General features: G+C 33.0%; 5 protein-coding genes and 1 long non-coding RNA gene across 18 annotated transcripts in view; 2 read left to right on the forward strand and 4 right to left on the reverse strand.

The window, feature by feature from the left end:
• Nucleotides 1-1003, reverse strand: part of LOC106761029 (NAD(P)H-quinone oxidoreductase subunit M, chloroplastic) — a 1195-nt gene extending 192 nt beyond the window's left edge. Inside the window, exons 1-2 of the mRNA XM_014644499.2 lie at nucleotides 387-1003; nucleotides 1-238 (exon numbers count right to left, since the gene is read on the reverse strand). The exon at nucleotides 1-238 is cut by the window's left edge and continues 192 nt beyond it. Coding sequence (XP_014499985.1) covers nucleotides 53-238; nucleotides 387-839 — 639 coding nt within the window. The 5' untranslated portion in view covers nucleotides 840-1003 and the 3' untranslated portion in view covers nucleotides 1-52. The remainder of the gene's footprint in view (nucleotides 239-386) is intronic.
• Nucleotides 1004-1631: 628 nt separating this feature from the next.
• Nucleotides 1632-5528, reverse strand: LOC106759732 (probable receptor-like serine/threonine-protein kinase At5g57670). Its single transcript, XM_014643051.1, has 10 exons — nucleotides 5132-5528; nucleotides 4941-5038; nucleotides 4467-4716; nucleotides 3686-4387; nucleotides 3354-3602; nucleotides 3096-3259; nucleotides 2939-3018; nucleotides 2696-2843; nucleotides 2447-2596; nucleotides 1632-2183 (listed from the first exon to the last, which is right to left on the reverse strand). The coding sequence occupies exons 1-10, from the start codon at nucleotides 5301-5303 to the stop codon at nucleotides 1935-1937; spliced, it is 2262 nt and encodes a 753-aa protein (XP_014498537.1). The 5' UTR covers nucleotides 5304-5528; the 3' UTR covers nucleotides 1632-1934.
• A 19028-nt stretch (nucleotides 5529-24556) lies between these two features.
• On the forward strand, nucleotides 24557-27705 carry LOC106759871 (glutathione S-transferase TCHQD). 8 transcript variants are annotated; one of them, XM_014643238.2, is made up of 3 exons: nucleotides 24557-24680; nucleotides 25608-25909; nucleotides 26846-27705. In XM_014643238.2, exons 2-3 carry the CDS (start codon nucleotides 25701-25703, stop codon nucleotides 27438-27440), a joined length of 804 nt encoding a protein of 267 aa, XP_014498724.1. In that variant the 5' UTR covers nucleotides 24557-24680; nucleotides 25608-25700; the 3' UTR covers nucleotides 27441-27705. The 8 variants fall into 8 exon arrangements, with proteins under 8 accessions (XP_014498724.1, XP_014498725.1, XP_022636333.1 ...); XM_014643239.2 differs by having other exon boundaries at nucleotides 24592-24680; nucleotides 25569-25909; XM_022780612.1 differs by lacking the exon at nucleotides 24557-24680 and adding an exon at nucleotides 24695-25524.
• A 1023-nt stretch (nucleotides 27706-28728) lies between these two features.
• LOC106761887 (histone-lysine N-methyltransferase ASHH2) lies at nucleotides 28729-44117 on the reverse strand. 3 transcript variants are annotated; one of them, XM_014645485.2, is made up of 19 exons: nucleotides 43946-44117; nucleotides 43671-43762; nucleotides 40807-43581; nucleotides 40401-40623; nucleotides 39937-40103; nucleotides 39735-39814; nucleotides 38638-38769; nucleotides 38432-38548; nucleotides 37553-37645; nucleotides 36383-36460; nucleotides 36061-36117; nucleotides 34548-35319; nucleotides 34416-34471; nucleotides 34004-34083; nucleotides 33796-33878; nucleotides 33603-33682; nucleotides 32756-32835; nucleotides 30109-30154; nucleotides 28729-29959 (listed from the first exon to the last, which is right to left on the reverse strand). In XM_014645485.2, exons 3-19 carry the CDS (start codon nucleotides 43517-43519, stop codon nucleotides 28865-28867), a joined length of 5952 nt encoding a protein of 1983 aa, XP_014500971.1. In that variant the 5' UTR covers nucleotides 43520-43581; nucleotides 43671-43762; nucleotides 43946-44117; the 3' UTR covers nucleotides 28729-28864. The 3 variants fall into 3 exon arrangements, with proteins under 3 accessions (XP_014500971.1, XP_014500972.1, XP_014500970.1); XM_014645486.2 differs by having other exon boundaries at nucleotides 40807-42600; nucleotides 42700-43762; XM_014645484.2 differs by having other exon boundaries at nucleotides 40807-43762.
• A 4029-nt stretch (nucleotides 44118-48146) lies between these two features.
• LOC106760977 lies at nucleotides 48147-50069 on the forward strand. The gene is made up of 2 exons (XR_001375665.2): nucleotides 48147-49102; nucleotides 49554-50069. It is a non-coding gene; the product is annotated as an uncharacterized LOC106760977 (long non-coding RNA).
• Nucleotides 50070-61739: 11670 nt separating this feature from the next.
• Nucleotides 61740-64740, reverse strand: LOC106761699 (floral homeotic protein PMADS 2-like). 4 transcript variants are annotated; one of them, XM_022780285.1, is made up of 7 exons: nucleotides 64400-64739; nucleotides 64221-64287; nucleotides 63613-63674; nucleotides 63382-63481; nucleotides 63254-63283; nucleotides 63005-63049; nucleotides 61740-61944 (listed from the first exon to the last, which is right to left on the reverse strand). In XM_022780285.1, the coding sequence occupies exons 1-7, from the start codon at nucleotides 64585-64587 to the stop codon at nucleotides 61894-61896; spliced, it is 543 nt and encodes a 180-aa protein (XP_022636006.1). In that variant the 5' UTR covers nucleotides 64588-64739; the 3' UTR covers nucleotides 61740-61893. The 4 variants fall into 4 exon arrangements, with proteins under 4 accessions (XP_022636006.1, XP_022636007.1, XP_014500754.1 ...); XM_022780286.1 differs by having other exon boundaries at nucleotides 61740-61947; nucleotides 63250-63283; XM_014645268.2 differs by having other exon boundaries at nucleotides 61740-61947; nucleotides 64400-64733.
• Nucleotides 64741-72089: the final 7349 nt, after the last annotated feature.

Consider the following 72089-nt stretch of genomic DNA (forward strand, 5'->3'; position numbering starts at 1 on the left):
AATCACGTGCAAACCATCCATGCTTACTAAATTTTCTTGCTGTATTCACAAATCACTTCTCCATTGAAACTTCAGGTTTGATATCATTGTCGAACATGATCCGTGGCTTGCCCATGCTGAAATTCAGAACCCTTGCATTCATGTTATACTTTATTAGACCATCGTATAACATCTTTCTTATGTAGTGCTCTATGTCCGAACCAATCAGACGAAGGGTGTAATCGTTCAATGGAGCACCCTGTTTTGGATAATCACACCTTAGTATTTCAACACACACAACAACCTAAAATCTCACATCCTCTTTCCTTCCATATTTTCTTAATTACTGTGACACCAACCTAAGACAAACAAATCGAAAATAAATTAATTGTGTTTAAGGAAAGTACCTCGTAGTGATCAACAAGTTCCTGGAAGTAAGAATAGACCATGTTGCAGGTGTCAGGGTTCCACAGAAACTCATCAGTAGGATCAAGAATAAGGGTGAGCTTATCCATCTGGGTTTGATCAAACTCAAAAGTTACAGGGTCGATATAGGCTGCGAAGATCCTGACATGGCGTGTGGTGCAGCTCAACCACTGCCCTCCGTATTCCCTTATCATGTTTTTGCTCTTCACATTCACCTGAGGTTCCACTGGCCTTGGTATCGTTCCTTTTGGCTTCGGTTTCTCACTTTGTACTTGTTCCTGCTCTTTCTCCTTCACGTCCTCTGCTTCCTGAACATCGCTCTGTTGTTGGGCTGAGACCAAAACTGTTCTCCGGTTTCTGACTTCTCTTCTTCCTCCACTCCAACCCAACATGGACAATTTGGTGGAAACCATGTAGGAGCAACTAGCGGCCATGGTTCAAGGTTGTCTTGTGCGTTGCTAAGGTTTAATTTCGTGGTGATTGCCTTTATATCAGTTTCCCAGTAGCTTTGGACCTTCTGCTATGGATAAGATTTCTCCTACATAACTCAAGGAGGGAACTTTTTGTGGTCTGCGAATGGATATGGCACTTCCAATTTTACCCATGCACAATCTTTCTTGTATAAATACTTTTAAGTCATGATCTGAAACAAAGATACAGAAAAGATTATGATTTTTTATTTTTAAATTCTTTCACCAATTTCACTACAAAATATTAAATTTATTAATCTACGATAGTATTATCTCTGCTATGTTAATAAAAATTCATCATTTATGACACAATTTCTAAACAAGGAAAATTCAACTCTTAAATATGATATCTATTTTTTTTATTTAAAATAAAAATATGAGCAGAAATATCGTTTTGATCTTTTAAACCTTGGTCAAGTTTGTTAGTGATATTTTTAATTTAAAAGGAAGTAATTTGAAAGTAATCCAGGATTTATCCTTAATTTGTGGTAGTTTTACTCTTCAACAAGAATCGAAAGAGGACAATTTCTAAAATGAAAGATAAAAATTTGATTTAAAATTAAAGTCAGCATAAATTTAAGGGAAAAAAATATACTTAAAACTTCAAATTTTCAATGACTAGAGAAATCAGTATTTAAAAAGTATGCATTTTGTAAATGTTTCTTCACTTTCACATTGGATCCTAGAATTCGTGATTGACTAACAAAGCATGAAATACTAACACGGTTTAGTTTATAAATTTAGGGAGGAAGTTGGTGTAGCCTTATTTGGATTTGATGCAGAGCCATGATCCTTACGCTCTAAAATACAACTTGTTCATCTCTTTTAGCAATATATATTACAAAACTTGATCAAATTGAGATCGTGGAAAAAACCAGAGAAATCATTTGAAATATAGAGTGACAAGGTGGAACTGGCCTAGTTTCCTCGTTATTAAGTATAGGAGGAGGGCACACCCAAACAACCTCTCATCCTAAATCCATTCAAAACCCAAACAAGACTTAATCTCCAAAAAATAAAAATGATAGAGCTTCTTCTAGCATTTTGCTAGTGATTTGCTCAGTCAAAGCTTGATTCACGGCTGCAACGGCCTCTCAAGTAGTCCTCCAATGTCAAACCCTGCTCAACACTGCACATGGAGAGTGACTCTTCCACCACATCACGCAGTGCAAGATCTATATGTGACTGCAGATTATCACTAGGTGGACACGCTTCATCATCAACCGTTTCTGTTGCATCCAAACCATTCTTAACTTCTAACCTTGCCCACTTCATTGTTTCAATGTCACCTTGAAGGAGCTTTAAGATCTGTGGTCCAATATAATCAATGCATCACATTTTCAACTAAGGACTAATTCTCTGAATATTTCTACTGTAATCAAACAAGAAGATAAAGTTGTGGCGTGCACTATCAAGATATGTACCACAGGATTTAGGATAAGCAAAACGCAAACATTCAGGTCATTGTCCAGGAAATTACACTCCATATGCAACGAATGAGTCTATTAGTATTATATATGATATGACATAGATTCCACAATATGCAGTAAAGTCAAAAGTGGACCACTTACAAGCTTCATTTGAGGCCTAGCCCTTGGAGCACGTTTGATACACAGTGTGGCTGCCAACACCATCTTTTCCATCTCCTCATGATCATACTTATCACCCAAACTTGGATCTAACAATTGTAACACCTTTCCACTATTTAGAATTGGACTTGCCTGCGAAAGTGCGTTTCTGTTATATTTTTTCACAACACATATTATTAGGAAATAGAAGTATTTGAGGTGATGCCAGAGCATAGGCCTACAGAAACATACCCACATGACAAGACTCTCTTGGCCTTTAGGATAATCACGGTTTATGGGCCTTCTCCCCGAAAGAAGTTCAAGGAGCACCACCCCAAATGCATAAACATCAATCTTATCATTTACTTTGCCGTACATGAAGTATTCGGGAGCCAAGTAACTGCATGATAAGTACAATACATAAAAATAATTTAGGACCATTTCAAATGTATTTTCTCTCTCTAGCATGGTTATGCAGGGATTAAATGTACAAACCCAAAGGTTCCAGCAACATCTGTGCAGGTTATGTGTGATGACGAGGTTGATGCCCATTTTGCCAGTCCAAAATCAGAGAGCTGAAGAAAATCAAGCAGATCATGAGGCTCTATAATACAGATTATGTTGAACTAAAAAGTGATCAAAAGATAAATACCTGGGGTTCAAAATCCTCGGATAATAATACATTTGATGACTTTACATCCCGATGGATCACGGGTTGATCATCTTTAGAATGCAGATAATCTAAAGCCTCAGCAATACCCACAGCTACCTTATATCTCTCCGACCAACCAAACGCAAGTGAATTTTTCTTATTACCTATTTTGGCATGGAATAGAAGGAAGTCAATAACACGCCACATACAAAAACAAAAGGGGTTATATATATACATAGAAAATGTATATTTGCGTACCATGAAGATTCTCTTCAAGACTTCCCCTTGATAAGAGATCATAAACCAGAAGAAATTTGCCATTCTCAAAGCAGAATCCCAGGAGGGAAATTATGTTTTTGTGATGCAAAGTAGTGATGATTTCGATTTCCAGAATAAATTCCTTCAATACATCTTCAGAAGGCTTTAGAATCTTGACAGCAAGTTCCTTGCCATCAGAAAGGCAGCCTCTAAAAACCTGACTGCTTCCTCCTTTCCCAATAAAGTTTTCTGAAATCACATTAGTGACCACATTAAAGAAAAACCACCCAGTTTGTTACATTGAACTAAGTCAAACTAACTAGGATACAAACCCGGTAAGAAATTTGATGTGGCAGATACAAGATCTTGGTACCCAAACAATCTACAAGTTGAGGAGTACTTCTCGTGAAGGCTCTCCAATTCTTTAGGAATGTTTCTTGAATTGCTTTCTGGCGAAGAAGCTGTTCCGATTTCAGAATCTAATGGAACAAGAGCACCACTTTCCCTATCTAAAGCGGCAGGTTGATCCAGACTTTGATCACAACTTTCAGGTTTTTCATCACGAACTGAAGCATATGAAATATTTCTAGAAGGTAACCTCATTGCCCACTGGACCACGGAAATCTTGGGGTGCATCAATGATCTATCAGTAGATTGTGTGTCCGATATAATTCTACGGTGTAGTAGTGGCCAACCAGGTTTCAATTCCGTTTCTGCAGCAACAGTGGGTTGCACTTGCACTGGTACTATAGCCAAGGAATTCTCTTTACCATCATCACCAGAAAACCCTTCTGCAGATTGGTGGCAAGAAGGGTCTGGCAATGCCAAGGTTGTGCCACAAATTGAACAGTTCGGTTTTCTAACAGTTTCTGCAGAATCTAGGAAAACCTTGGCTAAACTGTGATCTGAACTTTGGCCAGGTTTCTTCTCATCAGCATCCGTCCCTGAATTGTCATCACTTAGAACTTTTGTATTCTTACTGAGTGTCCAATGAATCGAACCGATCAAACCATTTCTGTGCTGACGATCAATTCCTGCAAAACAAACTCAAGCCTGAGAATTCTACCATGTCCGTGAGAATGCCCACAATCAAAACTAAGAACAATCTGACACCTTGTAAGTCAGCAACACTCGGTGGCGAGCTGTCACGCTTGAACACAACTTTCCCATTGTTAACAGCGAGAATACAGCAATCCTTGGACAACTTTTTAGCACAGTATTTAGCTACAAAGGTAGATGACCGGATTCTATGCAGACCATGAGTTGTTCCGACCACAACATGAGTTGCAGAATAACCATTTGCTTCTCGAACCAAAATTTTCTTCACCGATGAACCACGGCATATTTTGAGTTTGAGGTCGACCTGACAAAAAACAAAAACCATAAAATTCAGAATGTTTTGCTCAGGGACTTCAAAGAAGAGGCACTTCCACAAACTTCAAAATTGCGCTTTTGTTTCCACTGGGAAGTTTCATTTTTTATGTCCCGCATTTCCTACCCAATTTGAAGACAACAAATGAATTTGCATATTCTGTTTATAGAAATTGAAAAGGGTCCACACAGAGAACGAAGATTGAGAAATTGAACCTGTTTCAAGTTGCAGAATCCTTCATAAACAGCAAGAACAGAGTCAAACGCCTTGACAAGTGAAAGCAGCGAAGATTTCCCGTCTCCATTCACAGCTTCTACGCAACCCCATTTCACGAGTCAATATTCACGTTACAAAAACAAAAACCCAAAGCAAAAAAAGAAAAAAAGAACTGATATTCCCCAAGTACCCTGGTTCCCAAGAACATGCAGAGCAACCACGGTGTCACCAGGGTGAGCCACTTTGACCAAAGCCCACGTGAGCAATTCCTTGCTGGGGGAATCCATCTTCACCCCCACCACCACCTTGCGGCCACCGGAGCCTCCATGGGAGGGTTCTCCGGTAGGAGCCGTTTGAGGCATTTTTGAGGTTGATCACGATCAGCGTGACGCCGTTTTGTTGGTGGCGAGTGTTGTCTCAGACAGAGACTGTGGGTGAGTAATAGTACTAGGAATTAAGTGAGCTTGTGGTTCCTCTGTTGTGCTCTGTTCTGTTATATGATTTTGGTTTGGTTTGGAACTACTAAGGTTTGTTCGGCTTAACTGTCGTTGGTTCAGTTCGCTTTTGAAGCTCCCACGCCAAACTCTGAAGCTTCTAACTTCTGTTAAAACTATTATTATTTATTTATATTTATACTTATATTTATCTAGGTGACTTTCTAAACAAGATGCTACTAACCAAGTTTAAAGCCCTTCGGTTTTGACCACTGACTGGACCCAATTTTCTTCTTTAACCTAAAATTTACTTCTTCTTTTTTTAACAATAAATATTCTTATCTACTCTTATAAATTGATGTATTTTAAAAAAAAAAAGTATCTTATCTTATCAAAATACAGGAAAATATTTTAAAATGTTAACATTGAATAAAATATGTAACATACTTGTTCTAAAGTCCCTATCATTTAATATGTCTGCACATCAATTGAACGGTTTTTAATTATTTTTTAATACTTATTGTTTTCTTTTAACCTCTTAAATACTTTACCATATCACTTTCAATAATTCTAACTTGAATTTCAATATTGTCCAAGAAAAGCTAGCAGCAATAAAAACATATCATATTATAACATACATCATTTATCATCAATATAAAATATAGTTTGTATTAAAATATTTATCAATTATCATTAATGCTTTATAATATAAATTGTATATTAATAAATACTTATTTATTGTGAATTTACTTAATTATTTAAAAATACTAAAAGAATTGTTAGGCGAAAATAGTGAAACATTATTTTAGATATTCAGATTATAGGTCAATTAGTTTAGTTGAAATCGAATCTCTCTTAAATTAGAATTAGGTTTTTAAAAGTTTTGAAATGAATGAAGGATTTTCTGAAATGAAATATGGATAAGAAATGTAGGAAAATTATTATTATTATTATTATAATAATAATAAAATAGAATATTCCGTGTATGAATAAGAAATTAGAAATTGCTGGTGTTTTATTTGGTGAAGGAATAGGAATGAGTTTTGTTACGTCATTCTCATTTGAATAACATCACGCTTTAATGTGCTTCGTTTTCAATCATTGTGTTAACATCCATATACGAATTTTTCACGCTATAAGTTGCTTCAGAACCTTTTATTCAGTGTCTTTTTAAGTTTTTATTTAGTCATTTTTCACGTTCTCATATTTCATTATTCAACAACCATTCACACTGTTTTATCTTCCTTCACTACATCAAATTTCATTGCAGCTATCACAAACGTTAAAACCATGTCCAAATATCTATAATTTTTTTTTCTTTTCTAAAAAATATTCAAACTGAGTTAAAATTAACATTATAATATCAATATTTTTCAGAAGATCAAAATTTCATTCCCATATGTTTATGTTTCTGCTGGATTGGGATCAGAATGATTCATGTGCAACACTCCTGTATGGACGAACGTATGATCCTCTCTCTGTTTTAGGTGATTGATTGGTACGAGGAAGGTGATCTGCAGAAAATACTTTGAACCTCACGTCAGATTTTTCTTTGAAGATATAATATAATTCAATTATAGAAAAAAAAAAGTATCTTTTACCTCGAAATTAAACCTTTATCTATAAAGTTTAAAAGAATTTGACCAATTAATTTATCTCTTGTCATTAATGTCAACTTTAATCACTAATCAATAATAATTACCGTATTGATTATGTTTTAACTCTGTTCAACTGCTATCGTGACCGATCCACTACGAAGTCTTTTTCTGTACCTCAGTCATTCGGTCCATTCAACCAACACACAATCATATCCAATTGGTCGGATCATAGCATAGTAACATTGTATTTTTAATTTAATATAATTTTAATTATTATTAAAAATGAAGAATTTTAAATACATTTTCTTTTAGTTATGTTAAAAACATTACTTTCAAGAGACGTGTACTGGTTGGTTTGAATAGTAGACAGCAAACCGTTAGTTAAGGAATTTTTATAAACACTCAATTTCAAATATAATTAAGGATCACGATTTAATTTAAAAGCTTATTGAACTTATGCTTGTTAAGTAAGCACTTACCAAAATAAGTTAAATTAATTGTTTCTTATAAGATGTAAGTTGTTATCATAAGCTATCTTAGAAAATTTATTGAAGTAATCTATTTTTGTAGACACTTATACAAATGTTTATGTCAAAAGATATACTTAAAAAATGTAAGCAGAGTCTTCTGAACAAAGTTATAATATGATATTTGAAATATAATTGAAATTCAGTAACAAAAAGTTATTGTTTCATCAGATGGAGAAATATATATGTGTGAAGAAAGACAAACTTATTAAAGATACAGAATAAATTGTAAATTTAACAATAATAATTAATTATATCAAGTTATTAAAATCATACTATTTATGGAGATTATTTTTATCTAAAGAAAAAATCAACCAGTAATTTCAATATTTTTTTTTGCATACATATATTATATAATCTTTACCTTATACATAAAGGATATAAAACAATTATATATTTCTTTCTTGATAACTAACAACGTTGAAAAATATATTTTTATTTTTTCTATTAACTATTATTTTTTCTATTCACATTAGTTATAATTTTTGTTAAAATGGTGTAATGTTGTCCCTTTTTAAATTTGACCAAAATTTATTTTTTTATATAAATCTTATATCGATATTTTTATTAAATATTTCTTGCAACTCTAACATTTTTAGAGATATTTTTATTAGTTAAAAAAAATTATTTATCTAAATTTTTTAATTATATATGTAAATTTTTATGTTTAAATTTTTTATCTATATTAATAAATTTAATAGTTTTTATATACTAGATTATTTTAACCAATCTTTTGTTATATAACAGTTTTTATATAGTAAATAGTGCATAAGGCTGTTTAACGTCGGTTAATTTAGGCTTTTAACGTCACTTACACAATAGACGTCTATAAGGATGACGTCCATGGGACGTCAGAAATTCTCTTAACCGACATCAATATAAACGTCGGTTAACGATATCCACCGACGTCCATATAGACGTCTACTTATACCCACATCTAATTTCTCTATATAGACGTCCACATACGCATAAAACCGACATGTACATGAATATATAGAGGTTTAAAATGACACTAACCGACGTCTAACAAAGGCATTGTGTTTTATTGCAGTTTTGATCCAGACTTTCGGTAGCATAGTGCAACACTCTCCTCTCGCTAGTTTCCCCACAAAAAAAGATTACGTCTTTTTCTATGACATTTCAACCCAAAACCGAACCTGGGTCCATGACTACTTCCCATTATTCAACCACAAAAGAAAAAAATTACGATGACACGAGAACTAGACAAGGACCCAAGTTCCATTTTGGGTCGAGAAGCCATAGAAAACTCAAAAGATCGCCACTCTTCTTGTGAGGAAACTAGCAAAGGNAGAATGTTNNACTATGTTACCCAAAGANAGGATCAAAACTGCACTAAAACACAACACAAAGAAAGCAAATATTAATCAGTTCAACCACAAGATAATAGATGAAAGACTAAATAAAGTTTAAACTGTAAGCATAAAAAAAAAACCAAGCAGTTGGGATGCAAGAGAGAAAAATGAGAGGAGGAAGACGAGAAACAACAATAGAATACCGAAAAGGGAGAAAAAGAAGAGGTGTGGCAAGAGAAAAAGGAGAAGAGGAAGACGATCGATATCAGAAACTGAATGCCGCGAAGAGTTGCGGTGTATTTAAAATGGAATTGGGCGTCGGTTATTCTCCAGAAACCGACGTCTATAGACGTCGGTTATCCTACTAATGTGACGTCCAAGTGAACATTTAAAACTGACTTTTTGAATACCATTAGACGTCGGTTTCTGTCAGGGGGAACCAACGTCTAGGAAGCTGAACCGATTGACATTTGATATCCTGTCAGGGATGTTCACGACTATTGGTATGGGCCACCGACGTCTATAATAACATACACGTTGGGGCCTTAAATAGCCGACGTCTCAGGTCCTCGAGTTTTGTAAACATAATTATTACAGGTATAATAGACGTCGCGTAGCCCGAAACGCCGACGTCAACATTGAAGATTTTTTTGTCTTTCCCGCCTTCCAGACATGCCTTAGACGTCAGATTTGGACTACGTGACGTCTAAGCGCCTGAGAATTAGGTGAAAAGCATTAAATGCAACCTAGTAGACGTCGGGGTGCTGCAGTGCTGACGTCTTGAAATTAATAGACGTTTGTTTTTTGATAAAACCGACATCTAGTTTACTAGGCTATTTACGATAATGCCAGCGTCGGCTCCTATACGTCGGATTACACGCAAACCGACGTCTTATGAGTAACGTTAAACAACGTTTTTGCACTAGTGAATTGAACCTTATAAAAAAATAGTTTAAAAATATTTTAAAAAATATTTAATAAAAATTTCAATTTTAATAAAAATAATAGCAAAATTTTTATAAAAAGATAAATTTGATCCTAAATTGGACAACACAATTTCATTTTAACAGATATTGAAACTAAATTAAATAAATAAAACAAATATAAGAACTTAAGAAAACTCTGTAGGAAACTACCATGTCACACTATTTATATCAAGTCACATTGAGAATGCGACATAACATAACTTTAATTCATATGAAAAAAATTCCAAACAAAATTTAAAAACACTACAATTTGACTCCCGAAACTATTATAACATGATTTGTACATTACTAATAAAAACATCAAATTATATAATTATAAATAATTTGATATTGCTAATACATCTAAAATGTGTTTTTTTTTCTTCAGAAAATTAAATTTAAATTATTATTATTACATTATTATTATATAAATTTATATTAATATTAATATTCTTAATTTTAATTTTTTTAATAATTGTATTATTATAATTATTATTTATGATTTTCTAGTTATTGCTATTATTATTTATAAATTTATTTTGATTACCATTATTTAACTATTTTTTAATATTATTAATAGCATTAATTATTTATTATTATATAAATTTGTTTATCTTATTATTTAAATAATTTTATTATTATTATTTATACGAAAACAACATAAATACAAATTGAGCACACTGAATCGGATTTTACATAAAACAAGACTATTTCTCTAAATTTGAAAGTATTACGTAATATTTCTTTTTATTTTCCAAATATGATCCCTCAAATTATTATTATTTTAATTGTAACGGAATAACAGGGATCCACATCTCGTTTCTTTCTTGTATTAAAAAAAGAACATGTTATATAATTTATATATATTAATAGTATCCCACATATAATTCGAAAAAGTGAGGGGACAAAAGGCCCCCATGGGTACAATTGCATTTGTCTGCATTCAAGGACAAACGTTTTTCATGAAGAGATTTTTTTTTTGTTCGGTGTAAATATTTGTACAGGATTTCAAAGAGAATCATATTGTAAAAAAGTTATTATATTATAAAAGATTTTTTTAGTTTTCGAAAATATAATTCTAGACATATTTCTTTCTAATAATTTTATAGTGCTAAAAATATCATCGTATTTTGATGATTAAAATTCAAAATAAATATAAAATTTTGAATTAAATATATGATAATAGTTATATAATATTAATAACATATAACAACATCCATCAACATTTCACACAAAATAAAAAATTATAAATTACTATAATATAGAATTACATTACAAATTACTATAATATAGAATTACACGTAAAATAGTTGTGCATTAGTAGAGAATCCGCTTCATGATATAATAAGAAGTTTGTTGCTTTTCATTTAAAAAGTAACACCCAAAGTTTTATTAACATTTCATTTTTAATGCTAAATATTATTAAAATGAAATATAACATATATGATAATGGAACTATTATAATAAAACAAACTTATGAATGACAAGATTTACACTTGTAAAATCATTTAACTTCTCCATTTATCACCATCACCTCTCGTTGGAGCAACTACAAAGAACATTTTCATAAACTCACACCACTAAGGTGATCATCACAAAAGAGAAAACATACACAAAGACAGACAACACAAAAACAAGGATAACTAAAGTATCAAAAGAACATACATATATTTTTAAAACAATAATACACATCCATATTACAAATCAAACAACATATGACATAATTCCCACCAACCATGAAAATCTTAAACTATATGGATAGATGTATTGATGTTGAACTCATGGGAAACCTACACCCATGTATGATAGAACAAACTGCTCAGAAATAATAATAATCACATCCTCAACCACCACCAATAATGTCATGCACTAAGGTTAATCCGTCAAACATCTATGGCCCTAACTAGTGACCATAGACTAAGACCTCCTATCACTTTTCACGACATAATCACCAATCTCTGCATGAGATGGGGTTATTGAGAGTGTCAGGATCGTTCCTCAATCCCAAAGTCCCTACTTCAATACATAACACAACATAACCATCTAGGATATTCCTCCTTGGAATTCCTTTCTCACATGAGACTTAAAATCCATACCTCACATATTACTTGAACATCATCATCACATCTCATACATAATCATATTCATATACATATACTTCACACAAACATTGCATACTATCACATGAAACCTGTCGTTATACATTAAACAACCAGAAACACCCTTACAAGTCATTAGAAGTCACATAATAACCCAATTTTTGTAAGGCATCTTGATACCCACATTTAGGTAAGGAAAACAGTTTGGAAACCTTCACCAACAACTTCGAAGGGACCAAAACCCCCAAAACAACTTAAAGAACGTCCAAAACAGATATCCAGAACCCTGAAAACTCCCAAAAACAAGTGAAGTGTTGCTTGGTAACGCTCGAGCGCCCAAGGGTTGGTGCTCAGCATGGCACCTCTGGAAACTGGCGCTCAGTGCCCAATTTGGACGCTCAAGCACTATCAATTAGATCAAGACTCAATTTTTTTTTACTTTGAACACTTTACCCCCAACTTCTAAAGGTTTCTATGACCCTCCAAACCTTGAGAAAACTTTGCAAACCCTACCTTAACTCAATTTGACACTTTAAAACCCAAATTCACTTCCACAAGCTACCCAAAATTCAATTTTATACTTTTCAACAACCAAATTCTACAACCAACAGTTAGAATAAGTCCTAATAAACTCAACAACAAATTATAAACCTTCACCTTTAGCCCAGATCTTCTAATTTACAATCTCACTAGTTAAAACCCTTAAATTATACATGAAACCATGCAACCACACCCTTAGAAACCCTCTGCTACATAATGCACCAATGGTTTGACAGCTCTTGCAAGTACTAAATTACTTCAAAACCGTCTCCAAACTTTTGTTTTACACAACCAACCCTTTTCTCAACACCTCACCTATAAAAACCCCTAATTTAAGACTCAAAAACCAACCAAAACCATCATCATTCACTCCCTCAAGGTTCAACAATACTCTCTAACCAATTATAACATTAATTTCACCATTTCAAGCAATCAAAATAAGCATAATTAAAAAACATCTTCAGCAAAGCTCTTTTAATATCATACCAAGCATTTTCTAATTAATTTCACATAATCATCCCATAATACAACCTAATTTCAACAAGCACAATCCATGAATTCACTTAATCATACCAACACATATTATTAATATACTTAAAACTTTAAAATAAGGTATTTAGCTTCTCTTACCTTTTTAAAACTTCAACTAGCTCTAGAGAACCCTACTTTATTCTCTCAACTCAAAGAGACCAAACAACACCTATATACCTCGAAAACATGATTAGGTATAACATTAGAATCACTGATCAACAAAGAACCTGAGGAAATGCCCAGACGACACATGCATAGGAAATAAAGTCCACATGCATTGGAAACTCAAAACCAAAGAAAAGAACATAAATTAACTTACTCTTTTTGAGAAACTGATCGGAAAAACTTGAAGGTCTCACTGCAAGGATCACACAGGCGATCTCTGATCTTCAAACATATGAGTAGGGTGTAAGAACCCTTATGCTATGTTCACTTGGAGGGATTTACTATTTGTGAGGAAGAAAAAGAGAGATGGTGAGTGTTCACTTCATGGGATTTGTGTGGATTTGTGAGCGAGGATTTGAGGGATGAGGATTAAAATCAATCCCTCCTTTGATGAGAGGATTTGAGGGATCAGAAATAAATTTACAAAATAATCCTTAAAAATAATAATAATAATAATACAATTTTTTTCATGTTAAAAATTAATTTTTATTTTTTTTCTCTTCTATAATAATTTTTACAATTGTATATAATATTAAGAATGACAATTTTTTATTATTTTTACTACTAAGGGTATTTTGATAATCTTCAATTTTTACCAATTAAACAATTTTTTCATTTGTCACATTAGTCAAACTCTACACTAATTTTTACAAACTTTACTTCCAAATCCACCCTCACTCACCTTTAAATGATGTGTTTTAAAATAATGAAAGTCGTTTATAACAATTTCTTTTATATTAAAACATTTCAATATTCAAACAATAGTCTCATTATTTTTAACTCATTATTTTTAAAATAAAATTGTCTGGATCTTCACATTTTATCTATAATAATGTTTACCAATTTAATTAGATTCAACTTAAAAAAGATAAAAACATAATATTTATTGATTTTTATTAATTATTATTTTTTATTTTTAAATTGTTAAAAAATGAATTTTAAGTTTAATTAAATTTTATAAAAATTTATTTGTAAGATAAAGTTTGCGCAATCACATGATATTTTTAGTTCACATAAGATATTTTACATAAAATTAAATATTAGTATTCAGTTTCATAAAGATTCAATATCAAATAAAATAATAAATTTAATTTTACAAAAATTAATTGTAATATTAAATTTATATTATAAATTAATTTTATCTGAGCTGGTAGTTTGAACCTAAACAGTTAAAACCATCTGCAATTTTATCTGACATGCCATGTTTTTGTTATCCTGAGAACATTTTCCACTTAATATTCAAAGTCGATAAAATAGCTTAAATACACTTTACATCGTAAGAATATTTTTACTTCACGAAATTAAATGGAATTAAATATTTAACAGAACATTGCACGCAACACTAGACGAGCATATCCTTCACATTTATACATGGCAGTGATGTCACAATTCAATTTAATACTCTCTTCATTTCCTTTTACCTTTCATTTATGGTTATACTAACTTCAAAACAAAATCATTACCTTGGATCGGGAAATTCACACGTAATAAAATACTCAAATAAACTAAATTTGAATGCAGTTATTTAATTATTTTTATTTTTATTTTACCATTATGGATATTTTATCTTTGAAGTTTAATAATTTTAGACGTCTTTAATTTTGAATTCAATCTCAAATCGGTTTTTATTTTTCTTATTGGGTTTCTATTTGTAAAATATTAATTAAATTGATTGAATATAAAAATACATTAATATAACATATTGATGTGATTTGTAAAATATTAATTAAATTGATTGAATATAATCGGTTTTTTATTGCATAATTTATGTATTAGATTTTGAATGAGTTATTTGTCATAGAATGTTTAGAAAGCATTTGTTAATTACTTAATGATACATTTTTCAATGTCTATCGAATTGTTGCAGGTAGCTGAAATAACCCTTTTTTTCTTGTGGAACAAGGATCACATTGTCAACTTGAAGATGGCAATGCAAATGAATCGATAGTAAAAGTAAAAGAAAAATGTGTTTCAAAAAATATTCAAGAACGTGAAAAAACAAAAAGTGTTCCAAAAATAAAGTTGATTATTATATCTTTTAGAATTGTACTGCTCAATTTAGAATACAAAGGTTAAAAAAAAAACTCACCTATCTGTGGTACTTTGATTATATCTTTTTCTTTTAAGAAGAATTGAATATGGAGTCACTGCATTTATAATTTATATTTAAAGATAATTAGAAAGGAAATTAGTTATTTTTTTATCCATCCTTCCACTTCAACATTAGAAACCTGTATAACAGGGCAAATTTACAACATAATGGGTTTCGATTCTTATTTTTTAAGCACAATGAAATTTAAATTGTCGATATTTAACTACAAACAAAATAATTACTGATTTAACTTAATCAGGATCTTAATTTTGACTTCTAATTATTTAAATACAAGATTTATTTTTCAAGAATAACAATCTTACTTGATTTATTCTAAAAAAGAAAGGTAAAACTAGAAATCAAGGTAATTCCTAAATCAAAATCTTTGAAAAAAAAGATTTAACCTTGAGAGAAATTCTACAAAAAGGGCAACTTGAGTGATGAGTGAGTCACCTTTCATTAAGGGTTACGGGGTCTAGCCTTTGAGACTGCAGGAGTGACGGGCGTGGACAATGGCGAAAAATGTTGTGGTAGGAAGACATTCCTGACAGCGACAAACCCAACACGTGCATATGAAGAGAACTGTGACGAGAAAGATAATGGAAGAGAGTACAATGACAAAGAACCACAAACCACAATCAACAACATCAAAGAAGATGTACAAAGTTCATCAATGTTGAACGAGAAGAAGACCGTGGAAGAAAAAGAATGACAAACATCATAATCACTCCTTAATTAGGGATACAACAAATTTTTTCCTAATTTTTTTATTTTAAGTAAACGAAAATACATGTCACTATCCACTTTAACGAGCCACATCATTTAAAAAAGCTCCATCAACATGCCATGTCAACATATAATGTTCAAACAATTTAATGACAGGGGTCTAATTGTTTAAAATTTTCAAAAGTAGGGATCCAAATTGAGACAAAAAAAATTGAAGGACGAATTTGAGACTTCACACCAAAAATAGGGATCTCAGGAATGATTAAACCTATATTTTTTAAATGTTTTGTTTAGATAAATTAATTTAAATTTAGTGAACTTTATTTTTTTTATTTAGATAAAGTATTTCCATTTAATAATATTGGGTCGAGTTTACTCAAATTAGAGCCAAATCAAGTCAATCCAAGTTTAGGCTAACTTGATTTCATTTTAGTCCAACTTAAGTCAAGTAGACCTAGGTATCAATCCAGTCGTGTTAGCCTAGGCCTAAATCAAACTGAGTTGGTTAAGACCCTAAGCTTCGTTGACCCAAGCCCAAATTAAATGAAGTTAACCTTGGCTTAGGTTGGACTAAGTTAGCTTGAACCAATATTATGTCAAATTTGTTTTAACTTATTGATTCGATTTAGACCGGACCAAGATTGAGTTAAGTAAATTCAGGTCTAGGTTGAATGGAATCAATCAGAATCCAAGTTGACTTGAGTGAGGCGAATCTATATTTATTTGAGTTCAGACCAACTCATGCTAAACTAAGTTTAGGTTCAAGTTAGTCATAGTTTGATCAATACCAGATCAGACCTAATCCAACCAAGACGAAATTAAGGTAGGTGAGTTTAGTTAACTCAAGTAAGTCAAGATGAGACAAGTTGGTTCGAGTTGAGTCAATCAAGAACAATTAAGAATAGATTCAAGTTCATTCGAGTCAAACGTTTGTCTATATTCTATACAATATAGTTAAATATAACTATGAATACGAGAATATGAAAATGTTTAAATTATTATTCTTTTATGAAATTTAAAGTTCTTTTATTTTAAGTAATGGAATTATTCTAACAAAATTTTATAATTTCATATTTTTCTAAAATTTTATATCTAAACAACATATTTTGTCATCAAACATTTGAATTCTTTTAAAGAAAATTAATAATCTTATTAAAATTACTTATCCAAATACCCTAATTTGTTTTATATTATTCATTTATTGAATGTGGATGCAACAGAAAGATGAGCTGCTGTGCGTATGTAGAATGGAGTGATATTAAAAGATGGAACAGTAAATGCATCTATAAGATTACATATTTTATTGATTTGTCATTGAAATTGATGTAGCAACGTACGTGTCTGTCAAGTGAAACCGACCATAAGATGATTGAAGAGGGTGATGTTAATGTTGTGGTGCTTTAATGCATGCCATGGGGTTTCTATCAAAAGTGGTCGTTCACATCAAACTCCACATTTCTGTTTCTTCCTCATTTTCACTGTCGGTGCCTCTCCTTTCACGGACTACTTCTTCTTCTTATTATGCTTCCCCTATAACTAGTTATAAGAATAATCAATTTCAAAATTCTGTTTCTCATATTAATTTACTTTTAAATATCTTTTGTCAGAAATTATGAACATGACAACACGTATTCAGACAAATGCCATCAAGTATTATTTCCACATTATAAGAACTCAAAGATTCACTCATAAGATAATATTTTTTTATAATATATTTAGACAATAAATTTTAACAACATTTTAACATTATCTACATATCATTTTGTGATTGGTTCATGATAATGTTTATGATTATTATTATTGATTATAAAATAATTTTAGACCAATCACACGTAAATAATATTTAAATATTATCTAAAAATGTTGACTAAGTATTTTTTAAATAAAGATTAAACAGTTAAGAGGTTGGCGGGGTGGTGTTTGATTTGATGGTTATGAAAACAATATTACTATTTTTGTTGCTATCATTATTCACAATTATCATCGTTTTGACAAAAGGAATGGCCCATATTCTTCGAGTGAAGTTGACTCCCTACAAGATTAAAATATATAGTTCAGCATGAAAGCTGCCAAACTAATGTATTATGGTATTAAGAAGATGATGTAGCATTTTATCTTGAAAAGAAAACAATTGGTATATTATTACGTAGTGAAATAGGGCGTTGTTAATAATAATGAAGATGTAACTGCTACTCATCGGCAGTTAGAAGCAAAAGGTGAAGAGATAATCAGATAACATATCTAGCATTGCTTGCTAACAAATCATTCAATTCATTCAGACATAAACTAATAGTAAAAACATTAATGGGGCACAGTTTCTTTGAGCTTAATTAAGGCCTTAAAACAAGGTTCTTGGAATAAGTAACTTATGGAAGAAATAAATATAGAAAATTATGTTGAAATGCTGCCTAATATGAAGGAAACAAGGTTGTCTTGTCATGAATGACAGTAACAGTGAAGACAGTTACATGCAATGATTAAATGGGCGTTAAAATGGAGTTTGGAAAACCAAAACGACGTATTAACCAAAAGCTAAACACCAGAGATAGCGGCAATAGCAAACCACACATTAATCTCTCTTTCTTTTCTTAGACTAACTTTCTGCAAAACAATTTCATGACAGTGAAACTTAGTCTGTCTGCTGGTGAGCTTAACTGTATATATATTTAGTTCTGAAATTAGCTCTGTTCAAAATATTCATGTATGTTCTCGTTTCTTATAATCTTTTAATAAAAATCAGAATATCTTTTAATTTGTTAATAAAAATATTTTTCAATTTAAGTAAATGTAAAAACTAAAGGATTTTTTTAAGCATAATAATGTTTACAATTTTTTTAAGTATAATAAATATATATTTTTAAAAGTAGTTGTTTTTTAAAATAAAAGATAATAACTACTAATAAATAAATAACTTTATTTTTTTTATTTTAAATTAAATTTTAAAATTATTAAAAATATCTTTGAATTTAAAGTATGTTTTTTATAATAGAAATTTTTTTAACTTAAAACTTTTTGCGTAAATTAACAAACCCCATATTATATATATATATATATATATATATATATATATATATATATATATATATTTATATTTATTTATTTATAAAAATTGTTTAACTCGGATAAATGATATCTTAATATATGAGAATATTGTTTATTAGATTAGATGTTTTTTTATTGTTTATAACATCCCAAAAATATAACTTTAAATTATATTTAAGAGTTTTTACATTTATAATACAATAGAACAATTATAGGAACAATAAAACTAATTTACAGTTATCCAAAAATAACCATAAATTTAAAACTTTACATAAATTCTAAGCTGATATTATTTCATGTGCAAACCAAACGATCATACATATCGTTAGACCGAACGGTGCTACACTAGTACAAAAAGAAAATATAAAACCGAACGGTCTTACTCCTAAGCTATCTTCTTCTTCCAGCACACGCTCCAGAGTAACTTCAGCACAATCTGCTCACATCCAAAGGATGACCATCGCGGTGAAGAGAACGACCGAACGGAACATCGCGACAAGACAGGAAAATAAGGGTAAGCTTATGTAATTTAATTAATTCAGTCAAACATATCACTTAACAGAAAAGTTAATAAGTGAAACAAACATATCCATTCACCCAATCGTAATACAAGTATTCCAGGAAATGACCGAACGTACAAACTTATAATAATATAATTCCCAACCATTCCACACTGACTGTCCGGACTGGATGAATCATGTAGCTACGGTCGTTCTTGCACCCCTGGAAAGGTAAACCGAAACACCACGCGAATACCAGCGACTGGAACACCGCAAGCCGTCACACAGGGTTAGCCCTTCATCCCTCATTATAGCTGGAAAACCGCAAACTACACATGAGTTTAGTCCGTTAGCTGGAACAACAAGCTAATGCGACCAAGCCTCTTGCTATTCCCACCACATACGCCACCATTCTCTACTTGAGACTTGGTGACCATTGGAATGTCAAGATGAACATCCACTACAAAGCTGACCATATTCATACTTTACCAATTCCATAACCATTCACTGAAACATTCCTCCTTGGAACTCTCTTAATATCCATATCACAAATACCATTTCATACTTTCATATTTCATTAGAATCATCACAACATTTGTTTATAACATCACACTTCATTATTCATAACATCTTTAAGTGAAGTCATACAAACAGTAAAACCACTCCCACTTTGGAACAAGACTGAGAAGAAAAGATTACAGAACCTTTATACGATACCGAACGGGAGAAGACTCCCTATATATGAATATGTCCGAATGGTAAGAATACCCTCAGCTCAAAAATCATGACCGAACGGTCAAATAACAGGATAGCTCCAGTTGGAGAAGAATACTGTCTAAGACCGAACATAACTAAGATTGAGTCAAATACTAAAGAGTTAACATACTATTTATATCTCAGGCCGAGTATTTTGAACTTAGGCCAAACAGTTGGAGCTTTGGTCGAGCACTTAGAGCTAAGGCCAAACACTTGGATCTTTGATCAAGCGCTTAGAGCTAAGGCTAAACACTTTGGGTTTTGGCCGAGCGCTTAGAGCTAAGGCCGCACACTTTGGGCTTTGGCCGAGCACTTTGACCACAAGACTGAGTTCTCTTCAAGATACCGAGTGTTAGTACGAGACTGAACACTCTTTAAGAAACCGAGCGTCAGTATAAAACCAAACATTATTCAAGAGACCCATTATGAGTATAAGTGAGTGCTAGTATAAGACCGACCACTCTTTGTATGACCGAGTGTCAGTACAAGACCGAACACCCTTTAAGAAACCGAGCATCAATATAAAACCGAACACTCTTCAAAAGATCGAGCGTTAGCACAAGACCGAACACTCATTTGATGAAGAGGTATTTTTAGTACAATGCCTATCACTTTTTTCAGATAAGATATATGGTAAAGTTGACAAAGAAACTAACTTAACTTGTTTTGAATATTTTAACCAAAATAATTAGTAAGAAAATTTGTCTAACCTTACTTAATTGATCACTCAACATTCACCCATAGACGACCGATTTGGTCATCAACTAAAATCTCCTACAGACGAGAATTCAGTTAAGACCATACATGCTAATGGAAAATCGAACGGTCCTAAATAACCCTCGGTCACAATTACAAACTTCTGCAGAATTTAGCAAAGTTAAGAATAACCCTATTTCCACCCAGTTCTTGATAACTTACCAAACATTAATTCATTCAAACAAACATGAAATATCATCAGATCAACCAATTCATCAAACACCATCATTCAAACATGCAACATCCAAAACAACGAATCATAATTAAATCACGAGCTTCCCTTACCTTATAAACGGACAACTATTTATTCAGTAGAGGAAAGTGTTTCGCCGAATGCCAACCTTTCAAGAATACCTATTACCCACCGAACAAAGAATAGATCAAGAAAATGATCAGAATTCTTCTGAAGAGGAAACAGATGAGCACATGCAACTAAAATCTTAACTTGCATGTGTCAGACAGCAGATTTCTCATGAAGAAAGTTAACTTACCAACTCTGAACGAAAATTTGATCGGTGCAATAGAAAGCTCCCAGCACCAAGAATGCTCAAGTGGTGTCTGATCAATGATCGGAAGAGGAAAGGGTTGAGATTTCTTAGAGAGAAGATGGAGGTTCTAGGAGAAGGAGGAGAAATAAAATGTTGCAGAAACTTGGAGAAGAAGGTGCATACAAGAAGTGGCAGAAAATTTAAAATCCCAACATTTATATCACCTCCAAAACCGATTGGTCCACTCTCATGCCGCTACCTGTCTTCCACTTTCTGAGTCTCACACATTCTCTGTTTTGACACGTGAATTCCACTAAGCTGGGGAATTTATGGGTCGTGTGCCCTCTTCATCTGTATATACATTATTATACATATTGAAAAATAAAATAAACTTTGCTTTTTTCCAAAATTAAAAAGAAAAACGTAAACACAAACATATCTGTGCTTTCTTTTCCAAATTTAAAAAGAAAGAAAAAAAAACTATAAATTATTCATGGCTCCCAGTTCCTGGTTAATGTGGTTATATAGTCCCGTTGGAGGTTCTTAGCATTAATTTATTTGGAATAGAATAAAGTTAAAAAAATTTGAATTATATCTATCTGGAACACCAAAAAGAACATAAAAAAAATAATCATCGATTCCTCTAAAATAGAATCTGAAAGCATGGAGTTGAATGTGAGAGAATTTTTGAAGTGAATGGTTGGAGGCTCCATTGGACCTACCTATTCACATGCTTCCAACTTTTTTTTTTTCTGAATAACAAAAGTGTATTTAATATCAGTTCTGCTTAGTTATTGAACTTCATATTTAAATACACCATATTTTTGTACTGTAGCTCTTACAACTTTCATTCCTTGCATGTGATATGAATTACGATGTTTTTTCTTTTTCTATATTCATACAACGATCAAAACAAAGTTGTGTTTTTTTTTTTTAAATTAAACCAATCCAATTTGATAAAATACCATTTAGATTGAATTAGACGATGAAGTTTTCACAGCTATTTTTGCATAGTTGTAAGGATGCATAATAAATAGTTCAGTATTTGAAATTAAAATGTCAAACTCTAAATCTAAAAGGAAGTTTGAGTAGATTCTAAAATTGTTAGACGTTGTTGGTAGGAGTTAGACGGTTTGTACATATAATTAAACACTTAAGATAAAAGGATTAAAAAGTTAATAAAAAGATAATAAGGAAGAAGAGTTGTTTTTATATTACTTCACTCTAACTCAATTTTGTATAGTTTTTCTTTAAGCACTCTTTCATTATCTTTCAAAACATAGAACGAGTTTAATCACTCTTAGTTTGCAACAAATATAATCATTCTTGGTATCAAATAATTCAACTAAGTATAACGTTTAATTCTTCCTGAATTAAACAATAAAATATTTTAAATTATTTTTTATTATAAAAAACAATGATATTTTTATAAAAACAAGTATAGATAGAATCTCTCTTAAAGAGAATATTTGAAGAATACAAAGTTTATATGAAAAGCTTATTACAAATATTTTTATTTTTCAAAAAGCTAGAAAAATACAAATGCAAGAGCATTTTGATCTCATAAAGATATGTGTAATTATTATTGTTTTCTCTTCATGATCTTCTTTATATAGATAATTTTGAAAAAGATGGGTTACTCAAAAGTATTGTCTTTGAGGTAGGTATATAGCCTTTTATATGAGATTAGATGTTATGTTACTTTTGTAAAAACAATTATTTATATACATTAAACAGAAAAAAAATACATTATGAAAACATTTCCAGAATTTCTTTTAAAATAATATTATTGAATTTAAATTTTAAATAAATCATAAATTATATATATATATATATATATATATATATATATATAAATTAATTTTACAAGTTTTTCTTTTTTTAGTTTTTAAAATGAGTCACCACACAAAATAATTAGTCTATTTTAAAAATGAAATCCAACGGGCCGAAACAAATTTTATGAATAGCTTCTGGGGTTGGATCCGGCCTGAGGTTTGATAGCTCTTGTTACTACACAGTGTATAATTTCATTAAATGGGAGTTGCGAAAATAATGTAATGGTGCAAAACGTAATTACCCAAACAGAAAACGCCAAAGCCCACCCGTTATGAGTATCTATATTAAACCAAGAAGTATCTTACATCCTCGATTAAAATATCACTAAACAATATAAATACAAGTATTACGTATTTTTATATTAGCTTTTAAGAAAATATTGGAGAAAAATTAAGAAAAATAAAATAGAATAATATACTTCACAAAATAAGTTTATATGCAAAATGAAATAAAAACAATATAATTGAAAAAGTTATATAATACAGCTCTAGAAAACTAATTTATTTATTTTTATCTTGGATAATTTTATCCCAATAAACCTTATTTACGCGAGTTTCACTCTAAAGCTTAAGTGTAGCAGAAAAGAAATAATGAAAGTTTATTAAATTTTCGGATTTTTTTTTAATGCATTCAAGTATGAATGTATATTTAACACGTGTGTGGTCGTTGGTGTGTACATAAATAGATGCAAATACGGGGATTAAAATGTTTATAAAATTGTGAGTTTTGAATAATTATCGACATAAAATTGAATTAAAAATGTTTATTTATTTTTTCTGAATAATTATGTTGTTAATAAAAAAAGTTAAATATGTTTTTAGTCCGTATACTTTGGAACGATTTTGGTTTTAGTCCATCTTTCAATCTATAGTACAATTTAGTTTTTCAACTTTAGAAAACTCTGGTTTTAATCCTTTTTACCAATTTTTTTTAACTTTATTTATTGTTTTAAACGCGTTTATCAGTTAACATGGAAACAAAAATGTGTCAAATAGTATAAACAATTCAAATGCTATGATGTAAGGTGCTTCAAACAGCAAATAAAGTTTAAAAAATTTGATAAAAAGATTAAAACCAGAGTTTTCTAAAGTTAAAGGATTAAATTGTATTATAATTTGAAAGAGAGACTAAAACCAAAATCAAGGACTAAAATCATATTTAACCCATAAAAAAATAAAAGGGAAAAATGATTACGTGACAGGTGTGAATTGAGCTGAGCGAGTAGACGTGTGTTCCAACAGCAACCTTAAAGTGTGACTTAATTTGTTGTAAAATTCTGATCAGTATTCAGTTTGTGGTTTCCAATCCTTTTCGCTGTCATTGATTTCAGCAATCCAAAAAGACTCATTTTTTCTTCTTCTCCTTCTTCTGGTATATTCTCATTCATTTCATTCCTTCTTATGCTTATCTCTCTTCTCTGTGCTGAGTTTCTCAACTATTTTATACAATTCTATACTTCTACGCATCAATTCTTTTTATTTTCTTCATGAATCTTCCGAACTCCGTCACCCTTAACCCCATCTAATATTTATTAACTTCTTCTGATCATTTTGAAACTATCTGTGATGGGTTGGGTTGACTGATATCATTCCTTTTATCAAATCCTTAACTTTTGGGGTTGGATCATGGTTTCTTGTTGGATGTTCCTTTATTTTTCATATACGACTGAATGTAGAGCTTTTTACTCTTGAATTTTTTGCACGGGGTCATATGAGTATCGGATTTTTTCTTAGGTGAATAATAATACATCATTGCTTAAAACTGATGTAAGACTAACAATCAACGCTGCCCGTCCGTCGATTTTCTTGTATTTGGAATGATAGGAATACGAATTTGGATTTTTGCGCAGTTTTTTTCACTGTTTCTCTGCTGTACCATAAAATACACTGATATATAATTATTTTGATGTTTTAAAATATAATAAAAGTCTTTTCAATATATCAAAGTCGTGTATTTTGGAAACTGGGATACCACAAAACAGCCTTAGCAGAGAAACTGAATTCTAGGAATAAATACTTAAATATGTGGCTTTGAACTTTCTGAGTTGTGCATAGATTATTAATTATGTATGACATGTGGGATTAGTTCTTCTCTGGATGCTTCTTGCACAGGTCGGCTAATTTCTAAATAATTAGTGACTAGAAAAATATGTTTTATCCTTTTCTTGACCCTGTCTCACATTCTCCCTTATTTTGCTGGCCTTTCACATGATTTTGTATTTCTTAAGCTTTAATTATAGAATTTTAATTATGATTGCAGATGTTGCTTACTGACAACTTGGATACCAATGTTTTGCAGACTTCAGTGTTCTGAAAGATTTCTGGTGTTGGTGCATACATATTTCACCTCTAGCACATCCTGCTTCTTCTTAATTCCTTAGGTGATAAGAAAATGCAATTGTATCATCATCCATTTGATTTGGACAGCCAGAAGGTGAGACTTGCGTTGGAAGAGAAAAGCATTGATTACACATCACACCATGTCAATCCTGTAACTGGCAAGAACTTGGATTCTTCATTCTTCAAGATGAATCCTGGTGGAAGACTCCCAGTTTTCCAAAATGGCTCTCACATTCTTTACAAGACTATTGATATAATCCAGTATGCCCTCTTCACAACTTATTCTGTCATCCTCCTCTTAATGTTATTTCTTCCTTTTGTAAACATTTATCTATAAAACGTGGATTTTAATTTTAACTCAACATTGCAAAATAGGCTTAGTAAGACAAATTTCTATCCACTTATATATACTATGATTTGGTCATATTTAAACCCTCTGAATGCTGATAACTGGATATTTTGAGCGTGGGAATAGAAAATTCACGAAAAGTTTAATAAAGCTTACTAGGATAGATACCGATAAACTCTTATACTATCTTATGAAGTAGTTCTAATACCATCTTAAACCGTAGGAAAAGAAAAACATTAAGCTGAAATGATGTTTCTGAGACCGTACAAATGTCTTATTTATATTGAAAAAAAATAAATCACTACAATATATGGAATTTGGTATCTTTTGACAACAGATATAAATAGAAAAAGTTCTTAATAATATATATGTATTCCTGATTATATAGGGTTAGCTCTTATTTCTATGATTATATTTTACTTTGAAGATTTATGCAGCATTAGAAGTTATCCCCACCGAAATATATTTAGCTGACAGAGCTTCTTTCGACATCTTTATCAAGGAATGGATTCTCTCATGTTGAGTTTCCACATGAACATAATTTGAAATGAAAAATGTCTCTTCATAGAAATTAAGTAGGTAGGACTATATTAAAATTTGTGAATGTTCAGAGAGAAACACAAAATTTTCACATGACACGGCCATGTGGAAATTCTGCATGAAAGAATCCGTTATCTATTTATCACTTTCCAAGTCAATTCCCTTAGAGCAACAATTGCCGCATTCTATATGCTACTGTTGCTTGATAAAGCTTAATCCCTTAACCTAACTGTTGAAGTTGAACTACTTTCAAATGCTTTTATGTTAACTTTATGAGTGGAGATTTTATAGTGGTATTGGATTTTCAGGTACATAGAAAGAATTGCCGTGTTCTCCTCTGGGTCTGAAAATATCAGTAGCAGTAACAAGGAAGTGATTGAATGGATGCAGAAGGTACAAGAGTGGAATCCAAAGTATTTTTCCCTTTCCCATGTACCAGAGAAATACAGAATATATGTTTCTAAGTTCTTAAGAAGAGTGGTGATTGCTCGAATGTCCGAGTCACCAGAACTAGCAGGTGCTTACCATAGGAAGTTAAAAGAAGCATATCAAACTGAAGAGAGAGTGAAAGATTCAGAAGTGTTGATAAGGAGCAGGGAGCATTTGATTAGGCTGCTTGATGAAGTAGAGAAGCAGCTGAGTGAAACGCCTTATTTAGCAGGTCAAGAGTTTACTATGGCTGATGTAATGCTCATTCCAGTGTTGTCTCGTTTAGTGCTCTTGGATTTAGAGAAAGAGTACATAACTGGGAGGCCAAACATTGCTGAGTATTGGGTTTTGATTCAGCAGAGGCCTAGTTATAGGAAAGTGATTGGTAGGTATTTTGATGGTTGGAAAAAGCATAAGACATTGTTAAAAACTTGGTGCTTTGTTCGTGTTAGAAGTTTGCTGAAGAGATACTGATGAAGTGTATACTGGTTGGCCAAGGAAAACTGCATAAGTGAATATAAGAAAGCTTTTTGTGTGTTGTAGATGAGTTGTTGTTATCATAAACATTGTATTTTTCCTTTTTGGTGACAAGTATAACTTTTTTGGAGAAAAGGGGGATTCATTTTTCTTTCTCCCTTGCCAAATGGCGATGCTGAGTACTAAGCTTGGATTTGTGTTAGTTCAATCAATTAGCAATTTATGTGCAATGTTGTACCCTGATATGGGAAGAATTCCTTCATATGAGAATCGTTACTTGTTTTTTGTACACTTATTTGGTATTTGTAAATGCAAAAGCAACAATAACGTACTCATTCCTCTAGTGTTCTACATTTTCTTTCCGTTTTGTTGTATGATCATCAAAAATCAAAAGGAGATTAAGTTTATGACGTAATAAGAATTTAAAATATGTTGAAAGGTAAATGAAAAAGAAGTATACTGCCATCTAACCCAAAATCCATATTATCGTACTCTTGAAAATGAACTTTTAAGATAATTATGTTAAAAAAATAATATTTATTCCACTTTGTAAATTTTAAAATGGTAATATCATATTTATTCAATACCATTATTTTATTACTTTCAGAATATTCAGAATCTTACCATTATATTAGTAAAAAAAGTAATGTTAATTAACTATAAAACTTTAACATTCTACCTAAAAGAGGGAAATGGAAACTGGAACAATACTCGTACAAACAAAAAATGGAACAACCTATAACCCCAAACATTTAATGAAACCTGAATTTCTAGACTCTGGCCGGTTTTAGAGATCTAAGCTAACAATCGAAGGTAGGCTATCAAATAATAAAAAATAATACCTCGTTTGACATCTTCACGTGAAGGCATCAATATCAACAATTTTTACAAGAACAAAATAACTGCAAAATAAAGTTGCCAACGATTAAGCATTTCGTATTTAGAAGAAAGGAGGGAATCCCTATAAAAAACTGAAACGTTTCTTCCTTCTCAAGACATTTGTATCCTAAAAAACCAAAGAACCAACTTTAAAAATAATACAAAATAAATGAGACCCAAAGAAAATAAATGATCTTTGGGATTCAACTAATAAATCAGACAGAAGGGATACTTTCACTTAACAGAGAAACGGTTGAACAATAGTCTTATCAGTCATCAATAGGTTTTCCATTTTGGGAGAGAATTAGAAGTGAAGAGAAACATCCACCCGTCTTGAAGGTTTGGGCAGGATCAATATTGGGAACAGGAGTTCCCCATGTAGGGTAAAAAGTGAAGGAGAGGAATGATGAAATTGAATGATATTTTCATTGAATAATAGATTCAGGAACGAATGAATTGACAGTACATTAATGTATAAGGAAGAAAAAAGAAAACAAAAATAATTTCTTTTTTTCCTGTGAACAATATTGCTGCTGTGCATGCTAATAAATATTATTGCCACCTTTCTCCTCTCTACAGATTGCATCCTCCGCATCACAAGTATCTTCCGACTCTTTTGGTACATCTACACCTATACTGCACATATCACCATTAGAGTTGTTCTCATTACATTTCCATGCATTCCTCCGGAACCATGGTCGATGTATTTTTGAATTATTCCATTTCTGCTGTCTATAGTACTTCGTTACCAAATCATGGGAGTCACCCTTCATTCGTTTGGCTTCGTTGTCCTCAAACAGAAGGTTTGACTCTTCAGGGTTAGCACTAGTTGTGCTGGGAATCATATCATCTGCGCAACAAGTGACCATACTACTGTTATCGCCCTCCTTGACTTCAGCAGAGTGATCCCTTGTCATAGCTTCAGCAGGCTGATCGATTATCATAGCAATATAATTATTAGAAGGTTGAGAGTCTTTATTGTCTCGAGGATATGGGGGTAGTGGAGGAAATGGAACGAAAGGTATGCCAGGTGCAGTGACCCAGCGCTCTGGAAATTCAGTATGAGGTGTTCCATATTGCTGGGCAACAGACCATGGCATTCCATAAGCCACAGGCAAGCGAGAATTAAATTTCCTTTTTGAATGACCAACTACTAAATCAGAGGGACATCCAGAACGGCTTGCATTTTGCAATACAAGATTGCCAGAGTTTAGGGAAGAAGCATTTAATGGACACGAAAACCCTGGTGGAACATCCTCATGAATGTTCTGGCTTTCACCAACGGAGCTCATAACAGCATCAGAAAGTGAGTTTGACTCCCCCGGTTGATCCCATCGGCTCTTGCGCTTCCGTTTTTTAGGTCCTTTGATTTCAACCACATCTACAGAGTGGGCAGGACAGCTTTCCTGGGTATCAGCATCTACTGGAGTTGTCACGTGCATAGACTGCTGACTACAGTCAATTACTTCTGCAGCCCTTAAATCCTGTTCATGTCTATGACAGTGTGATGCTGAAAATCTGTTACCATTGAAAGTTCTGTGAGATTCCATTCTATTATCATCCCTGTCCAAATAGCCATGTTTTCTGTTGGGTCTGGGAAACCATCTGTCTCGGAAGCTTCGAGCAATTTGATGGACCTACACGTGCAAACAAAACAACAAAAATATTCAAAGATTCTATTATTTGTCCCCAAAACAGATATATACAAATAGTTGAAAAAATCCTCTAAAACATTTATTGGCACTTGTGTGCGCTTTAGAAATGAACAAGTTAGCATAACAGATACCTGTTTGTCATCATGCTCTGTCAGAGAAAGCATTGACTCTCTAAAGCTGAACGTAAAAACAAATTATTAGTGCAAATTTTTTGAAGAAAAAAATATAACATCTTTTCTAGTCAAAACAAAAGTGCAAATGATTTGAAGATTCGCAGCAATGAAATAATTGATTCCACATTAGGGTTCAAGACAAAAACTACAGAAGGGCAGAAAATTTCGTGTTGTTTACATCAATAGGCAAGTGACAATGTTATCAATTGGTTTAGAATGAAGCATAACATCTAGGCACATGAGACGTGAGTACCAAGTATTACAAAAGCTTCAGTTCTCATAATGGGAAGAATATTAGGACAAGAGGACTTAAGTGGGAAGAAGAAGAATAGAAGGGTTCATTCAGATAAGTTGTCATTTGTAAATTGAGCATTGGCTCTTGATGGAGGGAAAACCCTTATAGGAGAAACTTCCATCCTAGTCTATGTTCTTTTCATCCTATTTGATGAAATATCTTTTCTTTGCCAATCCATCTCATGGTTCCTAAAAATTTGGTTCAACCTTCCGGATATTTGAGGGACAATCCGAGTTAGAGATGGAGGAAGCACGCATTTGGGTTCAGAAGATAAGAACTGCTAATATGTGTGAGGGCAGACCCAATTGGGCGGATTGCTAGGACTGAGAAATTTGAAGTTCAAGAAATCCATTCACATCAAATACATTGTGATTGGCATTTATAAGTGTTAAGGGTGTGGCAATGCTTTGGTTGTACACCTACAGTAAAAAGATCCTAAATTCAGATTGAGAATAATCTTCTACAACTTCGATCAAAAGATTTAGAGGTAGCTTTGGTAGCCACGCCTTTGAAGAATTTACTACCTCGAAGCAAGAACAGAAAATTGAGACAGAAACCCATCCAAGGGATAATCATGCCAGAGGGCAAGACTGGCAGCTAGATTCTTGCAAAGAGTGACAAGACCTCCAGTAACTGTGTTGAGACCTGTTCTCAGGCAAGAAACGTGAGTGGCAGGATAAGCCTATAGGATTGTGCCACTGAAAAGTTCGGTAAGGTGCAGTAGATGAAGGCAACAGAGACAATATATGAACAACCCAATACTGAGATGAAGTCAAAACTTGACTTGGGGTATGTAGATTGCATGACATTGGGAAAGAGGCGGAGCAACCAAATAGAGGATTTAGGTTTTGAAAATCATTGTCAGGGTAATAAAGAAACAAGAAAAGGGAAAAATAAAATAAAAGGTGTTGTTGGAGATGCAGTGGACAGGCCAAGGAGCAAAAAGACAGGAACCATTGTCAATATGAGAGCTTCAATGATGACATAGCTATGGAATTTTGGCCAAGTCAGATATCACAAATAGCTGCCGTCAAAGCGCAGGTTACATACTGTCTACATATATCTCCACCACCACTGGAGCCACAGGATGCCAGCTTCCGTGTGGTTATTAAATCACTACCAGTGAGCAACCATTCCATAATGGACATTCTTCCAATTGGGCTTCATCAAAGATAATGCAGCTAGCCCAAAATCATAAAGGGGGCAGAATTGACCCCATATTGAGTGAAGATATATTTTGCATACTTAACTAGAAGTGCAAAGTTGATTCTACTCAAACATTCATTGGGATATTAGCTACAAAAATAAAAATTTCCTTCCAATTAGGAGACAAGGCAGTACTTAATATGCAAAGTTGATGAAAGAGGAATTATGATCACGGACCAAAAAGTTCATTTTCAGGGCGGCAAAGCCACAAAGCAATACAAGCGAAATTGGTCAACATGCTTATTAGATATGAATTGAAGAAGAAGGAAAGAAGGGTACACTAAGAAAAGTTGTCATTAGAAAATTGAGCATCAGATCTTTCTTAAGGGGCAATCCTTGGATGAGAAATTTCTCTTTTCCTACTAGTTCATTCATCCTATTTGATGTAAGGATTACTGACAAAAAGATCACTGGACGATGGCACCACTCTAGTACCATGTTGAGAAATGAGAAACCAAGAAAGAATATAATAAATTAAGTATCTCGGCTACAAACAAGAGTATTCTTATTTACAATAAAGCAGTGATACAATAATAAGACACCACCCATATCTAATAATGAGAACTATTTCATAAGATATTTCGCTATCAAATCATGTCCCATCTCTCTTTTTAAAGCAATCAAATCGTATCTCTAACAATATTCAGTAAAAATTATTTTCTTTCTCATTCTGACTGTTAGTTTCTATTACATTCTCTAATATCTCAAGTACACCAAGAATATCAATACTTATCGATTACTACTAAAAATGTCATGTCATACTAGTAAAATGTTAAAAAAAGAAAAAAAAAAGTTGTAATAGATTTTACATCTCCCAATTATTAAGGGAAAGTAAAAACCAAAGCGTCAATTGATTCAATTCCCTCCCAAAAAATATGGAATAGGAAAAGGGAGATGACTTGAAGAAAACATATTTCATGCTTAAAACCACTTTGACAAAAAAATGTTATTTTGTATCTTATGTCAATCAAATTCATACTTGCCAAACAAAAATAGGTGATGAAGAAACATAAATGAAGAAAGATACTTTAGCGCTACACTACAACAATATAATACAATTGCCCCATGAAATTTCGGGGAGGTTATATTTTAAAAATTTCTGACCTCTCCATCCCATGACACGGAGGACCACCATTAATCTGTTCAGGTGTCAAAATCTTGCTTGCTGCTAGGTACTCCAAGACCTGCAAAAAATAGAGGTGATCGAGCAATATATTATCTTAATACTAATACTTAGAGAATGAAGAAAGATGAACTGCATAGAAGAGACTAAGATCTACCAGCAACGAACTTATTGAATACTATAGGATGGTCAAATTTATGCACCTAAGCAACAATTACCAGATTAAACATTCCAGATAATGAGAGGAATAAAATATATTATGAGCTTTATGAGTTCACAACATTTCCATTGGAGAATTGCATAATAGATTTTTACGTTTTAGGTAAATAGAAGAAATAGCATCAGAAGAATCATATAAAATGGAGAATTCAACACAAAAATGAAGTCCCTGGGCAAGAAGTTTCAAGAGGAATTCAATTTTTAGTAGGGTTGAAAATACCATAATTCAAAATAACTTTAAGAGTATTTAATCCAAAAAAAAAATTAAAAGATTCAAATTTTTCAAGGGATATTTTTAAAGCAAAATGAAAAAAAAAAAATCAAATAGCTCCTAAAAAAGTAATTCCTTCATTCTTCCAGAGTCTCACTGTCAACTCTCACTCAGAAATTTTAAGTGCACTCTGACTTCACAGCACCACTCTCCTTCCACACTCCTTTTATGTTCCTTCTAAATTCATTTGAAGCAATTAAATTCCTATGCATTTTAAACCCGTCTTTAGTATAAAAGAAATCCTTAAGAAATTTTGAAATACTATATCCAAACACTATATATAATCTCTTAGTCAGAAGGAATATAACAAAAACCTAAAATATGAGTAATCTAAGCACCTTCAGAAGCTTTCGCAGTATTGGAATTTTTTTGAAGTCCTGCCTGTACTGCTTCATAATGTTATGTAACATTTGTAAACCTGAGAAGCAACAGTATAGTTACAAGGAAAACCAATAAAATGTCCAATGAGTTTTACACATTTAAGATATGTACAGAGAAAAATGCGTCACATAACAAGCAAATATATATTACCATTTTTGTTAATTATATCATTCAGCACTGCTCTAGATTTTGTTTTCAGAAGGGCGTCAAGTATCATGGAAAGATCTCGATTACTGCAACCAAAGTTTAAAATCTCCTTTATAATGTATTGACAGGTCCATGAAGCATGAGAAAATCTAATATAACTGAATACAATGTGTTCTCTAATGAAGAAACAGAAAGGCAGAGAAGAGCGGACCTTTGAATTGCTTCACCGTTGCTTCTATCACCGGATGCCACAGTAAGAAACAAAAGCTTCAAGTACCCTTTGGTAGCATCCTGTTACAAGAAAAAGGGTGAGGTCAGTCAAATGGTGAAAACTAAACATAAAACTGCCAGGATAGAAGCCCCGCAATACCTTCAACTTTAAGCCACTCAGAAGTAATAAAATTGGAAAAAAAAAAAAAAGAACACAAATAAACTATTTCCTATAATTATGTAAAACGAATATATTTAAGGTCTACAGCAGTAGAGATTGATATCTCTTGCTTTGGTGCATAACCTGTATTAACTAAAAAAACAAGCTGGAGCATATACATTCATGCCCTAGCTTCCAAATAAATGTACCTATTTTAAATATTATGTTCACTTGGAAACTGTAAAGTACTTACCTTTCTTTTGCTTATTCCCCCATCTCCATCCAGCAACTCATTAAGTTTCTCCTGAACTGCAGGAAACAAAGTGGTTTATCCATTAAAAATTATTTAAATGACCATGTTGCTAAACAAATGAGGATGACTAACCTGCTTCAAACCGTCCATTGGAAGAACCTTCAACCTTTTTATGTTTGACAGATGACAACTGCAATCTATTGGCTGTCACCTCGGCTTTAAGGCCATTTGGAGGACTAGTATGCACCTTTCCCTTTTTAACAGAACCATTTAACTTGGGATTCTTCTTGCCTTCAATTATTTCAGACTTGGATTCCCTATTACTACCAGTCGAATTAGTTAATATTTTGCTGGAAGCTGTAAGAGGAGAAGTAGTCTCTAATCTTTGAGTGGGAGAAGTTTTGTCTGCAAACTCTGATTCCTTTTCCTTTTCATATCCTTGTACGGCAGGCATGGGTTTGCTTGTTACATCCTCCATTTGTTGAGAAATTTCTTCAACTCGAATGGCAGATGGTAACTTGCCCTTTGAATCCTCCATTTCTGCTGAGCTTTGCAACAGAGAAACAGCAGAGGTAGGGTTCATGGAACTTTCTTTTTCTGGAGAACCATCTGAATCTATAGCACTTGTAGACTTTTCCAATACATCCCTGCCTTTTAACATATTTCTAGCAGATTCTGTATCATCATTATTACAATACTTGGGTGCCTCTTCAATTTTACCATCTCTCGTAAGCATAACAGGTTCTGGAAATTCCTCTTCTGAATCACTTTGAACTATCAGTTCAGCGTTAAGTGGATCACCACCACCTATATAACCTCGACAACTAGGTGAACCACAATAACATTTTTTTGCTGCAGCACCAAAAACCCTTACATAGTTGTAGTCAAATGTCAATTCTTCATCCTGAGGAAGGTATTGGTAAAAAAGTTCAGCTTAGAAGACAATACTAAACATTAAAGCTTTCTAGTCTCATAATCCAAAACTCATAAGGCATGAAAATAGGACCTCCAAGTCCTCAAACTAACCACAAATCTTCAACCTTATTCGCCCCAAAAAAAAAGAAAACATCAATTCAGTATATACAAAGAAAATTCGAATTAATATATTTTATCAACCTCGTGAATGTTTGCTAATCTTGTATAAGTAACAATGTTCACAAATAATTCTGGGTAGGCAACAAGCATGAAATAACAAATACAAGTAAAAAGACAATAATAAATGGGTAGGACGGGTGCCTTACAAGCAATAAATTAAATGACTATGAAAGCTTTGTTAGAGCGGCATAACTTAAACTCAATTGGAAGAAAAAGAAGCCATAACCATTAATCAGCCAACCTTTTGTTCAATTAAGCATATTTCTGGCTCAAATGACAAAATATTTTATATTTCATCTTATGGAAAGGCAGCATAGCCATCCATTTTAACACTTAAAATACAAAAGTTTTGTAAGGAGATTCACATTTTCCCATGTTCGATAATAATAATACACAAAGACAAACAATAAAAGAAATTGAAGTTAATTGATTAAACTTCCAAGGTCACAATCTGAAACATAGAAGCAACAATGTTCCACAACACAAAACTGCAAAATCCAGTGGAATTAACAGCACACATGAAAATAGTAAGTGGAGGCAGAATGCACACCTGCTTAATATCCCTCAGTGCAAACAGTCCAATACAGATCTCCCCATTCACCATCCACTGTTAAAAAAAGGATCAAACACAAGATCAGGTAATTGAAAACAATGGCGGAATTATGAAATTCATACTCAAGGAATTAATATGCTAAACGGCATTAAATAATATGTTCAGGAAAAGCTAACATCGACGTTTCCTGGTAAAAGATAAGCAAAATGCAAAAAATAAAGTAGTCAAGAAAACGGTTCCAGTAATTAAAAGAAAAGGTTCTCGAGTAGTAGTATCATTGCCTTTATTAAACAAACCTAAAAAAGGTAATAATAATCACCTTTTCTGTCCGACAATTAGGATCACAACTATGATTAATGAAACGCCCCAAGTTTCCTTTAGCACTTGCATCTATTACCTGAAAATAAAGAATTGTGAATGACAGTAGTCTATAATAACAAACAGCTGAAAATCTAACAATAGGGAGACAATAACAAATCATGCTAAAAGAGCTAGATGACACCATCCCCGAGACCCAACTAATGCTCACACTAGTTACAATATGAAGCAAATAGCAAAAACTGAAAAACTTGAAACATGTTAAAATCCAGATAAGATGATATGCTTTGCGGTATTGAGATATCAGGCAGTCACAAAATGCGGTCAAAATAAATACACAATCCAGATTAATCACTAGTAGAGGTGTGAATACCTCAAACAGCTATCCTCAAGCTATGTTATTACAGATGGGTCAAAGATATTTGCTTGGAAAAAAAAAAGGTTCTCGTTAAGAACAGCTGGTTAGCAGGATTATTTAGATAACTAAATAGGAGAATGGAAGGGTAAGAGGAATCATTCTACATTGTTACTTGTTATCGTTTGAGAATTCAGCAAGTGCTGGACAATAAAAGAGGCTTTAGGAGAGATCTTTCACCTTTTTATGCTCCATTTTTAGTCAAGAAATATAATCATAATTTTAACTTCTCTATTTCAATTGTGGGTGGAATCCCAATCAAGTTGTTGGCGGAAGTAAAACAGAATATTCATTTAACTTACCACAAACAGTAAATTATTCCAAACAAGATACATTTCACAATCAATTATAGGATGGTACAGCAAGTTTCCCTTCACAGACGTGGTTTTCACAATGAAATGGTTTCTGGATTTCTTAATTCTCTACGGGGATATTTCTAAGGGGAAGGTAATATGGATGATGTGCTCTTCTAAAGTCCCATAGCACCAGATCAGGACATGCAAAAGAATTTTATTCCAAGAAAACAGCTTTCTTTCCTTGTTAATTTTTCTTAGAAGGAAGGGAAGAGAAGGTAATTTCCAAAGCACGTGAATAGGAATGTATTATAGGAGAAGTTAAATGACATCTACTAACTATCTATTCATGTAAAGAATTGTTTGTGTAACATGCTATCATGAACAAATCCATTGCACTTCCAACCCAACCACAGTTAAATTTTACTTTGCTAAAACACAAATATGTAGGTTAAATTCATACCTCACTGCCATTCAAGGTCATAAAATAGAAATGTCGATGACCCTTCAAAGCATATTCTCTTTGCCGTGCCTCGTACGTTTGCATATCAAGCACCTGTTTTGACCATATATTAGATATTTAAGTTCCTAAAAGTGAATGATGTGCACAAGTTGTGCATCACCTTTGCATATACAACATAAAGCGCATAAATGCCCCAATAAAGAATAGCAGTGCAAATTCCAACACTACAAGATATAACATAATCCATTAATTACAGAATCCATTCAATCTTCTTACTCCTCCATTAACAAGAAAAGTAAGTTGATTGTCAGACATAAGCTATTCTTCATCCCCAATACAACCAGGCTGAGTGGTTCTAAGTTGGACCAAATCAATCTCAATAAATAAAAAAAAACAATTTTCTTTACCCTCAAAACGTGATGGCTTTTTCCACATGTGCTACCGCGTATCAATACAATATTCATTGCTTACTAATCAAGCCAAACCGTTAATATTTTTCAATGCCTCTTCCCTGTTATTTAAAGAGTAATTCAAATAGTAAAAGAAAAAAAAAAAGCAAGACAGGCTATCTCCATTTTAAGGATGAACATGGTGGTAATTAAACTAAAACTCGGCAAAAAGAAATGATTAGGGAGAATGAAACAATAAGAGAAGAGTTCGTTGAGACCAATTTAACATAACTGCAACTATAACTTCGTAGAGGGTAATACTAAATCTTCCTTTCCCAAAAACTTCAGCTAAAATAAGGAACCAAAGGATAAATAGGATCACAAAATTAATAATCATCCTGAACAATCAATAGAACATGTATCATAACAAAATAATAAGTAAAACTACTAAATTAGTATAGGGATAGTAAAAAGGAACTGTACATTTTACCTCTCCAACGTATTCAATAAGAAACTGGCCTTTAGCAACATTGCCAAGTGCCTTCAGTCCATAACCTTTTTTCCCACATTTAAACCACCTCAGACTAGCATACTTGCGTTTTTGGAACTGAAATCAAACATTTATCTGACAGTCATGCAATTTGTCAAAATGACCAAATATTGGTATATATTTCATAAAAAAACAAGTTTATAGACCTGCTGGTTAGAACAACGGTCCCCACATGGGCATGTTCCTTGTGCACATTCAATATTAAGCATCCGATTTAGGCATTCATCTCCACAGCCGAACTTTCCTTCTTGAGGTGCCTTGCAATGACAGACCATTATCTGATACATATTCAGAGGAGTAATGAATTCAGGAATATAAAACAGATGCTCAATTTTCAAATACCAAAGAGCTTAATTGAAAGCTAAGTGCTATCCGTCATGATTAAATAATAAATCACAGTCAAAATCTAAAATAAAACTGACAGTAACTGCTGTAATAGCAAAAGAAAGATATATTTTAGAAATTGGAAGCAAGGCAAAAATTTACAATATAATAATAATAATAATAATACGAATAATATAAAGAAAATTATATCAATAGAAAATCTTAATCAATATTATAGCAATACAATACTTTTCCTTCAGATAGTAATTTAATGACTCAAATTTATTGGGTTATACCAAAGAGCTTAATTGAAACCTGAGTGCTATCCGTCATGATTAAATAATAAACCACAATCAAAATGTACAATAAAACTGACAGTAACTACTGTAATAGCAAAAGAAAGACATAGTTTAGAAATTGGAAGCAAGGCAAAAATTTACAATATAGTAATGATAATAATAATAACAGTAAAAATATAAAGAAAATTATATCAAAAGAAAACCTTAATCAATATTATAGCAATAGAATACTTTTCCTTCAGATAGTAATTTAATGACTCAAATCTATTGGCTTATAATATTCTTTTTAATATTACATATATATATATATATATGTATGTGTGTGTATATATATAATATATATATACACATACATACATATATATATAGGTATATATATACATACATACATATATATATATATATATATATATGTGTGTGTGTGTGTACTCAATAAGGAAAGATCATATGCAAATCAAAGCTCTCAATCCCTCTGCAAGTCATATAAAGAAATCGACAAGACCAGTTTCACTAATCCAACATTATCACTTCTGTATTCTAAAGCAAACACAGGTAAACTTGATCAAATTATGTAATATGATATTCATTTGTAATAATTAAAAACTAGAATAATTCAGGACCTCATCAATAGTCTGAGTTTTATGGCTACGATGCAGGAATTCATTGGTGAATATATGGGTAAAAGTTGACCCCTGGGAAACTGCAATGCATAGAGCAAGCTAAACATCAGACAAGTAGACAAAAATGATATTCCTAAAACAGTATATTGTCAAGCTGAGATTTCATTTAAAAAATAAAAAACTCATGACAAATGTAGCATACCAAATGGAGGCCGATATTCTAATTCCTTAAAATTTTTGGAGCCTTCATATGCATCTTCGTCACCCGAGGCATCTGATAATCCCAACTCTGCATTAATCTCTGCATTTGACTTTTCTTGAGGAACAGCACAGTCAGCAAAAGCTCTATCACTGCTGTCCTTACATGTCCTTCAAAAGAAGATCACCCAAGAAAATAAACAAGTTATTTGAACTGGGAAAAGTATGTTTGAGGCATAAGACAACTGTAACAATTAACTACAACTATAAATCATGACTAATTAATGAAAACTATGCAAAAACCCAAATAATCACTGGTGCACATGGTCAATTAATTAAAAGTGAAGACAATTGTGAAAAAATCTATTGCAAACAAATACGTGATTATATCAAATTCTACCTCTTCAGCTTCTGCGCAGGTATTATAGAAAAATAATAATAGAGTAACATGAATGAAACAAGTCATACCAGGTACGGTTAGTTTCATCAATTAGGTCTGCAAGCACAGCTGGAATTCGCCTCCATTTGTAACAATCATCGCATCGCACCCACGCATTACGGGGAGACGGAAGTTGCCCACCCAGTCCAACACCAGACAGCGTGTCCAAACTAGATATGTTGACTGATACTTTGTTGTCCTCGGCATTAATTTTTCTGATAGCATCCAGTTTATGATTTCCAATATTTGCTTCTGAGAGACAAAAATTAAATATATCCTTCTCAAACCATATAACTATCAAAAAAAATATCAAAAACTAATAAAATAAAAATTTAGATAATCATGAAGGACCCAACGTCAGTCTCAGATTCACCCAAAATGAAAAAAAAAAAAATGCCACACATGATGCTGTCAATTTGGGACATAAAAAACTACCTGCATGTGGGCGATCTTCCATTTCACATGTAATTTTAAGAGAGGCACCTTTTCTCTTGACTTCAGACTTAACAATTGGCTTTTTCTGTTTCTCCTTTCGTGTACATGTAGTCTTTTTCCTGTCAGCCGAGTCAGAAGCTTTAAATTTGGTCCTGCTAACTTTACTGGGTCTAAGACTTTTAGGTAGTTTACGACCCAAAGGCCTTGCAGAAGACAGCATATTCTCAGAAACCTGAGATTCTGAAAATCCATTGTCAACTGATGGTTTGCAACTTGTATTAATGTCCATGTCATTTTTAACTTTCAAAGCCTCAGCAGTGCGTCCAAGTTCAGTCTCTCCAGAAAGGGACAAAGATTCCGGGCACAATTGTTTACTGCTCACAGATTTGTTTATCTGAGTTGGAGTAGACAAATCCAAAGAGCTAATTGCACCCGTACAATTTTTCTTACCCCTGCGGTTCTTTGACTGCTTCCCTCTACGGTTCCTAGGTGGACCTTGAGATTCATCTTCAGTGATACAAATACCTGAACTGATAAGTTTGTCTTTCTTCTTCCCTCTTTTACTTACAGTGGCATCCACTTTAGAATTTAACTCTTTAGAAGAACCTAAAACAGCATCATGTAAATCTTCTTCATGTCTCTCTGCAACATGGACTTCGGGAATTGAATTGATCACTTCTGAATCAGGTGAAGTTCCAGGATCCATACCCTTGTTGTTGATAGGTTCAATCAATGCCTCAATCACCTTCTCTGGAGGAGCTGCAAGACAATGCTCCTCTACATCTCCATCTGCCTTCTCCGTTATTTCAGTATGTCCTTCTATGGGGCTATTAGCCACTTGTCCATTTCGAACAAGGTCATCCTTATCCACGTTATTGTTGAAAGATTCTGTATTGCCCAATGTCACCACTTTCAACATTTTATCTTCGAGATTGCTGGCTATTTTCTGAGAAGCTGAACCAGACTCCAAGTAGGACGCAGAAGCCAAGCCATCAACAGACTCAGGAGTCAAGACATTTGAGCAACTTAAATCAGGTTCTTTACCAAATTTGATCTTTAGACGAACACGGGTGGTTGAAACAGGACACTTCTTTACTGAACTCAATGAGCCAGTACTTGCATTATTCTTAACTGCTTTCCCACTTTGACGCTTGCTTCTTGCCTTTCCAAATTCTTGACATACAGCTTCACGAACTGCGTGCTCACTATCGTGCTCAAAAAAATGTTCAATATTCCCAATCAATCCCCAGATAGAAGAACGAGCTGGTTTGGAGAAACAACTTCTTTTCTTTCTAGCAGCCTCTGAATATAACTTCATATAATCCCCATTAGGACATGTCACCTTGGTTTTGTTTTTGCCTCTTCTTGAAGCCTTTTTGGTCTGTGTCTTGCGGCCTACTTTACTTCTTCGACTACTCCTTTGAGAAAGTAATGGAATGCTTTCAGTGATACAATCAACATTAAGTGCTTCTTTTCCATCATTAACCATCTTCCCTGGATCGTCCACAGCATTATTGGTAGCAGTAGGAGTAGAAACATCATCCCCCTTACAATGGAGATCAGAAACATCCTTCGAAGAGCAGTTGGCAATTGAAGCAACCCAGGGCAGGCCTGATTCTGGAGAAAACGGCTTTCTAAAGGTAGAGTTGCTAGTTTCTTCTGAGGAACAGTCCTTCAATTTACAGAAAGCATCTTCTATTTGTAGTACATCATTCTTCATTTCACAACCTGGATCCAACAAGGCAGGCTCACAAGGAGAATCTACAGATGAGCTCTCAACAGTCCCTTGGCAACCTGGAGAGGATGACATTTTTACACATGAATTAATGACAATGATTTCTTCATCAACAAAAGATTTAACCTTTTCTTCACAAGTACTATTCTGGACCTCACCATCTTTCGGGTCACTTGTGCTATCTACTTCGGTATCTGCATATAATGCGCCAGATGGCACTTCCATATCCACAGTAGGAGATATATGCCTGCAGGCATCAGCTTCTGTCCCAATTAGATTATCACATTTTTCCACAACATTGAACAAGGAATCTGCATTTCTCATCATTTCCTGCTGCTCATTTTGCTGGTTGCAATCAACTAACAAGTCAGCTACAGATTCTAATTCCAAAGACATTTCAGAGTCCCTGAAATCAAGTACATGATTGAAAACATCACCAAGAAGACATGTGTCATCGATTTTGCCTCCCACGACGGACTCATCTCCTGCTGCAGGTGACACGTGGCTCTTATCATCTTTCTGCCCATCCTGTTGAGCACAATGCCTCGGTGAATCATCAGTAGTCAGGGGCCGCGACCGCAAATCAAAGTTTTCCTCACCCTGAAAATTCCCCTCAGGGCCACTGCTTGCACAGGGAACTTCAATGCCCCCATAAGAAACCCCCAAACAATTCAAGCAATCATCTTCAGCGGGTTTCTCCAGTGACAACAAATCAGCATTTTCACATTCACTTGCCAAACCCAGAGCATCACAAGACCCCTCATCTATACACCTTGCAGAACCCACAAAGTCCTCTCCCTCATAACCATCGGTCACAGTGGAGAGGTCAGCATTAGAGTCCACAACATTGCAGGCCACTTCCAAACAAGACTCCTGCACAGAAACAACCTGCTCCGCAACCTCTGAGTACAAATGCTGCTCAATAACAGACCCTCCAGAGGGATCATTAACGGTAGCAGATCTCCCACAGGACCTCATCTCAATCACTCAAGAATCATAAATGACACCGCACCACCACTAACCGGTCACTCTCTGATTAACTTCAAAAATCCGATAAACCAAAAAAGGTAAAAGAAACGCAACAATGCACCAACCAATACCTCACAACACACCCCCAATGAAACGGTACCTCAAATTAAAGAAGAGTAGCGAACACTGCCTCCACGGGAAAAGCACAGCCCGGAAAGAAAACCCTAGAAAGCGGCATTATCCTGAGACGCTCTGCACGGAAAGAGAGGGGAAATTTTGATAAAGAAAACCCTACTTACAGAAAATGCAGACGCTGACACGCGTTCCTAGGTGCAGATACGTTAACCGAATAATAATATATATAGCAAAAATTGAAAAGAAAAAATAAAAAACAGAAGAAGAAAATTGAGATACGAAGTAGATTAGATACAACACCTGCTCTCAGGATGTGCGAGAATTGAGATTGAGGATAAGGAGGTTAGGCTTAAGCGTTTTCAACAATGCTTTCTTCAGAAAAATAAATATTAAAAATGAAAATATTCTTTTCTCTCTGAGTCGAAGAGAGAGAAAGGGTTGAGTCTGCGTCGCGCGCAGAGGAGAGAGAGAGAGAGAAGAAAAAGATGGTTGGTGAAGTTGTCAACGAAAACAAAAATAAAAACAAAAACCAAACCGTTTGAGAAAAAAAGCACAAAACAAAACCAAAGCGCGAGAGAGGAAGAGAGAGAGTGCTTTCCTTCTTTCTTTGGCGACCCAAGCCAGATTTTTTTCTTTTTCTTTTTCTTTTTCTTTATTTTTATATATTTTAGATATAAATGATAAATGATAAATAATCTGGTAGGACCTGAATTCAATGTGGATTAGACCGTTTTGCCCCCACGCGCCTCTCATCATTCTTCATCTTTTTTTCTTTCTTTTCGTGTTCCCACCCTTACCTTTTTTTCACATCAAAATTTTCGATGTGTCTAAATAGGTAATTAAAGAAAAAAATTATTAAAATTTATTTAACTACAAAAAGAAAAGAAAAAATAAAACGAGAATCCTTCTGATCGAGATTTGGAATAGTTTGAATGCGAACACGCTAAGGACCAAAGAAATTGTCTTTGAGTGTGTTGATATTTGCGACGGTTTGTTTGTAGTTTGTGCATATCTTCTTGTTGATAACATTTTGATAATTTTCTAAAGGCTATTGGCTACTACTATACTACTACTAATAATTACTTTCTTCGCTTCAAAATAAAATAATTAATTCTCCACCAAAAATAAATATGCACTCAGTAAATTCAAGTTAAAATAACATCAATTTTTGCATTATTTGGAATGGAAACATTTTATAATTACTTTTAATTGAATAACAATATAATAAATTATTACTTATGAGTTTAGCTTTTTGACAAATAAATCCTCTTCGCTTTTTGAGAATAATTTTAATGGCTAACCAGTTTTTCCTTTAAAAATTAATGCATGTAAGAATAAATATGGTATTCTGCATACACATGTACAGAAAAACGTATTCCAAATAATTATAACTGACGTGACAATTTTTTTATTTAACACATGTGGTACAGTAGGTTAATTAAAATCATAAATACTACGCAATTTCTTAAAGTATTCATAAAAACATTTTGTGTCTGTATATAATTTGGGAAAAAATTACTAATATATTAATAACGATGGTAGTATTGTTAAAATGGGTTACACTTGGTGAGTCAATTCTATCGTTTTGGTTGAGTTGAATTGAAAAAAAAAAAATCAATACGAATCATCTTTGAGTTTGATCATTAAGAATATGGCTCACCCCAATTAAATTCATGGTGAGCCGGTTGGTTCACGCACCTAATTTTATTTTTTATATTTGTTTTTAGATTATATTTGGAATTTAAGATAATTTTAGACTTTATTATATTTTTTTAATTTTAAATTGTCTTTTTACTTTAAGATCATTTTGGATTGAAATTTATTTATATTTGAATTAGAATTTTTTTTTTATTTCTATGGAATTAAAAGAAATTGTAATTAAGTGAGTCAACCGTTAAACCCAACAACCTATGATGAGTTAGGCCGGATTCAAATTTTTTCAACTCACTAATAAGTAAGCCAAATTGAGTTGACTCACTAAGTGACCAATCCATGATGAATCGAGTCGGGTTGAACCGAATGACCCATTTTGACCACACTTAACGGTGATGAGATAAAAAAAAAAAACATAATAAATAATAGTCTATTTTAATATTTGAATAATTTTTTATCTTTTTTAAAGTTAAAATATAATTTAAAATAAAATAAAGATATTAAATGTGTATCTCTTTATATAATATTGTATTTTTTTAATTGAAAAATATAATTAAACATGAAATAGAAATATAAAATAGGATTAAATATATTTTTAATTTTTAATTTATGGACTAAATTGTATTTCGTCTCAATCTTATAGTATATATGTTCAAGCATTTCTGAACATTCCTTCTCCCTTTAATTTTAGATGCACTTCTCCCAATGCTAAGGTGGTTCAAGATGTATGAGGCAACGATGTATCTAACATTGGGGTGGGGTGGTACCTACAAAGAAACTTTGACACCTATGTTGGATGTGTGTGAGACAACAGTAAATGACAGGACGAATAGGCAATAAAGTTATATTCATTTAACCAAGGTTAAGATGTGTTGTTGCTATGGTTGAGATGTTCCTATCGATATAACTTCGTATTGGGTTGTCAAGTCGTTATGGTTTAAATGTCTTTACCGACATGATGTTGTTCCAAGTTGATGAGATCATCTTGGTCATATATCACATTAGTCCCTCAAACTCAACATATTCTAAATATGAGAATCTTAGTTTGCAAACAAAATTTGTATTCTAAATATATATATATATATATATATATATATATATATATATATATATATATAATATCCTTCATTCTTGAGAAACATAAAAATAAAAAGACTTGATAAATAGGTCTAGCAGATGTCAGAAAGAGTCACATTACTCATGAAGGACAGCAATCTAGCATTATGCTCGTTGAATCTGGTAAGATATAACAATTGATGATTAAGCGGGATCAGGTGAAGGGTTGTCCATAGTGGCTATAAATATTGTCGCAACCGGAAGATCGCGACGGGACGACGATCCAAAAAGAATATAAGTTTGAAAAAAGTTTGGAGTCGCCACCATAGTTTATTCTGGAAAACTACGGAAAAACCATAAAAGATAAGGCAAGGTCTACAAAACCAAATTTTGGTTTCGGAAGTCGGTTACGTGTGGGGAAGGCGTTAACACCCCCACAACGCCTGCCCTAAGGCAGTACCTTTAACTAAATACGCGAATTTGATATGGTTTGCAAAATGTTTAATTTCCCCTAAAAACATAAAACTCTAAAGAAAACAAAATATTTTTTGTGTTTTTTGTGCCCGACAAGGATTGACCTTGCTCCTACGTATTCTCAGTTGGACTGAGAAATCAGGGTTACGTAGTTCTTTGAAACCATTTGGAAAATTTGCTTGGGGAATTGTTTGGAAATTTTGTTTTAGAATCTGTTTGGAAATTTTGGATTTTTGGAAAGTGAACCTGACAAGGACTGGCCTTGCTCCTACGTATCTCCACTTTGGATGGAGAATCAAGGATCACGTAGTTCTGGCTGAAAAGTTGATTATTTGTTTGAGAAAGGATGTTTTTTTTTTGTAATTTTTATGTAAGAAAAAGAAAAGGTCTTCTAGCACAAGGACGATGCGTGCGATCACACATGCGCTAGAATCCTTAAAATATATTTTTAATTTTTATTTATAGAAAAGAAAGGGTTTTCTAGCACAAGGACGATGCGTGCGATCACACATGTACTAGACCCCTTAAAATATATTTTTAACTTTTATTTATAGAAAAGAAAAGGTTTTCTAGCACAAGGACGATGTATGCGATCACACATGTACTAGACCCCTCAAAATATATTTTTGGTATTTTTATAAAAGAAGAAAAAGTGTCCAGCACAAGGACGATGCGTACGATCACACATGTGCTGGACCCTTTAGACATATTTTTTAGTATTTTTGAATATTTCTTTTTTTAAAAAAAGATAAAATAAAATAAATAGGTAAATAACTAAATAAAATAAAATAAAATAAATAGAAATAAAATAAATAAGTAAATTACTAAATAAAAAAAAAGTGAAAATAAAACGAAAAGTTAAATGATAAAATAAACAAAAAAAAACTAAATAACAAGTAAAATAAAATAAAAAGATAACCAAATTGGGCCAAGGCCCAAGTGTAAAGGGGGTGAGATATTTAGCAGAAATAGGGGTGCAGAAGAGATCTTTTGATTGGTTGCCAAAATGGGTTTGAGCCCAAAGAGAAGGGGGCTGCGAATGGAAGCAAAGGGGGTGCAAAAAGGGCTTTCTGTTTAAACGCAGATTGGGTCCAAGCCCATATGAAAAGGGGTGGTGAAGAGTAAGAGCGGGGGTGCGGAAACTGTTTTCTTTGTAGAAGCGGACTGGGCTTGAGCCCAAGCTACAGGAAAAAACAGGAGGTGTGCAGGTAGGAAATGGGGGTGCATAGGGTGAAGGTTTCTTTTTGTTTATCTTCTTTTTTATTATGTTTTCATATATATATATTTTTTTTGAAAGGACCCAGACCCGGCCCAGAATCCTAGCAACTGAAAAAAATGGGGGTTCTGTCTTCCTCCTATCTTATTTCATCATTTCACACTCAGCCTCGAAAGAGAGAGTCAAGGTCTCTTCATTCTCAAACTAGGTTTGCCCCCTAGGAATGTGTCGCCAATCTCCTCCGACAACCACCACGCCGTCCGACTTGCTGGCCCGCTGCGTCACTGGCTACCGTTGCTACCACCCGGTCAGCCACTACATGCCGCGACGACCTCGCCACACCGTCGGCCACCGCTTTCGTCTGGCCAGCCTTCGTGCCATCGGGGCCATAGCCGGCGACTCGCACACTGACCGCCGGCCACCGTACTGCGACATTCATCCTCCCAACGTCAGCGCCACCGCGACCACCATCCTACGCCGCCTTCGAAACTCATCGTCACATCATCACCGGCGACACCGACCTCCACCGAAACCCTCACGCGAATCGTCTTTCCTCTTCCTCGATGCATGAATCAAAATTGATGACAAGCCATAGCAATTGCGTCAATCTCACTCGAAATCCATGCTAGCCAGACTTTGGTTTGCAACATGTTATGTTCTCTGTTTTCTTCTTTTGCCTAGGATCATGTATGGTGGTGGTGGCGCATTGAAACCGATAGGAGTTCCCGTGGATCACTATTTGGGGGTTTGCAATCTAGGGTGATCTAGGGTATGGGGGTTTCTGTACCGTTTCCCTTTGCAGGTTTAGATAAAACAATGGAGTGCAGCTGGCGTGGTAGCAGCCAGGAAATGCAGCCCGTCGGCTATCAGTGATTCAAAGCGAAACTGGAGATTGGGGAAAATGATTGATGATCACTATGAAAAGACGAATGGTGGTGGTTTACTCGAGAGGGCAAACTTCGAATAAAATGGCATGAGACTTGTGATTTGGTCTGTTTGTTTAATATAGGTGGAGGATGATCTTCAGATGGAAAGCAGCCGTAACAGACACGCTTATGGTCTGTTAGGGGGAAAACTACTTCTCTTTTCTATTTTGATATCAATGCCTCTATTACTTCTGTTTGCTTCTTATCACATGTTTTTTTTTTTGGGTGCCAAAGGGGTATGGGAATCTTGATGTTGGGGAACATATATGCCTATTTTCTATTGTCAATTGCTTGATGAATCTTGAAGGGGTTGAAACTATGTTTTGGAGGCAGTTTTGATTAATAATTTTGATTAACACAGTATGCCATAAAGAAGACAAACGCAACCATATGCATTGATCAAACATCATTCATTCGTATCCAGGCATGATCAAACATCATTCATATTAAACAAAGAAACAACAGTCACATAAGACCAAGATTTTGGATATGAGGACTCACCTTCGCAGCTTTAAAAGAACCTTTCCTTTTGGTTCTAGTCCGCTTTGCTCTCTTCGATTGAGCTTTCTCTTTTTTATCCCAGGTACTTGCAGGCGTAAGAAGGATGAAGGCAAATGGTTTATGGATGACCGTGAGGTTTTCTCTTTATCAAACGGTGATGATCAGTGATAGTGGTGGTTCTTCTCTGATGGTGAGGTCGATAGTGAAGTGTTTGAATATGAATGATGGTTTCCCCGAGTGTTCTCTATGTGCTCTTTTTTGTTATCTTCTATGAAAAACGTTCCCCCCCTCCCTTTGAATGACTGTGATCCAAACATTTTGAAAACTACCGAGCTCCTTTTCTGCTGCACTGCTTCCCTCTGGCATATCCTCTGGTGTAGGATTTCTTCCTTGTCTTTTTTCATGTTTCATGTTTTCATTTTGCAGTTGGCAGAAACTGTTTTTAAGAAACTTTCTCCGTTGATGTATATTGCAGTCTTACATAGGAAATTTAGGAAAATTTAGGAAGAGGGACCAAGGACTTTTGTCACTCCCGCTGTGAATATACATTTTAAGCATTGCTGCCTTTAACGTTACATGCAGGGTTGACTTCGATTTACTTTTCTATTTCTTTTTCTTTTTCTCTTTTTTTTTTTTTGATTTTTTGTTTGGTTAACATTTAACATAAAAACATAAAAATAGAACTAAAAAAAAAACCTAACGTAAAAACAAAATTAACATAAAAAGAAAAAAAGTAAAATAACTCTAAATAAAAACAAAATACAATAAAAAAACTAATAAAATAAAAATTAAATAATATAAAATAATAACAACAAAATTAAAATTAATGAAAGACATATAGTATTTAGTTGCCCTGACAAATATTAATGAGGAAATGCATGCCTAGAATGAGTAGACTAAATGACAATTAAGGAAATGGAAAGAAAATAAAAGTGGAAAAGATTAGAGAAAAGGAAACTTATGACTTGAAGATGCGTCACTTGAAGAAGGCTCCAAGATAAGCAATGAAGGAGGACCGTCACTTGCTTAAGCAAGATAAGGTCTGCCCAAAGAGGGACTATAGAGACAGAATACTATCTCAAAAGAGGATTGCAAATGTGCAAATCAACTCAAGTAATCAATTGATTCAAAGGTTGTCTACAAAAGAGAAGCCCTAGGTTGCTTATATAGCTTTTGGAATGGCTTTGGTGAAGAGTTTCAAGCAATGTGGGACTTGGAAGGCTCCAAGTTCTGTCCAGCAGCAGCTGCAACATCCCTAGGTGCATGGGAGTCCCACGTTGCTTAATTCTCTCATTCCAAAAGGGTTTATAAGCTTCCTAGCTCCCCTAGAGTTCAAAAACTAACACTAGTTATGCTTCCTTGCACTACAAGCTAAGATGCCTACTTACTTTTCTTTTCTTTTAAGACCAAGCCATGGGAAGTCCCACACTGCTTGTGCTAAAAGGAAAAGAAGGGTTTATAAGTGTTTATTCAACTAGAATTAATGAAAAGAAACAAAGAGGCAAATACAAGCCTTTGGAACCTTTTCTACTCTTTTATGCTCTTTTGTCACTTTGAAAACTCTTCATTGTTGTCCCATCTATGATCATATCATCCCTCCCAGGTTGGAGAGCATTCGACCTTGAATCTTGAAAAGGAATATTTAAAGAATGGGATTTTGAAATTGGATTTATTTTCTTAGGGAAAACTAAAATTCCTTCTTTAGAAAAACTTTTATTTTTGTCTTGAGTTAAGTGGAAAAAAGAACACAGTAACTCAAGATGTGGGTTGGAAATGGTGTGTGAAGAAGTGGTAATAAGAGATGAGAAAGGTGTGATATTTTCACAAAAGGGTGGAGGAAAAGAAGAAAGCTTAATAATTAGAGAAAAGTGGAAGATGGAAAAACTCCCCTAAATTTGCTTGAATCTTGTAGAATGATGGGAGTGGAAGGTGCCTTCAGTAGCACTTCTTGTGTATGCAGGACATTTTCCTTCTCCTTTTCTCTCACAAGTTCCTCTTTCTCTTTCTTTTCTCTCTCCTCTCTTGCTTTCCTCTCATTTTCTACTTTTGCTCTCTCCTCTCTTTTTGTCCTCTCTTCTTGTACTCTCTCCTCTTGTTTATCTTGAATGTCCTTATTTAAACAATGAAGCATGTCATTCTCTTTTTCTTTACTTGATGAGGAAGAGGAGTTATAAGTGTGTGGAAGTGAGGAAGAGGTAGACTCATTAATGACAACTTCTTCTTCCTTAATGCACACTACCCTTTTATTAGGACAATAAGATGCTATATGACCATGCCCTAAACATTTAAAACACTTAATATGGCTAGGTCTAGAAGGAGATTTAGGTGGGGAGGAGGAATGGTTAGAAGAAGAATGAGGACAAGATTTGTCAGTGGGCTCCTTAGAAACATCCTTGGCTTTATCCTTTGATGATGAGGATTTGTAAAAAACATCTCTTGAAGATTTGGAAAATTTGTTGTGACAAGCTTCTTTTTTCAAGAGTTTCTTCTCTACTTTCATGGCCCTATGAACCACTACATCTAAAGTCTCATCATCATGGAATTCAATTATATCTTGGATGTTGCTATTAAGTCCACTAATAAATCTAACTATTTTTTTCATGATTATTTTCTTTGAGGTTAGTACGATGTAGGAGCACTTCGAGCTCGCGAGCATACTCCTCCATACTTCGTCTATCTTGAGTAAGTCGTTGGAGCTTAATCAAGAAGTCCCTATGCAAGTATGGAGGTATGAAACGTTCGTACAAAATGTCCCTGAAATGTTCCCATGTACTCGCGGGTGAGGTCATGGTTAAGAATGTCCTACGTAGCCATTGTTTGACGTATCCCTCTAAAGCTAAACAAACTAAATTTACACAAAAAGGTCCATCTACACTATACAAATCAAAAATCTAATCTACTTCAGCTATCCAATCTAGAAAAATAGACGGCTCGGCTTCCCCTGTGAAAGTAGGCAAGTTCAACTTTGGTAGTGCAAGGCCTTGGTCCATAGTTGTATCTTCTTTATGCTTCTTTGACGAGGGAATGTATACATTTACGGTTCTAGCTTCTTGCTTCTTCTTGGAAGAACCATGATCATGACCATGAGGTTGCTTCCCTTTTCCTTTGTCTTCCATCCGTTTACTAATGGAGTCAAGTTGATGTTGCATTTGTTGAATAGACTTCACAAATTCAAATTTTCTAGAAGCACTTCCGTGATGACTACTCCCATTGGAAGAATATTGTCTTGTACCTGTAGACATTTTTAAGAGAAAACAACAGTAACACTAACAAAAGAAACACGTTAATACAACAACAAAACAATGGAAAAATTTGAGGCCAAGAGCAGCTCACGATTCACTCAAAACAACACCAAAAACTTAGGCTCAAAACTCACAGTTTTATAGTGAAACAAAGCAAGATCACTCCACTCACATGCATTCTTCTTTCAAGATAGTAATATGTCTCACAAGTCCAGATTTAAGAGTACCAACTCAAGGCTAAAGCAAGTGGAAAAATGTATAATCCAACCTCAACACCAAAAGAAGTCTAAACCAAGACAACACATGGTAGCAGCCAAAAAAATGGATGAAAACAACAAGACAAATGGTGAAAATTGAACCTAAAAAGTCAAGAAACTTGGCACAAAACAAAGGGCAATATTCTAAAGATTTATGAAAGACAAAACAACAAGAAAATGGAGTCAAAACAGTGAAACAAAGTGAACAAGACAGCAAAAAAAATTAACACAACTAAGAAGCAAAATCACATCAACATACCAGATATACATGAAGAGCAAGATCTAATTAATGCTGGAAATAATTTTGACAAACCGCAAACCAATATATTTTGTATTTTAGATGATAAAAGAAGCTTGAAATGAATGCTCAAACACACTAAACACAGTAAGGATGTCTTGGCCAGACCCACTCACTTCAACCAAGATATGCAAAAAAAATTTCTCTGTTTTGGTGCTGGATGCAGTGTGATGTCTCGACCAAGCAGGGTTCAAAATAGTAAGTGTGTTTGATTAAAAGGCCAATTAGAATTGATAAATGACTCAATGGATACAAAACATACAAGCAAGGTTCACACACTTAAATCCAATGATGATCAAGCTCAATTCAGCATACAAACATGTAGATGTAAAAGTACTCTTATCTATGCAATTTCATAAAATTACTCTAGAAAACTCCTAAAGAGGAACAAACATATGACTCAATTCAAAGCTAACAAGCAAGAAAATACATATACACTCCAGCCAAGACAAGGAATTAAAGCTAGAACAACAAACAAAATGGAAGAAAGACAGCTACTTGTTGAAGACCTCCCAATAAGCATTGTTGTTGTTTGAAGAAATGATTGTTTGTACAAGTCTCTGGACAACCACGGTTCAACACCTCTAAGCTTTGATTTAAAGTGTTGAGTCCTTGTTTAAGAGTGTTAAGAGGGTCTAGCACCGTCCAATGATCAATTCCAGCCACCACAATTACCAAACAGCAAGCAACAATGCAAAACAATGGAGAATTAATTCAACAGCAGAATACTGGATGAATACAGTGCAGAAAAAAATTTATTGCGAATACTACAGAACGAATTTGAACAAAGTAAAAACTAGCCATGAAAATAGACATGTAGACGAAACTTTAAAAAAAATGAATGGGAAACGGATGAGAAACGAGTTCAAATGAAGACACATAAACTGAGTGTAAGTTCACGCTGACACTAGGCGAAAAAAAATGGCTGAGCGAAATTAAAGCACATGTAAGCTATTCTACTCTAGCATGCAATTATAAGATGATTAAAAACCTAAGGCTCATGATACCACATGATGGGGAAGTACATACCTAAAGAGAATATACTAAATGACATACAAGAGAATGAAAAGACAATAAAAAACGGAAAAGATTAACGAAGAGAAAACTTATGACTCGAAGATGTGCAACTTGAAGAAGGCTCTAAGATAAGCATCGAAGAAGGACCACCACTCGCCTTTAGCAAGATAAGGTCTGCCCAAAAAAGGACTAAGGAAACAGAGAACTATCTCAAAAGAGGATTGCAAATGTTCAAATCAACTCAAGAATCAATTGATTCAAAGGTTGTCTACAAAAGAGAAGCCCTAGGTTGCTTATATAGCTTTTGGAATGACTTTGGTGAAGAGTTTCAAGCGATGTGGGACTTGGAAGGCTCCAAGTTCTGTCCAGCAGCTGCTGCAATGTTCCTAGGTGCATGGGAGTCCCACATTGCTTAATTCTCTCATTCCAAAAGGGTTTATAAGCTTCCTAGCTCTCCTTGAGTTCAAAAACTAACACTAGTTATGCTTCCTTGCGCTACAAGCTAAGACGCCTACTTACTCTTCTTTTGTTTTAAGAACAAGCCATGGGAAGTTCCACATTGCTTGTGGTAAAAGGAAAAGAAGGGTTTATAAGCGTTTATTCAACTAGAACTAACAAAAAGAAAAAAAGAGGCAAATACAAGCCTTTGAAACCCATTATACTCTTTTTATGCTCTTTTGTCACTTTGAAAACTCTTCATTGTTTCCCCATCTATTATCATATCAAATATGGCTTCATTTCAACATTTTTGGATATTTGCACTATTGATAGGTGATATATTGTGGTGACAATGTTGCATTGTTTTGCTTATTCAGGTGTGTCTTTGTCCATTACCTTTGGTATGATGTCGAGTAATGTCGATAAGGTACATAGGCATGAGGAGATGGTGAGGTATTCAGTGAGTGCATCAAGTCATAATGGTGTTATCGATGTAAAATGTCGAGATGATTTCACCACAGAATGGGTCGAGAATGATTTGTCCCTAAAAGGGGTTATGATTAGGTAGATCCTCAAGTAAGAAAGTATATTTCCAACTACCAATGATCATTTACTAAACGATAGATGGACATGTTGGGGACGATATCATCTAGTCCACAGGGTTTATGTTATTGATAATGTATGTCACAATTGAAAGGGTTACTAGGAAAACCTTTTTTATATGTATGCAACCTTGCTCACCGAGTTACACGTCATGCATTTTATGCCATATGCAGGGTTATGGAGTTCAAGCCATCACCCCAAGTCTTTCTTCGTTATTATAGTACACAACTTGGTGACCTAATTAGTTGGTTATCTTTAGTCAGCCAGGTCAAGTCATGTTTGTTCGTCCCCTATTTGTCATCATTTGAAAATTTCAAAATGGGGTTTTATAGAGTCATAGATTCATAATGAATCTGACTAGGCATCGTTATTTTTATGCTAATGAGAAGCCAAATTCTTTCTATTGGACCTAAGATCCTTATTACCATGATTGGGAAAGGGGTATGATGAATGACGAGGATAGGAGAATTTTATAGATCATTGACCAATTTCTTCGATGACTTCCTTTTAAGAAAATCATCAATGTCCTCGAGTCGACGTAACTCAAATGAATATTTTTGGTATGATTCTTTTTTTGCAATCTAAGATTGGTCTTCATTTGATCTTAATACTTATTGGCATTTGTAGGGATCATGGCATACGTGGGGGCTGAATTGGGTAAGAAAACATTCTTAAGGAGTTAAGGCAAAAGTTCCTCGCTGAAAGCAATGGGTAACGATAACACCTTTTGTTACTATCGAGATGTTAGTGAAAAATAGCAAGTGTAGCGATCACATTTAGCAAGTATTAAATATCCTTCACTCCACAAAGACTTATGCAACACATGACAACTCTTGCAATCCATAGTTCAAATAAACAGCAAAGATCACAAAAACACAATTTTTTTTTTGTATTTTTATCAAACAATTAGTGCCCAACAAGAAACTAATATAAATTATTTACAATTGTCAATATTATATTTCATTTACTTCGATCTCATAGAACACAAATATCTCAATTCTAATTTCATGTTAAAATGGAAGAATACTCAAATCTTATTCCTAGTGACTTTGAGTCTATGATAACTCATCAAATTCCAAATCCTTAAATCCTTAACAAACAACCATGCATTAAGTTCAAAAGTCTTAAGGTTACTAATGAATCATGTTCGTTCTTAGATATAAGCTTCATTGGGTATTTAATTTCAGTTATAAGTTCAAAAGACATTTTCCACACCTCAAGAACCAACAATAAAGCTATGGGTAGCCAACCAAAACGTTAAGCATAAAAAGAAAATACTAACATAGAAATGGAAAGTCATATTTATTAAAATCACAAAATATGTAAGAAATTTGTTCATTACATTTAATCTCAACAAATGGGTCTAGATCTTCACGGTAGAAAACCTAAGGCTTATAAATGAAAGAAATAAGGAAGAAATTGAAACCAAAGAGAATAGAAAAGCCCTGTTTTCCAATGCATTAAGCAGTTGGTCCAAGCTCCATTTATGCTCCCCATTTACATGCACATCTTTGATTGTATCTCATCTTCCTCTTCAACCCTAAACGGGGGAAAACCTCCCTAGACGAAGGAGAAGACCCAATGAAGAGTGAGAGAACTTCCTACTCCTAACAACCTCCAAGAAGTTATCCCCAGCACCCAAAGTGTTTATTTATCGTGCAAAATAAATCCCCATTTTTGACATGTCAGCACTACTATCCCTCAATGCCATATTAGTATTGTCTAACGCAACCAAATAAAACTCTAAACAATGGCCTTTATTGAACCACCGCCAGACACCAAGCTCCCCTACATAACTAGTTGCTTACTGATTTTGCAACATTAGGCTCGATTCCAGCGAAACCCAACGTAGGTATTTTCTCCAAAATGATATTTTGTTGTCTAAAACCTCTTTCCTCAAGTTTTAGCTTATATTCCTCCACCATATATGTTTCCTATTCACTTATTTAAAACACTCAAAATATAGATTAAAGGTAAAACAAGCATAAAACAACTAAAACACCAAATAATGAAAAAACACATTAAAATTAAGGATTAAACAAGATACAAGTTAAGGAGAGATAATTTTATTTACTAAAGCCAACATGCAAAAACACATAACAATCAACGCTATCACGAGACTAATCCGATAGTTGACACTCATAAACCTGCAATGGTTGGAAAACAAAAGAAGAAGAAGAAGAAGAGGCCATTAACTAAGGAAGCGCATTGCAAGAACTCAGGCTTGCTAATGAAGAGATGGGGTGGCCTTCTCAGCACTCAACTTGGCCTTCTAAATAGCATATGTTCTCTTTGACTGATGATGAGTCACACTTGATTAAGGAGAGCACTCATTAGGCCTTGATAGATGCATTTGTTGAGCTTCATAGTTGTAGTTTGATTTACGATTGCCATCTTAGGAACTGTTTGCTAAAAGAAGTGATCAACGGGAAAAAGAGAAGATGGCGAACAAATGGTTAAACTAAGAATGCATTAATAAATACTAGAAGGGTAGGGGTGGTGCCTGCAAAGACACAATTAGATATGTACGTAAACAATAATATATACTAGAATAAATACATATATAATTACCTCGTGAACAATGTTATTTATAGTAATTTTATGAACTTTTACCTAGTTGAGTATAGGCCACCTAGACACTTACCTTTCTCATGTTGTTTAGGGTTTTGGTACTTCATATTATGTCTTAATCTCCTTGTTAGTCTTGTTTGATCATTGTTTATGCATTTAATCTAGATTGAGGTGTGTTGTTATTATGGTTGAGATGTTCTTGCTTATATGATTTTGTCTTGGGCTACTAAGTCGTTATTGTCAAAATGTCTCTATTGACATGATGTTGTTGTAGGTTGATGAGATCATCTCGATCATATATGACACCACACATTTGAGAATGTAAATTGTCATTGATAACAAAAGGTATCTCTTAGGCATTTCTATTTTCACTCGTTGTTGGGTTACTATTGGACAATCTAATTTTTACTATAACGCACGAGATGTCTATATCTCGGTGTGAAGGGGGTGTGTTGAAAGTCTCACCTCGACTAGAGATAAGGCCGATTTATAATATATAAGTAAGGTACAAACCTCACCTTACAAGTTAAATTTATGAGGTTGGGTGACACTTAAACTCCACTTTCTAATAAATGATGTTAGAGTTTTCATTTCCTTCATACAACTCTCCTTGTTACAATTAGAAGTTCTAAAATCTTTGGCGAAGGAAGGTGGCGTAGCAGGACGTGCACGACGAGGGTTTTTTAGTCAAAATTTGTGCACGCTTTGAAAATAAAAATTTTCTCAATAATCTAATAACAAAATATATATATATATATATATATATATATATACCCTTATTATAAGATATGTACTGAAAATATATCTATATAAATATATTGTTGTAAATATAAAAAGCAAACTAAGTAGATTATTTAAAAATATTGCTTGTAAAATTAAAACACATTAGAAATTGTAAATTTTAATCACAATGTTAAAAAATAATTTAATTGTAATGTAGATAAATAGTATAGACGTTAATGATAATATTATACTAAACTTTCATATTTAACTATTGTAAAAAATATTATACAATTAGAATATTGTTGGAATTAACTTTACATAATTATAATGTAATACATACATACAACTGTTACTTTTTAGTAGTAATGAATTTCAAACTTATGTTTGTAGATCTGTAATTAAATAAAAAGAGAGAGCATATAAGTAGATAGAGTTTGACAAGCTTTGCCCATAACTAAAAAGAATAGAAAATTCTTGATAAAATCAAAATAATTCAAGAAAGAATTATATAAGAAATTTTCTCTCACATTAAATGATAACTACATATTTTGTTTATTTCATTATTTCTAAATTATTTATGTTCTTTTTAAATGAATAAGTTTTTGAATATTTTATTCTAAGTTTAATTAAGTCTTTATTATCATTCCAAGCAACCATACATGAGTAACATCTTCGTATGAGTCTCTACATGTTTAGTCTCATTATGTAAGTACGTCTTCATTAGATTAGTCACCATGTCTTTCAAAGTTTGTTGGATCAATTTATCTTTTGCTTTTGTCATGTGTTATTTTAAGTTTTGTATTAGGTCTAAGTCTTTATTAAGTCTTGAACATCTTGTTATTAATATGAACCTCAAGGTTGTTAAGAGTTTCAACTTAAAAGATGATATTTATATCATTATCTCTTCCATTGAAAGGTTTTATATCCTCAAATTCAATAAATAATCACTTATACACTAGTGCAGAAAGGGCTTTAGATGTCAGTTATTTTGGACATTTAACGTCACATCAGAAACCGACGTCATTATCGGTTACGTTAATGGGACGTCGGTTTTCTGCATGTGCGACGTTGTTATAAACGTCGGTTAAGGCCAAAGCTCAACGTCTATAAAGACATCAGACGTTACACTAACCCACGTCTAAGGGCACCCCTAAACGTCGGTTTAGTGACACGTCCGACATCTATAAAGCCGTCAAACATTGCATTAATTCACGTCTGTGGACACTCTAGACGTCAGTCATTACATTAGCCGTCGTCTATGGGCACTATAGACGTCCGTCATTACATTAACCGACGTCTATGATGTGTTGTGTTTTGATGTGGTTTTTCTCGTGTCTTTGGGTAGCGTAGTAGCACCTCCTTCCTTTGCTAGTTTCCTCGAAAGAAAAAATTGCGTCTTTTGGATTTCTAATGGCATTTCAACCCAAAGACGAACCTAGGTCGTTGCCTAGGTTCACTTTGACCGCCAATGAAAAAAAATACGGTGAGAATACAGTGACACCATATTCTCACCGTTTTCTTTTTCAATGGCGGTGGGAATGGCTGTATGCAATGATCCAGGTTCGTCTTTGGGTTGGAATGCCATGAGATATGCAAAAGACGTAAGTTTTTCTTAGGAAGAAACTAACAAAGGGAGAAGGTGCACTACGCTAACCAAAGACACAAGAAAAAACCGCACCAAAACACAACGAAAACACATTTTAATCGGTTCAAATAAAAGATAATACATCAAAGATTACTTTAATCGGATTAAAAGCAAGTCTAACCATATCAAAAGAGATTAAATGCACCTGTAAATCCAAAGGAGCAGAGAGAAAAGCAAAGGAAGACGATGAAATGCGCGAAACTACTGGTTCGCAATCTCTGTTTTAAAAAGAAATCTGACGTCGGTTGTATAGGAGCTGGACATCTATAACGTAAAAGACGTCGGTTAACTCACTAATTCAACGTCTTTCTGATTTAAAAATTAATATTCGCGGGGCTTATAGACGTCGACTACTAAGGCCACCGACATCTATATACGATTATAGACGTTCTTCAGGAGGCATCTGACGTCTACATGACGGAAAAAAATGACTTTCCACCTGCCTGGCAGACATATAGACGTCAGCTATCTCTTACCTAACGTCTATAGGTCTACAGGTAGGTGAATAGCCATTAATGTCCACCATATAGACGACAGTTTGGCGGGATCCGACTTCTATATGACGGAAAGGAATGACTTTTCACCTGCCCCGTAGACATATAAACGTCGGGGCTGCCCTAATTGACGTCTATATGTCTGACAGGTTGGTGAACAACCATTAATTTCCGTCATATAGACGTTGGGGCCCCTCCTAACGAACGTCTATATGTCTGAAAGAAATGATTTTTCATTCACTTGTCAGACATATAGACGTCAGTTAGAACAACTCCGACGTATAAAGGACTGTAGATGTCGGGGCCCTTCCACACTGACGTCTATATGGCCGACTTATTTACGAAAATGTCACCGGTTATCAATATACGTCGAGCTTACCCTTAACCGACCTATAAGGGGTGACGTTAATCAGCGTTTTTACACTAGTGATAACAAAATAAAAAAATCAATCATATTAAAAATATTACTTATACCATTCTTACTCGACAAATCTACTTTGTACATATCATCGTGGCTAATATTTGAAGAGATTTGTTCTCTCTTTTGTAAGTTTATATTTCCTTTTGTCGTGAAAACTATTTTTTTCAAATGCGCTCCTTTCTAATATAGTTTAAATGTGACATTTTTACTTGTTGACATATTTTGCACACCCTTTATTTATTTTTTTTCTAAATTTGGATCTTCACTTTCCCATATAACTTAACATATTCTGCTGTATCCTATACAAACTTATCCTTATATTGATTTCAAAAGCTTAACCTAAAAAAAATGGAGAGTAGGTAGCGGCATATATATGTATAAATTGTGTAAATGTTATTATGTATCAAAAGTTTTGATTATTACTGTACATACTCTTAAAAAAACATTGACAGATATTAATCTAAGTCAGTAACATTTATTCATAGATGATAAGCTATTTGAAGAATCACAAAACATACTAATTAGTAATTTCATATAATCCAAATTCAATCATCATGGTATAACAAGTTTCAGAGTCTACAGCGAACTATATAATAATAGGTGGAAATAGGAAATTATAGAAGTTATACAAGGCTTTGAGCAGAATTAATTTGACAACAGCAGCCATTAATCTACATTATATAGGAAATCCCTTTATAATTATTATGATATTGTCAAATCCACTGTCCATGCATGTTTCCCACGCTTTCTAATGCCAAATGTTGCTGCTGTAATACACATACACAACAATTCAAATAAATGTTAGTTTCATTCTTGAACTTTTCTGCCAGGATTATGCTATAAATTTCCTTCATGATGACATGATATTAGCTAATATCCATTAAGATATGAGAGAAACAGTATAGAAAATGTGATAAAAGATTGAAATAAAATATCAATAAGTCTTGGTTGAAGTCTCAGATGATTCATGAGTAACATATGCAATCAACAAGTACCTCATATCATAAATAAGCTTATATTAAACCGATTTTTTAAGGTAATTAATATGCACTTTATATTCATTTTAATTTTATGATGTATCTTAGCTATTTTTAAAAAAAATGTCTTTTAAATTCCAACTGATTTTATTGCTTCTAATTTTAGAAGACACAAGTTTGTATTATTATTATTTTTTATATGAAAACTATAAAATTCAATTTGTTATTTAACTACAAAATGACGCAAAGTGAATGCAGACCTAACAAATTAAAAGAAAATAAAATAAAAAAAAGTTAATATGTATCAATTTCTTTTCCTGTTGATCTGTGCTTACAAAAATTTCAGAATGTTTAAGATCCTTTCCAGTAACCATCATTTGGATTTGGATACAATAGTATTCGTGAATATATATATATATATATATATATATATATATATATATATATGGATAATGATATTTAGACAACATTTTTTGACATTTAAACATTGATTACGATTACTTTACAATAATGTTTATGGTTATTAGCAAAAGTAAATTGATTCAACTTTAAAAGATTTATTGGCAAAAATAATTAAAAAAAAACAAATACAATTTAAATATTTTCTTTATATCTCTCCTCACACTCATTCTCCTTTTTTTTTTTCTATAAATTTCGTATTTCATATAAAAATATCTCTCATCTTATTCTTCAACTTTTATTTAGTTCATCCTCATCAAGCCTCTCTCATCCCTTCTATGTATATGAGATTTTTTTCACAACGACAAATAACTTTGAATTCAAATCATGCAAATTATTATTCATAATGCTTCAGAAAAACACACACATACACATATATACCACTTACCAGAAGGAAATTGAGTTCCTTATTTTGCTCCTCCAAAATCTTGCCCTGACCAATATCAAATGTATCAGTAGTATCCTTTTGTTATATATATATATATATATATATGTAATTGTAAAAAATAGCATTATTATGATTATGATAACTGATATGTTAATTGAAGGAAGTGAGAATAATGAACTATGATTTGAACTTATGATGTAAAGACTAATTAAGTTTTCATCGTATACAGTGTGAGAAAAACCTACATACATTTCTCTTGAACATCCTGTGCACTTCCACCTGTGGCACAAACAAGACAAGGTTTGAGGAAACTTGTTTTCTGTGTTTGATAACCAATAATGAAGCTGTGGTAATGGTAATCATTAAAATATCATTGCCTTTTTCTCACGAACACCATTGAGGCCATTTTCAAGGGCATCCTCTAGAGCCATCAGTTCTTTGTAATTCAGTGACGTAATGTCTTCCCCTTTCAAGTGCCTGAAATATATAAATATATATATATATATATATATATACATATATACATATACATACACTTGATCAGAAATAATTAAGAGATGACGTTGGATATATAATCAAGGTGCAATAGTTAATGTTTACATATATACCTGAGCTCAATTTGCATGCTGTCATTCTCTTTTTTGAGTCTATCAATTTCATTGCTGAGGTTCTGCAGTGAGTTCAACAACAATATTGTATAAAATCCGAACATACATATATTATGTCCCTAGCTAGTCTCACCCCAGAAAGAAGACAAAAATGGAATTGAAAGGAAAATTTATCAAATAAATTGCAGTAGATCTGAGTCTAGCTAGTGGCTGGTTTGAATGTCAGTGAAGAAACGTGTAGTCAAGAGAGAGATCCATCGACCGAGTACGAGTACTCCCTAGCTAGGAAGAGACATTTGTCACATCTTTGTTCCTAACCCCTACAAACAACTCTTGTATACCATTCAGCTTTTGAAACTTTTGCAAAGAAAAGGAATTAAGGGAGTTCATAACATTGTTTTATAGTCAGATCTGTTCGTATAGACACATACCTATTCTCACTACTCTTGCCTACATGTTCCAAATCTAGATCTAACCACAGAATCACCGGTTCTTGGAACTGAACATATTCTAAGAAAAACAACTACATACATATGCATGTTTTCCTTTGAGGCAAATCAAACAAAAACTAATAGTTTGTCTTCAAAGAAAAAAAAAAACCTAGCTACCTCATGCTTGGCGTCCCAGAGGGTCTTCCCAGAGGCTCTTTGGTATCTGTCTAGGATGTCAATCAGCCTTAACCAATGAAAAGATCAAAGTTAAACCAGAAAGAAAACCAGGAATCTAGAGAAAAGCAAAAGTTTAGCCTAAAGGAAGATGAAGAAGTGAAAGAAGTCCTTATAATTACGTGGTGGAGGGGCTGATGTATTCGTGCATCTTTCCAGAGGCACCAAAGATGATAAGGGAAACTTGAGCATCACATAGAACACTAATTTCCTTTGCCTTCTTAAGGATCCCGTTCTTCCTCTTTGAATATGTAACTTGCCTGTTGCTTGAGTTCTCAATCCTTTTGATCTCAATCTTACCCCTCCCCATCTCTCACAAACTCACTCACAACCTTTCTCTTCTTTCCTTCTCCCTTTATTTTCTACCTATTCCTTTTGTTTCTTAACTTCAGTGAATGAATACAAGTGGGGAGAAAAAGAGGGTATATAACAAGCACCAAGAAAAGTAATACCGGAACATTCCATTATGGGTTTGTGGATGAACAACTTTCTCAGTGGCACAGAAAGGAAGTGTTTGTTTAAGGGTTTGTGACAAAGCCAATTCAACTGCATGCCTTTATTTCACGTTTATTAATCTGGCTTTGTGTAATTCTTCAGTTTTGAACTTGTGATCCATTTTCTTAACCCTTGGTTATTCCTTTGCAGTTGTTTTGGGATCACTTTCCAAGATTTATACGTACGTGGATTTATATTTACTTTAAAACAAGGTTTTGGTGGAGGTTTGAGACTTGGTGTTTAATTAAGTTGTATTGATGAGTGTGACAGATTAACTTTTCTAGGGTTTGAATGACAGGTAGTGGTAACTAGTTGTGGGGTGCTCAACCATCAAATCGAAAGGAAAGGATTATTATTCCCATTTGTGTGCTAGGAATAAAAGCTTTTTAAAGTAATGTGTAAAAGGGTATAGGAGAAAACAATGAAAATGTTGCAACCACAATGGAAAGGAGAAGGCTCAAGCTTATCCATCAAATTAATGGAAGACCAAAGATATGATGAATTGGAGTTTGGGCAAAGCATGCACTAGTAAATGGTGACTCCCTAACCGGAACCTCTGATTTGAAAGCTGTGGTTGGTAGAAACTGCAACCCTCAAATCACTAGCTAGATATGCTTGACATGACAAACTCAAGAGGAAGAAGTTATATATACATGTTACCACAGGTATATTATATCTTGCATGCTTCCTGGTACTAGGAAATGTCCTCTAATTTCAGATATTTAACTGCACCTTTTAATATACATGCCAGTTTATTAAAAATAAATAATCATATGTATTGATAGATGTTCTTCAAAATAAACATAAACATTCAAAAAGTTAAGAAGGAGAATTTAACCTTAATCAATTTCACAAGATCGGATTGCAAAGATGAAGATTGTAAAATTTTCAACAGACTCTCTTATTAACAAACTCTATATATAATATGAAATTAAACATTAATAGATTTGATAGCTAATAAAACAATACACCTAATAAATAATAAATTTTATTTTAACTTATAAGTATGATATTACGTTAAAAAGTAAAACTTAACTTTATAAAACTATATTGGAAGGTAAAATTTGCATTGTCTAAATGCTCTTATTTTAAATACTCTTTCAAGTTTATGTAATTAGAAAGTGACATTTGATGAATAAGGGACGTGTCACTATGAGCCGAGAGTTGTCCGATCGAATAAGACTGCGTGCTAAGTCGAGTTAAGTGGATCGAGCGGTTCGGATACAGAAAAGAGTTTTGTAGCTGGTCATGATAACAGTTGAATAGAGTTAAAACACAATTAATACAGTAATTATTATTGATTAGTGGTTAAGGTTGGTATTAATAATCATTAATAGGTAAATTAATTGGTCAGATTATCGTAAACTTTATAAATAGAGGTTTAATTTGGAGGTAGACTTACTCTTTTTATCATTGAATTAATATGGATCTTCAGAGAAAAATTGACTTGAGTGTCCAAGTTTCTTCTACAGGTCATCCCCATAAACCGATTGATCATACAAAGCAAGGAGAAGAACATACATTCGACTAAAACAGAAAGTTGAACAGGAGTTATCCTCATCCCAATCCAGCCGAAATAGGATATATATTTTATAAATGGATCTTCTTAAAATTTGTTAGGTTAAACAATTTGATAGAAGCAACACTACGAGAAAGCTGCAACAAAAGGGAAAGAAAACTACAGAAGTGATAAGAATTAGAGTAAATGCAATTTTGTTTCATCACATTGAGAAGTTTAAAATACTATGCATAAGTGTTTCATTAATTTGGTCAAACGCGTGGAGCATTTTAGAGCATATATGTGTAGTCGACCCACCTTCTTTAATTGGAGTTAATAACTGGGTCTCACTCATAAATAACTGCTTTTAATATCTTTCTCGAATTAAACAGTAAAATCAGTTGAATCAATGCTCAGTAATCTCAAGATAACTTTTTCAAGTTCTGTTTTTTATTATTAATATTGAAACACAGTACTTTCGACTGTTGTTGTAAATAGAATATCGACATAACATGTACTTCTTCTCATTTTGTGTCCCTAACACAAATAACACAAGCTCAAAAGCTTGCAAAGGACTCCAATTTCTCCAACATACCCTCAAGCAATAAGGAAGAAATTAATTAGGGTTACTCATAAAAGAAACAACAGGATAGACTCTGCTACATCATTGCAAAATGCATTAATTCAACTTTTCATTAATATATTTTTTTGCCAACTTGAAAGTTAAAACCAGATAAGTTACTATTTTTTTTCTCCATTTTAAATAATCTTAAACCTAAACCAGTTCTTATTTATAAGGAACGAACAAAAAAAATGTCATTTCTAAAAAAAATATCTTCTTTTTAAACTTGTTCCATTAAATTATTTATTTTAGTAAGATTTTTAAGAAGTATGTTTATGAGGATCTAATTTTGTTATTTTACAGTATTCTTTTTGCACTGTATATCAATCAAAAGATATATATGTTTCACTTAGAATATTTATTGTTGTTTATAAAATTCAGAATAATCTCATAAAATATAACCGTGGTTAGAGATGACAAAAAAAATCACGTTCATGGATATTCACACATAAAATATGCAACAGATAATTAGTATTCACGGATATTTACTACATACGGGTTGCGGATAGCGGATATTTTAATATCTGTTTATAAACGAGTCGGTTATAGTAGTATATTATCTGTATCTGCGGATATCTGCTACTCGCCTAAAATAAAAATAAAAATTTAATTTATATTTTATTAAGTTAAATTTAATTAAAATTAATATTAATTTATATTTTATAAAGTTAAATTTAATTAAAATTAAATTTTAATTTAATTTATATTATATTTTATATATATTTTTGCAATTTTATTTAAATTTTATTTTAATAATTTATAAAAATATATTTTTCAAAATATTTGTGGGTATCTACGGATATCCGCGGGTTTTAAAATATCTGCGAATATTTTTTAAGCAGATATCCGTGTACATAGCGGGTCAAGTAGCGAGTAGATTTTTTTTTGGGTGTTGCTCCCTTCACCTCCCCAAGTGGTCCTGCACCTTCCCACTATTTTAATTTATTTCAAAAATATTCTACACCTCCTCACTATTTTCTTTTATTCCAAAAATACCATGCACCTCCCCATATCCTCAACAATATTTCTCTTCCTCTCTCTACATTAATGGAGCATTTACATAGTTCAAATTTAAATTTGTGATATATTACAAAATATAAAATTCAGAGGAAACTTTTAGTACTTCTACCATTTTCATTTTATAAAATTAAAAGTTAGATGCAAATACAAAATAATAAACATAATAATATTAATAGTAAATAATGTTATGTTATTATTATTATTATATACTAACTTTATAATGACGAAATAACTAAATAAATTCTAAATCTTTAACAAATAACTTTTTTTTTTATATTTTAAGTATTTAATAATATTTTATGTTATTTATCTAATAAATTAAATATTTTATTCAAGTTATTTGAGTCAAACATGTCGGTGAATTAAAACATAATATAATGTTAAAAATTATAGATATTATATGTAAAAGAAAACACACACATATATAAACATTTTTCTAGAAATTTAGAACAAAATTTTACCATTTATTAAGTAATTTGAAAAGAAAATAATATATTCAATAACGAAAATAAGATTGAATCAAACTTATTTAAGAAAATATATCACAAGTTCAAATTTGAGTCATGTAAATGCTCTATTAATGAGTCATGTAAATGCTATATAGAGAGGAAGAGAAAGATTATTAAGGATAGTGGGGAGGTGTAGGGTATTTTTTGGAATAAAAGAAAATAGTGAGGAGGTGTAGAATATTTTTGAAATAAATTAAAATAATGGGGAGGTGCAGGACCCACTTGGGAAGGTGAGGGAGCAACACCCTTTTTTTTTTGTCGGTACCCGACCGGACCCGTTGTCATCCTTAACTATGACTTAATGTAATGATGACTTTGAAATAAATTATAATTTATGCTATCATCAATTAAAAATAACTAAATATTTTTTATATGTCTTAGTACAACTTTAATCCATAGTTGTCAACTATTAAGTTTTGACACCTATCTAGAGATGTAATTATTTTTTTTAGTTTCACCTTTTGTTTAGGGACAATGATATTTTGACAACATGACAACTTTTTTTACAACGGGACACGTGTCATTATTTTATTAAGTTTTTCCTTTGTTTAGTCTATTTAATTTGATCCTAGCATTAACACAATATTGAACCAAGTCGCCTACTTTTTTTATAAAATACAATAGTTATGTTTAATTAGTGGTAAAATTGAGCGAATGAATATTGATAATTTTAGTTTTTGTATAACTTATAATTAACCAGTGAATCTTAACGTAAGAAGAGGTTATATTATTATATTTTTTTAAATCAAATAACTTAATTAAAACTTGTAAGAATTAAATTGGGGGATTCGACTATATATTTTACCTATAGAAAAAACTCATTTAAATAAAATAAGTGAATAATATAATGAAAAGATAATTAATTATTTTAAAAACTATTCAAATGATAGTCATATTTTGGGGACTAGTTTTTTAGGAGTATAAATATATATAAAAAAAGTAAAATTAACTCTTTCAAAAATTAAAATTGACTCATGTATCTGTATAAAAAGTATATATATACTTGTTTCTAAATTTTTATTTTAAATCCGTATACATTAATTTTAACTTGCCGAAAGATAATTTTTTATAAATTGTTATTAAAAATTCATTAAGGTAGACTTTCATTAACAATATATATTATTAAATGAAATTTATTAAAAATCACAAATTTCTGGGAGAACCTCATTTTTAAACCCAGAAAACTTATAATATGTTAATTTTCGTGATATATGAAACTTATAAAATTATTCAAAGTTGAGTTTGTACTTTGTTTAAAAAAATCTAAGTAAATAATTGATTATGTACTGTATGTACATAACTATATATAATAAAGCCAACAACAAATATATCAGTACATAACTAAAAAACTTCATATTTTAAAATGTTATTGAATATGGTGATTTTGTAGATTGAGAAACTGTTATTGAATATCAGTATTATCTAACAGGTCAGTGCAGGAGACTTGGATTGCTGTGGTGCAGTGAGCAGAGCAGCCATGAAAAAGAGATTTTGATGAGATGTTAGAAAAAACAGCTAAGTTTCACCTAATGCCAATCTATATATGTACTTGATTTAGCAGAGATGAGCCTTGTTTTCTCCAATTCTTCAACTTCAATTAACCATTGCAAGTAAATTTCAGAAAGCTATTTTTGTTAGGGAAGAAACTAAGGTTTTGATTTAACAGCATCTGATCTATATATGCAGGCTAGGAGGCCATGCATTGTACTCAAAGTTAGTTTAGTACTACAGTGTGATCTCCACAATCTGACCTTGGGATAAAGGAAATGTTCCCTGCTTCATTTTTTGCGTGCTACAATTTCAACATCTCACACCTCCATTTCATCTTTTCTACATCTGTTCATTTATGATAGGCCTGGAATGGTAAGAGCTGCAAACATAGGCACACCCTAAAAGGGAATTCAAGAACAGAGATTCTAGTTATACGTACCCAAATAAACATTGCAGCAGCCCTTAGGACCACTTTCATCCTTCACCTGCACTGTTACAACCTTTGGAGGTATATATTTTTGTTTTGTTTTTGTTTTCCAATGAGATTTGTCAGAAGCTATTGACACGTACTTCGTAGAAATTTAGCCATTTTGTTTTTGATATTGGGAATTTGAATCTGAGAAATTGTTTAGATTTTAGTTGAATCAGCACTCGAGAGAGTGCTTATTGCGTGGTCTTTACTCCACACTTCTGATATGCTCGTGATTGCTAGACTAACAAAAAATTGGAATGACACTTTATATTATAACAGAAAATATATTTCTACATGGTTTAAGATATCTTTCTCTTTATCTTCTATTTATAATGAAAATACAAGTGTACACGAAACAGTACTAGACTCCTAGCTGCATAACTAGATACAACTAATAAATGATCTAGCATACCAAGTCCTCTTTACGTTTAATGTTATATATAGATATAATTATTCTAATAGTCTCTCTCAAGCTTGAGCATACAAAATGTATGTAACAAGTTTGGAACAAATAAACATAATTTGAGGTTCTCTTAATGACTTGGTCAACACATCTGTGAGTTGGCCATTTGATCCAACAAACTCGGTACATATTTCTTTTGTCAACAACTTTTCACAAATGAAATGACAGTCAATTTCTATGTTTAGTTCTCTTGTGAAACACTAAATTTGATGCAATGTGGAAAGTAGCTTGGTTATCGCAATATATCTTCATAGTCTGGACGTCCTAGAAGCAAAGTTCTTGAAGAAATTGCTTTACCCATATAAGTTCACATGTTAGTGTCAACATTGTCCTATATTTAGTTTCAGCGATTGATCAAGCAACTACATTTTGTTTCTTACTTTTCTATGAAAACACAATATCCAATAGTAGATAGTCTGTCAATAGGTGAACCTGCCCAATCTGCATCACAATACCCAGAGACCTGAAGGCTTCCTTTATCTTCATATAACAATCCTTGCCCAGAAGCCTTTTTGATGTACCTTAGAATGCGAATGATAGCATTCCAATGTCTAACTCGTGGAGCTTACATGAACTGACTAACCACTTCAACTGTAAAAGATAAATTTGACCTTGTAATAGATAAATCAATTTTCCAACCAGCCTCCTATATCTTTTTAGATCGGGGAATAACTCAGCTTCTTCTGTCGTTAATTTTTTGTTTGGGTTCATAGTGTCTGTTGGTTAACAATCAATGATGCTTGTTTCTTGTAAAATATCAAGAACATACCTTATTTCGGAGATTACAACTCCATTTTTTGACTAAGCTACTTCAATGCTTAAGAAGCATTTGAGACTTCCAAGATCCTTGGTTTAAAAATGTCTATACAGGTACTTTTTCAGTTGAGATATTCTAGTAGTATCAATTCCTGTAATAATTATATCATCAACATATACTATTAAGTAAACATATTTTCCAAAAGATGTATTATAGTAAAATATCGAATGATCAGCTTCACTCCATTTTAGCCCAAATTTTTGAACAATGAAGCTGAATTTTCCAAACCAAGCATGTGGTGATTGCTTGAGACTGTATAGAGATCGGTGCAATTCGCAAACTATTCCAAACTCCCCATGAGCAACAAACCAAGGAGTTTGCTCCATATAAAATTCTTTCTCAAGATAACCATGAAGCCATATCCAATTGATAAAGTGGCTGGTGACAAATTGTTGCCATTGCAAAGAAAAGACAAATGGTAGTAA

This window comes from Vigna radiata, chromosome 5, assembly GCF_000741045.1.
Source record: "Vigna radiata var. radiata cultivar VC1973A chromosome 5, Vradiata_ver6, whole genome shotgun sequence".
NCBI lineage: Eukaryota > Viridiplantae > Streptophyta > Magnoliopsida > Fabales > Fabaceae > Vigna > Vigna radiata.

Excerpts from the sequence above, each read along its gene's own strand:
- LOC106761887 (XM_014645485.2), bottom strand. The coding sequence starts at position 43,519 with ATGAGGTCCTGTGGGAGATCTGCTACCGTTAATGATCCCTCTGGAGGG. Across the intron at positions 40,104-40,400 it reads GATGAAACTAACCGTACCTG|GACATGTAAGGACAGCAGTG; the intron begins GTATGACTTGTT and ends CTTCTTTTGAAG. Across the intron at positions 37,646-38,431 it reads TTATTGAATACGTTGGAGAG|GTGCTTGATATGCAAACGTA; the intron begins GTAAAATGTACA and ends TGGTCAAAACAG.
- LOC106761699 (XM_014645268.2), bottom strand. The coding sequence starts at position 64,587 with ATGGGGAGGGGTAAGATTGAGATCAAAAGGATTGAGAACTCAAGCAAC. Across the intron at positions 63,482-63,612 it reads AGCATGCAAATTGAGCTCAG|GCACTTGAAAGGGGAAGACA; the intron begins GTATATATGTAA and ends TATATATTTCAG. Across the intron at positions 63,050-63,253 it reads ACAGGATGTTCAAGAGAAAT|GGCAAGATTTTGGAGGAGCA; the intron begins GTATGTAGGTTT and ends GATATTGGTCAG.
- LOC106759871 (XM_014643238.2), top strand. The coding sequence starts at position 25,701 with ATGCAATTGTATCATCATCCATTTGATTTGGACAGCCAGAAGGTGAGA. Across the intron at positions 25,910-26,845 it reads AAGACTATTGATATAATCCA|GTACATAGAAAGAATTGCCG; the intron begins GTATGCCCTCTT and ends TTGGATTTTCAG.
- LOC106759732 (XM_014643051.1), bottom strand. The coding sequence starts at position 5,303 with ATGCCTCAAACGGCTCCTACCGGAGAACCCTCCCATGGAGGCTCCGGT. Across the intron at positions 3,260-3,353 it reads TCTTGAAGAGAATCTTCATG|GTAATAAGAAAAATTCACTT; the intron begins GTACGCAAATAT and ends ATGCCAAAATAG. Across the intron at positions 2,597-2,695 it reads AAGAGAGTCTTGTCATGTGG|GCAAGTCCAATTCTAAATAG; the intron begins GTATGTTTCTGT and ends GCACTTTCGCAG.